The sequence below is a fragment of the Physella acuta genome, unplaced genomic scaffold, assembly GCF_028476545.2.
Source record: "Physella acuta isolate Inbredline_101_S28 unplaced genomic scaffold, ASM2847654v3 ptg000171l, whole genome shotgun sequence".
In the NCBI taxonomy this organism is placed as follows: domain Eukaryota; kingdom Metazoa; phylum Mollusca; class Gastropoda; family Physidae; genus Physella; species Physella acuta.
In genome coordinates this window covers 619,187-691,275 of record NW_026731690.1, presented here as the reverse complement: position 1 = coordinate 691,275, position 72,089 = coordinate 619,187, and the positions used below count along the sequence as shown (strand labels likewise).

Here is a 72,089-nt window from a genome sequence, read left to right as displayed (position 1 = left end):
ACAGACATATGATTTACCGTTGGACTTTTCAGTTTGCTGATTGTGACGGGTATCATGCTAATCTTGAGTGAAACTTTAGTGCTTGAGTTTGTCCGGCGCAGATGTTTGAAGGCGTCACCAAAAGTTCCACCCAGAAGTCTTAGGGCGTTGTTCAGGAGCAGTTCTTCGTCTCTGTTTCTCTTGTTCTGGCACGCTGTCAGATTTGGTACGTATGGTGTGTAGAGTGATGCATGAAATAGATCAGTGGATTAGAATGTATTTCTAACAATGGTACAACATTATACTGTTAACTTCCTTCTAATGCTGACTAAGCAGATCAAATTAGATACGACTTCATTAAGACCCTATGTTACTTTATTGACTAATAACGGTATTCAATGGATTTTTTTTGGACCTGGTTGTTTTTCCTAATATTAATATATCTTAGAAAGAACAGGGGATTATCCTAAAATTGAATGATAGATAGGATAAGCTGCATATTATCACATTTAATCAACTCATGTAAAATACCAGGTGTGCCATACAAATAAATCTACACAGGTAAAATACACGCTTGTCACAACATTAAACTTACTCCTTGTAAAATGCATACCTGTCACTGCATTAAGACCTCCCTAGGTAACATACATGTTCATTACAGCCTTAATCCCTCTATATGTAAAATATGTGCTAGTAACACCTTTAACAAGCTACAGGTAAATTACAGGTAAAATAGGTGCTTACAACTACAATAATCTCTCTTCATATAAAATAGGTGCTTATTACAACATTAATTCTTCTCCGGGTAAAATAGATCCTTATTACTACATTAGAACATAAGAACCTCGTGTTATCATCGTTTTGAAACTATATTGAATAAGCCAATCACTAACGTTGGACTCTGGAAAAACATATTTTACATTGCAAACTGACTCACACACATTGGAAAGACTAAGTAGAGTCACTAGGCCCACCAAGAGAATCTTCATGCTGATGTCCGTGAGTAAAGCTAAAAAAGTTAAATGGTAAACTTACATGAATAATTTGTAAACAATTATATATATATATATATATATATATATATATATATATATATATATATATATATATATGTACATATATATATATATATATATATGTATATATATGTATATACATACATATAATCGTGTTCACAATAACACACATACTCAAGCAAGAGTACAAAACTAAGTGTTTCAACGATTACATAAACTTCCTCTATACTCCGTATACAACAAAGAAAAAATCAAAACGCGAAAATATATTCAATAAATAAATTCAGACTTACCACGTACAAAAAAAATTAAAGTTTATGTTACCTTAGTTTGCGTAATTAAACCTTTTTCAGTATTATTGAATTTTTAGGTTGTAAAGATCCGCTAAAACCTCGCTCTATACCTCAGAAAGTAGGTGGCCGGGGCACGCCAATCAATCAACCAAGCGGAAGCTGAACACGAGAAGAAATGAACCAATCATTGCGCCTTTGTAGCCACGCACTATGCTGACGTGGATGTAAACAATAGCAATATCAACATAAAGTAATATTTTCAATTCCGAAGGTAGACTTAGGTACGGATTATACTCACACAATAGGCAGTATAGGTGATGTTCTGCTTTACTCATAGTCGTCCTTTGAAATAGAGATTTTTTTACTATATACAGATCATATCGAATAATGATCAATTATATTAAAAACATGCACGATACCGAATAGTGGTCAGTTCTAGTATTACAGATGATATCTAATAGTGATCAGTTCTAATATTACAAATGATATCGAAAAGTGATCAGTTCTAGTATTACAAATGATATCGAATAGTGATCAGTTCTAGTATTACAAATGATATCGAAAAGTAATCAGTTCTAGTATTACAAATGATATCGAAAAGTGATCAGTTCTAGTATTACAAATGATATCGAAAAGTGATCAGTTCTAGTATTACAAATGATATCGAAAAGTGATCAGTTCTAGTATTACAAATGATATCGAAAAGTGATCAGTTCTAGTATTACAAATGATATCGAATAGCAAGAACGGGGCGGTCGAATAGTAGAGAGTAAAATTATTAACACTAGAGGTTAGAGTTCAGATCCCGAATTTGAGTCTGTATGACGTCCCACTGTCCACCCAGCTCTTATTAGTACCTGTCTCTCGTTAGGGTACAAAGCCGGCTGAGCATAGCGATTATTTACACTATCCTCATGTATGCCGTAGCCTTTAAATCAGATGAAGGGTGTAATATTGCGTATGCGACAAGCATATATTTATATACTTCGATTTATATGTATTTACTTGGGAAAATATTCCGGAATATTTTCCCAAGTAAATACATATAAATCGAAGTATATAAATAATAGCTTGTCGCATAGTTTAAAATGTATATATTACTTTTTAAAAATTACCATATGAAAGAATTGTGTATATTTTGTTACGTAGTTTTATTACTTAATTACATGACTCATTGGTGGAGCTGTTAAACTTGGTATTAACGTATAATCCGGGATTAGACTACTTAAGCCATTGTTTTGTTATTCTAGAAAAACTCATTTGTTCTATCGATCCAAGAATCAATAATGCGAAACAAAATAAAAATAATTAAACACATTGTATTAACACGCATAGACACACATGTAGATTGGACTCAATAAATATAATTAAACACATTGTATTAACAAGCATAGACACATATGTACATTTGACCTGAAACTAAGTTTAAAAAAAAATAGACTAATTCAATAGATTTTACAGTCTTTACTAGAATGTATTGATGACAACTTCTTATCTTAGTGATGGAAAGACAAGTATAATCTTCTACACAGAATGTTTAAAAATTTAAAAACTTAACATAAAATCCACCAAATAACTACGCCCACAATATAGGTCGTCCAATAATCTAGCATCTGTATGTAACATTAAAGTTTCCATTTAAATATGACTAGGCATGCTGCCCAGCTTTGCTCTGGCTTTCGAAAACATTGAGAATTTGAATGCTTAATTAATTCGCCCGAGAGTCGGACTACGACCTCAGGAGTTATGAAGAGGTTCCTCCGTGGACATTTTTTTTCGATTTATAGCTCATATAAGGCGCCGGTCAGTCGAGGTCAGTTTTGACCCCATCATCGTAGACTTTTCGGCCAACCGGCCCCCGTCTTCTGTCGCCCCAAGGCAAGATCCTGCCAAATTTGAAGCGCCTGCGGCGCCGGGAAGTAAGGCACCCGACAACTTTGCTTTATATATTATAGAGATTAGCAAATTGCATAGATAAACAAAGATTTCAATAAAGTAATTAAGGCCTGAAATACTTTAGTATAGAAATGTATTATTTGAATAGATGAATCTAGAATATCTAGATCTAGAATCCAAATAAATAAAATAAATTTTATGAGTTTAGGCCGGAAAAATTGTATTGTATACATTTCATAGTGTACGTAGATCTAAATCAAATTTGAATTAAATAGTTAATTTCTTCTTATTCTAAACACGGCAGATGACGTCATTAGTTAATGTATAAGCAATAGTGACGTCACAGTTTTATGCGTTCTTTTTCACATCTATTAATGCTTTTCCGGTTGCATAAATAATACTGTTTCTCTACATTCGAATACGCCTTTAATTTTTATTTTTCTTCTTTAAATAAAATTGTGGTTATACATTTAAAACATCTAACATATTATTTTCAACAAAAGTCCGTATAAAGTTCTCCATATATCGCTGCCGTTTCTGACGTGATGTCCGGCGAAAATATTTTGCGGACAGACAGAGAGAGAGAGAGAGAGAGAGAGAAGTGCGCACATGGGGAATTATATATTAGGATGGTCCATGAGGCAGGTGAGGTAGATTTTACAAGTTTCTTTGACCTCGGCATTTGAAAGGGTTATTGTGATCGGCGCTTTTCCTAGACGCCTAAAGTGACTAAGAACCCATGTATCGCCGCAATATAATTAGCCCAACAATCAGACTGTTCTGTCCACAATATAATTAGCCTAACGATCGAACTGCTCTGGCCACTATAATTAGCCCAACGATCGAACTATTCTGCCCACTATACAATTAGCCTAACGATCGAACTACACTGCTCACTATACAATTAGCCCAACGACAGAACTGCTTTGCCCTTTATATAATTAGCCCAACGATCGAACGACTCTGCCCACTATATAATTGGCCCAACGATTTAACTACTCTGTCCACTATATAATTAGCCCAACGATTTAACTATTCTGTCCACTATATAATTAGCCCAACGATTTAACTATTCTGTCCACTATATAATTAGCCCAACGATTTAACTACACTGCCCACTATATAATTAGCCCAACGATCGAACTACACTGCCCACTATATAATTAGCCTAACGATTTAACTATTCTGTCCACTATATAATTAGCCCAACGATTTAACTACTCTGTCCACTATATAATTAGCCCAACGATCGAACTACTCTGTCCACTATATAATTAGCCCAACGATTTAACTATTCTGTCCACTATATAATTAGCCCAACGATCGAACTACTCTGTCCACTATATGATTAGCCCAACGATTTAACTACACTGCCCACTATATAATTAGCCCAACGATTTAACTATTCTGTCCACTATATAATTATCCCAACGATTTAACTATTCTGTCCACTATATAATTAGCCCAACGATTTAACTACTCTGTCCACTATATAATTAGCCCAACGATCGAACTACTCTGTCCACTATATAATTAGCCCAACGATTTAACTATTCTGTCCACTATATAATTAGCCCAACGATCGAACTACTCTGTCCACTATATGATTAGCCCAACGATTTAACTACACTGCCCACTATATAATTAGCCCAACGATTTAACTATTCTGTCCACTATATAATTATCCCAACGATTTAACTATTCTGTCCACTATATAATTAGCCCAACGATCGAACTACTCTGCCCACTATATGATTAGCCCAACGATTTAACTACACTGCCCACTATATAATTAGCCCAACGATCGAACTACTCTGTCCACTATATAATTAGCCCAACGATTTAACTACACTGCCCACTATATAATTAGCCCAACGATCGAACTACTCTGTCCACTATCAGGGGCGGAACTACCATACCGCCAGACCCCGCAATGCGGGGGGGCCCAGGACGTTTAGGGGCCCAGTTCCGACCAAAAAACAATGCATTTTTTTTCAAAAATTATGTTTTTCATACATCTTGAAAGTGGTTTTGTAAAAAAAAAAACAGGTCTACTATAGCAGAGATTGTTGTGTAGAAAAATAATTTAAAATCTACAAGAGCTATAGTTTCAAAGGTAGGTAAACATTCACACTACTTCCATGGCTTACTGCCCTTCTTTAAAATAGGGATGCCCACAAAGCTCATTTAAATAGTTTTGTACTATGTATATTAAAAAGCAATTAATTCTCTGAATTGTTACTTAAATAAGACGTACTATACAATAGTATAGTTATAAAAATCAATGTTTTCAAAATTGATATTATAAAAGCCAAAAATGAAAAAAATAAACATAACGCGAGAAACCATTCACAAATCAAGCTAACGTCTTTATATATTTTTGACCAGCTAATTCATGATACTGTGAAAACTCCTAATTGGTTTAGACTAAATTTTTTCTGGTTTGTTCTCTCAGAATGGTTATATATTGCAATAAAATAGACTAAATTCCTCAGTTAGGATATATATATATATATATATATATATATATATATATATATATATATATATATATATATAGGGCCCTAATTTTTTCTTTGCGGGGGAGCCTTTTTTTTCTAGTTCCGCCACTGTCCACTATATAATTAGCCCAACGATTTAACTACACTGCCCACTATATGATTAGCCGAACAATATGACTGCTCATGCCACTAAACAGTTTACACAGCTATCGAACTCAGTAACAGCATATTTGAAGAAGTTTTGGGATGATTAATACACATTTTTAATCATTAATCTACACTTTGAACCTTTGCAAGTTGGGTTTAACATGTGAAAACGGAGAAAGCAGCTTGGCATGTTTGGCTCATAAAGTAAAAACAGCGAGACCGGGTCGGTGGAATGTTGATTCATATGTTACACTAGGCAGAAAGCATGATATGAGCTAAGTTAGGTATATGAAAACAGACACGAAGACTAGTGATAGATTATATATGTAAGGGGACGGCATGACCTAGCGGTAGAGATGTAGGCTACTAACCCGAAAGTCTCGAGTTCGAAACCGGGTTCAAGACATCATTGAGTCCATATACCGAGGTTCATCTGCCCCATGTGTAACGTACATATCAAAGTGATAGTACTTTGTTTGTACAAAGATAGCAAGCAACAAAGCAGCGACGGCTTCACTCTCCACCCTATGAGAAGTGAAGTTTATTGTCGCAGCTTTAGTGAAATTCTTTAATTTTTTTATACAAGCAAGTAATTATATACTTCAACAATGTATTTATTTTATTCGTGTTATGGTTTTTATTTTGTTAAATTATTAGACTAAAATGTACCTGTATTTTCTTTAAACAATTAGTATTGTTTTTTAGTAGTTTCACTTTTTGAATATCGAGTTGACAGCCATTATCAGTTAAAGCGTTTGCTATTTAACCTACCTAATTAATCAAATTCATAAAGCTAATAGTGCATTATACATTTCCTTACATAAAGTATCAAACACATTTTGCACCGTGATAGGTTGGTTTGCGTGGTGGTTGATACATGCGAATTCTACTTCACTTGACCTAAAGTCCGCCGGTTTTCGAAAGGGTTCTTTAGCTAGTCTCAGAGGCGTAGCGAGGGGGGGGGCGGTGGGGCGCCGACCTTAGGGGGGGTGCAAATCGAAAGTTTGAGGGGGGGGGGGTGCAAATGAAAAGTTCGAGGGGGGGGGGTGCAAATCGAAAATTTGCTCCCGAGGGGGGCGCCAAATTGAAAGTATGTCCCCGGGCGCCGGGAAGGGTCGCTACGCCTCTGGCTAGTCTTATTGGAAAGATCTGCAAACTCCGTTCATGAAAATTACTTTTGATTTTGGTTCAGAAAGACGTTTAAAAATCATTGAATTGATTTTGTTTTATATCTAGTTAAAACTGAAATATATTATTACATTAAAGAATTTACTCCATTAAAAATGGCTAAAAACTGAGCTACCACAATATTTTAACACAAACTTTCAAACAAAAGACAACCAGATTCACAATAAGACATATGTAAAACTTTTAAAGCAGCATATTTTAGATATTTTTTTCATCTTTATTTTGCTTGTAGCAATAGCAAGGCTACACGCTTTTACCACGAATAGGATGTTGGTTTTTGTAATACAGGGTGTATAAATGTAGTTTTATAGATCACATTTTTTAAAAATTAAGGATATCAAATGTCTTATACATTGAATGTTTGACATGTAATGAAATTTATAATTCCGCTTTAAAATTGTTTGTTACTGTTGAATGATACAATTGTATAAGATCTAGATCTATATTTACTATGGATAAGATTGTTGAAATGCCTGTTTAGAATTTAAGATTTTGAATTGAAAGTTGTAAAATATATATTTCATATGTTATATGTACGCAGCTTTTAGATGTGTATATTGTGTTTTTGAATTTAATAAAAATGTGTTTAGGATATAGCCTACATATGTCGACAAGCAACATGTGCTAATCTCTATTCCTCTAAAGGGCATATGCGACCTTTGTCCAACAATCTGTTCATGGCGGCCGGACGTAGCTTAGGACTGAAAAAGAAAACAAAAGTAAACTCAATTGTTTTCACATAATTGGTTTTTTCGATAGTATCATAACATATATTTTTATATGCAATATTTTTTTTTAATATATGTAAATATTTTGATGTTAAATTCAACATGAATACGTCCACACTGAACACCCCACCCTGTCCACAAAAGTTGCATTTTTAGAACCCTCCCCCTCACCCTGTCCACAAAAGTTGCATTTTTTAGAACCCTCCCACCCCCACCACTCGTGAAGACGTATAAATGGATGACCCCTAAGTTCCTAACCTCGTTGGAACGACCTGGTGTAGCAATAGAGCGCACGTTTCCTAACTCGAAGGCACGAGTTCAGTACTCGCGTGAGTCCACACAATGGCGTCATGGACAACCATTTGAATTAAATACCTGCCTGATTTAAACTCTGCTAATGTTAAGTTTTTCAACGGGGCTGCCCGAAACTACACTCCATTTTGTGAAAATATATCAGCTTAAATATTTATAATTTTTGTTTCAATTGCTTCATTTAGAATTTCTGCAATTAAATTTTTGCTTTTCAATCTCTAAATCTCTTTTCAAAATCCATTTATACTTTCTTGATATCTTTACTGAGCAAACGATTTCAGTAGGTTTCGTAAAGGAACTACTGAAGGAAAACTGTTCAGTTAGAAATTAAACAAGGTGATAGCGTGACCTATTTATTTAAACAAGACCCCAGCCCCTCCCCACCAGCCCCACCCCACCCCACCAGGCCCACCCCACCAGCCCCTCCCCCAAAAACCCACAGTGACAAAGCTAGTTAGCTGGAGACATCACTAATTCTGTTATCTGAAATCAAAGAAACGCTTCTTTAAAGTTGTTGGTTGCAATTAGTCATCTGACGCACATCAAGAAAAAAAAAGTAGACTGAGGTGGGAGTCGATAAGTAATAAGTCGTATCACTCGTTGGCACTCAAAACGTACGATATTTATTAGTAGTAAAAAAACAACTTTCTAGCGTAATAATATTTTATGTAGTAAACAATATCAAATATCATCATCATTATTTCCCGTTCGTGCACAAGACACATGGGGAGGATGAAGTAGAGTTCATCTGCTTCTTAGATCTTGGCATATGAATGGATAGTATAGGGCTGGTAAGTTCTATGGCTCATGCAGGTTTTATTGAGCCGTAGAACTGGTTGGTGACCTACTTACCAGCCCTATAGTCAGCACGCCTCGCCTTTGTTTCCCTAAAATAAGATAGGTACCCATCAGAACTGGGTGGATTCAGGGACGTTCCACTGATTTAAACCCGGATTCGAACTCAAGACTCGGGTTGACAGTCCACCTTTCTACCACTGGGCCACGGCGTCCCATGTATCGAATTGTAACCCGCGTAAAACTATTGTGAGACGACTTAACTATTTCGTGATCCGGCGCATAGAGAAAACCACATAGTCCTCACGGAGAAAATACAAGCCCGAGCAGTCGAATCTCATGATTATAGACCTGTTTGCCTGTTTAACAAAATCAAATACCATTATAGTTCAATTTTTTTTTTCATACGAGTATCACACAATCTTTAATCGAACATCTAATAGCAAATTCTAATAAATTACTTGAGTAGGGTTTGTTTATTTAACGACTTAAATTTATTTTATAGTTGCCACTGTTTTTACTCTTTCGCATAACGTAAAAAAAAATTAAATACACGTAAATTGCTAAAATATATTGAACGGATCAATATCTATGCATTTTAATAATAATAGGGTCGAAAAAACTAATTAATTGCGCTGTTTTGTAATTTTGCCAATAGGTGTAATTTAAAAATAAATTCAACTCACCCTAATAAAAAAAGTGTTAATATCTACAATCTTTAATCGAACATCTTATAGCAAGTTATACGTAAATTCACTAAACGACAAAAATGTAATTTTAAAATATAGATATACAATATAAAAATTAACATAACACATAGATATCGATTTTTATAATTGCAAACAGATGTAAAAAATAATATAATGTATTTGTAAAAAAATATCCTTAACCTTGTCCTGAGTCAGACACTTTGGCAGAAGACAGCTGACTATGTTTTTTGTCTGCTTGCTAAGATACTTCAAAATACAAGTACAGCGGGGCTTGCGGAGTGTAAAATCCTCGGTGACGTATTTATTTAGAAACTCTTGCAACACGGATATTGAGACATTGCTAAGTAGAATTCCAAGATTTTATATTTATTAGCAACAGAGTAACAACCAGATACATCATTAATGTGAAATTACACGAAAACTTACACTAAAAGGTGTGACTGTGGGAGTCGCTTTGGGTGTATGTGTAAGTGTAGGGTGTAGGGTGTAGGGTGTAGGGTTTAGGGTGTAGGGTGTAGGGTGTAGGGTGTAGGGTGTAGGGTGTAGGGTGTAGGGTGTAGGTGTAGATGTAGGTCTAGGTGTAGGTGTAGGTGTAGGTGTAGGTGTAGGTGTAGGTGCAGGAGCAAGCATAGGCGTAGGCGTAGGTGTAGATGTGATTGTAGGTATAGGTGTAGGTGTAGGTGTGGGTGTGGGTGTAGGTGTAGGTGTAGGTGTAGGTGTAGGTGTAGGTGTAGGTGTAGGTGTAGGTGTAGGTGTAGGTGTAGGTGCAGGAGCAAGGATAGGCGTAGGCATAGGTGTAGATGTGATTGTAATTATAGGTGTAGGTGTAGGTGTAGGTGTAGGTGTAGGTGTAGGTGTAGGTGTAGGTGTAGGTGTAGGTGTAGGTGTAGGTGTAGGTGTAGGTGTAGGTGTAGGTGTAGGTGTAGGTGTAGGTGTAGGTGTAGGTGTAGGTGTAGGTGTAGGTGTAGGTGTAGGTGTAGGTGTAGGTGTAGGTGTAGATGTAGTTGTAGGTGTAGGTGTAGTGTAGGCGTGGGCGTGGGCGTAGGCGTAGGTGTAGGCGGCGGCGTCGGCGTCGGTGTAGGTGTAGGTGTAGGTGTAGGTGCAGGTGCAGGTGCAGGTGTAACACACTAGCATAGGATCCGACAATTAAACAAAGAGGCTAACAGACAAATAGATAAACAAACAATCACATGATCAGACGAACCGATGAACATACTAACAGGCTAACAGACTTACACATTAACAAGCTCACAACAGACGAACAGATTAACACAATCGTTAACACGCAAATACACATGGGATCGAACACGTATATTAACACTCTCGATAATATTCACATTATTATTCACATATACACGTACAATCACGAAAAGAAACGAGTACACAAACAAACACATTCACAGTAAAAACAACAGACTGACTTACCAGTAATCACACAAACATTATGAAACACCAACACAAGAACAAACGCACAGACACACACGCGTACGAACGCACACATTCATACACACGCAAACACTCATACATACACATATATGCACATATACATAAACAAAAAAAACAAGCAAACACGAAAAGACGAAAGTATTCAACCATGCATATTATAGAAGTACATTATTGTAAAAGCACAAAAGCATACACGTACACGTACACGTACACGCACACGCACACGCACACGTACACGCACACGTACACGTACACGCACACGCACACGTTAACGCACACGTACACGCACACGTACACGTACACGTACACACACACGTACACACACATGTACACACACACGTGCAACACCATATCATTACTCCGCTACCGCAAATAAAAAAAATTAACATCTTTCAGCGAAAGTTTATGCTAATCTTTAACATTCTTTCCTTAATTAATCAACACGTTTATCACAAGTCATAAAATTCTTATAAAAAAAAACACATTGACCAACGCGTGTTTGACTTACAATATGTACTGGTCTTTGAAAAGTACAAACTCAGCGATCCATTTGCTTTTTTCTAAGGAAAAAGTCATGAGGAAAGACCCATCCGGTTTATCATTATAGCTCATATTTACGAAAAACCATGCATCCTGAAATAGGTTGATATAATATAATATTTATAGGCCTATATTTATATATTTTATATTCATATATATAAAGAGAGATACAGAGAGAGAGAGAGAGAAAGAGAGAGAGAGATAACTTCATTTAAACTTTCTTTTGGAGCGAGTGGTTTTATCAACTTCCGCATCAGTGAAAAAAATTCCGTTATTTTGAAATTTTTTTATTGATAGATTCGACGATTTTTATAACATTTTTTTTAAGAAACATTCGTTTGAGTATATAGCGAGTCTATTTTTGAAAAACAATATATATACTACTAAAACTCAAGTTTGTTTACATGTTTGAATATTTATTTTTTTGTTTGTTTTTTTGTTTGTCTGATTGATTATTGCTAATAATTCTATTCATCGTGGAGAGCTGTAAAATAGTATATAGGTAGAGAATAATTTTTTTTATTGCAGACAGACTGTTAATCACAAATTTATTTAAAGACGTTAATTAATTTATTGATTTATTCATAGGTAGATTAACAACAATTTTTTAAAAAGATTTGAAAAGCCACTAGACGCGACGGAAACAGTGACGTCACATGATGTGTTTATTTTTTTACATCGATAATGGCGGCCTATCGAAGAAGATTGTGTTCCCATTCCAATGTTTAAAGCGTTCTAAAGCTAATTTTCTGTCGGCTTTAACTTTAACAATACGTCCGTTTGCTGTATTTATTACGTTCCAACACTTATATCAATTTTAAACTGTCTTTTTTCATTTAGTTTTACAATAAATTTCTCTAGATCTAAAGATCAGCTGTCGAAGGAAAGTTATGAATCTAGCCTAGATCTAGATCTAGCCTAGATCTAGGTCACTAGATCTAGACTCAATGTAAATTCTAGATCTAGACTTAATGTAAATTCTACAACTAGAATCTAATTCAGGCCTTAATACATCTAGAATCTATTTCAGGCCTTAATTATTTTATATAAATCTTTGTTTGGCTAATTTAAGATAAAATTTAATTTGAAAGTTACTACTACTAGACTTAGATCTAGATCTATGCGCGTAAATCAAGTTGCATAAGGAGACTCAAAGTATAGTATAAAAATTCACTTGAGACGTCACGAGTAAATAGCTAAGTTGGTAGTGTAGTCGGCTCTCATGCGGGTGGCACAGGTTCTAGACCAATATGTCAATGATATTTTTTTTCCATTTTTTTTTTAGATGTGAATGACAAAGTTGCCTATCTGAACTTGGCAGGATACAGGGCAGGTGAAGTAGAGTTCATCTGTTTCTTTGTCCTAAGCATATGAAAGGGTAGTGTGGTCAGAGACATGCTCGGCTGGAATCGTTTTTTAAACGATAAAAACATGTTGTCTGAGACTTGGCGGGACACTGGGCAGGTGAAGTAGAGTTGAGTAGGTCACATGTGACGTCAGTATATGAAGGGATAGTCCGAAATCGGTGTTTTCGGTGTTTTTAAAAGATAAAAAACATATTTTTGAATGTGGGGTCTGTTTTTTGTGACGATAAGTGACACTGCAGTAGCGTAGCGAGGGGGGGGGGTTGTGGGAACTATGTCCTCGGGCGCCGACCTTAGGGGGCGTCAAAATGGGGTGGAAAAATAAATTGAAAGGTTGAGGGGGGGTGATAATCGAAAGTTTGAGGGGGGAGGGAGTGCAAATCGAAATCGAGCGGGTGGGGGGGGGGGGGGGTTCAAATCGAAAAGTTTGTCCCCGGGCGACGGGAAGGGTCGCTACGCCTCTGAGTGACAGACGTGATGTTTTTTGATGGATGACCCCCGAAACCCACAGTTATCCAACGGATGACGGGTAGTCTAGTATTATTATAAAGATGAACTTACGGATGCCTTTTGTTTAATTTTTTTGTTTGTTTTTAATTGCATAAGTCGGCAACGCAGCAGGAGGCAGCAAGTCCTAAACTTAAGTAATAGCAATCCCTTCGGCGTTGCTCTATACGTTTACATGTATAAACTTTGTGGGAATAGGGCTGGTAAGTAGGTCACTAACCAGTTATATAGCTTATGCTGGTGTTATTGAGCCGTAGAACTGGTTGGTGACCTACTTACCAGCCCTATACAAGCTATTACTTTATTTACCACCAAATTAGTCCCCTTGTTTAAAAAAAACTTTTTAAAAATACTATATTTTTTATATGCGGTTATATTTAACATTTGAGTTCATATGGTTATTATAAAAGAAGCAGGTACATTTAAAAGAAAATTTCAATGAAAATATCAACCAGGATTAGGTCTAAGATCTAGTGTGGATTGAGATTTAGTACCTGTTATACCTTGAAAAAATCATCCTTTTTAAATAAAAATTCAATAAAATATCATCATATCGCTTGTACGTGGGACGACGTGGCCTAAGCGATGAAGTCTATGCTGCCTACCCGAAAGTCTCGAGATTGTATCCGGGTCAGTAGAACGTCCCTGAGTCCACCCAGCTCTGGTGAGTACCTAACTCATGTTAGGGAAAGTAATAGGGCTGGTAAGTAGGTCACCAACCAGTTCTACGGCTCAATAAAACCTTCATGAGTGTAACGGACGCCTTCTGTCAGACGCAGAATCGGCGAACGTCCCCAGGTTCGTTTAAAGTAGTCAGACAGAAACCTTCTGGACAGTATGAGCACACCTACATCTACGTGGGCTTGTATCAAAAGTCTAGGGGTATTGACACGTAGGATAGATGAAACTCAACTTAGGTTAAACTGACAACTACTATTTTAATGTATGCACAAGTATGTACAATAGTCAATAAGTCAACACCAAAGTAAACTTCATTAAGAGCAATAAATAAACCATAAAAATATCACTCACAGATAACTCAATGGTACTGTAATATCTCTAACAATTAGATATTAAAGTCACAGGTAAAGCCTTGGTGTAATACCACACCTAAATACAATATCATAAACCTGGAATGACCTTACAACTTGGTGAAATAACACACCTAAGCAACATCTCATAATCATTTGAATAATCACACAACTTGGTGAAATATCACACTTAAACAATATCATTAGTACTGGAAAGACCATATACTTGGTGAAATAACACACCTAAGCAATAACTCATTAACAGTGGAATAACCATACAACTTGGTGAAATATCACACCTAAACAATGTATCTTAAACACTGGAGTGGCCAACAACTCCTATGGTGAGGAACTAATTATATATCACCACGAACTGAACAATTCAAATAAAACCACACACACACACACACCGCACTGTTGCCTCCCGGAGTCTAGGTCAAAAAAGTCCCCTGTAGAAGTCGTGTCTCGACCTTTTATCCGAGACCAAACCCAAGGGAAGCTACTATAATGTTGCAAGGCCATTGGTCGAGGATCGGTTAAGGATCTTCAATACTAAACAACCATTGGCCGAGGTTCTGATAAGGATTAAAATCAATGTCACATGCCGTGACTGAGTTCAGTTGACCGATGCGTACCAGTGAACTGACAATTCTCCCAAGGTCAACTACATAGCTCAGGAGACTAAATAATAAAAAGAAATAAAAAGACCTAAGTAGGTCACAAGAGCCATAGAACCGGTTGGTGACCTACTTACCAGCCCTATTGCTGTCCACATCTTCACTTGATATATGCCGACGTCAAGAAACTCTACGTCATCTACCCAACGTATCTCTATATCTAAATAGGATTTTTTTCTTTTATTGCTTAGACAACATCAACAAAAACGGACCTTTTGGCTTTGGAGTTGTGGAATTTGGACGGGAATATATTGGGATTCTCTTTTATATTGCCTTGACCACAGAACATAACTGACCTTTTGGCTTTGGAGTTGTGGAACTTGGACGGGAATAATATTTTTTTTTAATTCATAAAAAACGTTTTAATAACAAGCTTTTATGAAATAATGGACTAAAAAGTGGAAAATAAATTATACACTACTATTTAAATTACTATAATACTAATATTACTAATATTTGAGAAGCGACCCACGCTTTTCTTCATAGTAATTTAAACAGTAGTGTATAATTTATTTTCGACTTTTTAGTGCATTTTTTCATAAAAACTTGTTATTAAAACGTTTTTTATGATTTTTTTCCAGTACTTTACATGTTTTATTTACAATAGAGTTACATGACTAAAAACCATTGCGCGCCTATTGAACGTGATGGCGTAGCTATTGAACGTGATGACGCGTGTGGTGTGGTTGGATAGACATGCCTACTAATTCGGTTCAAATGTTAATTAATTCATAAAAAATTAATTGGGCATCCAATTAAGCCAAATTTAATTTTAGAATTCATTGTCTTCGTGTCTTGACCCACGTGCAAACTGTGAACAGTATCGGTCAAGTAGAAGTGTCCGAATTTTCACTCCGGCGTTTCGATCTAGACAGACTGACGACTGACGACAGAGGAAGTGAGTTAAATAAAAGCTTGTAAAAAATTCATAAAAAAACTTTTTAATAACAAGCTTTTATGTAATAATGCACTAAAACGTAGAAAATAAATTATAGACTACTATTTAAATTACTATAAAGAAAAGCGTGGGTCACTTTAGTATCTATTGGATACCTTTACTAATGTTAAGGAAGACGCCCACGCTTTTCTTTATAGTAATTTAAATAGTAGTCTATAATTTATTTTCGACTTTTTAGTGCATTATTACATAAAAGCTTGTTATTAAAACGTTTTTTATGAATTTTTTTTCAGTACTTTACATGTTTTATTTACAATAGAGTTACATGACTAAAAACCATTGCGCGCCTATTGAACGTGATGGCGCAGCTATTAAACCTGATGGCGCAGCCATTGAACGTGATGGCGCGTGGGGTGTGGTTAGATAGACATGCCTACTAACTCGGTCCAAAATTTAATTAATTCATAAAAAATAATTATTCATCCAATTAAGTCAAATTTAATTTCAGATTGCATTGTCTTCATGTCTTGACCCACGTGCCAAATGTGAATCGTATCGGCCAAGTAGAAGTGTCCGAATTTTCACTCCTGTGTTTCGATCTAGACTGACGACAGACTGACGACTGACGACAGAGGAAGTGAGTTAAATAAAAGCTTGTAAAAAAAAAGGTCTAAATGGGATTTTCTTTTATATTGCCTTGACTACAGAACATAACCGACCTTTTGGCTTTGGAGTAGTGGAACTTGGACGGGAATGAAGTTGATGCTAACGGGTACCTCCGAGGTTTGATTTTCCACCAACTCGATAGTGTCGCCGTATAGACCATCCATGAGGCGAATAGCGTTGCTGACGAGGCTATGCTTGTACTTTCTTTTGCAGGCTGCCATTGACGGGTGTTGAGAACATTAGTGTACAAACACAAATCAGAGGAGTGAAAAGTATTTATAAAAATGATGAAAAATGTATCTTTCAGATATTATTCTCTTTTGAGAACATTCGATGAGAGGGGAGAGGGTGGGGATGGGCAGCGTACACTAGTAAAAAAATTATATTATTAAAAAAATGTTCTCTTTAGTTCGGGGAGCTGTGGACGTGCATACTGTTGGGTACAGTGCCCGTACCCCACATGATGTTCTGATGTTCGAAAGAAACAATGCTCATGTGCTCGTTTATTCGCTAGTAGTGACTGGAGTTGTAGAGAGGTGATGTGTGCTTACAACAAGCAACTACTGTAGTTTCTGCTGCTAACAGTTTCATGCAAACTTCGGACCAGGTGGTTTAAACAACTTCCCCCACAATCCAAACAGGTGGTGTTATCAACTTCCCTCCCAGCCAAAACAGGTGGGTTACTCCCAGTCATACTATGTGGTTTAACTAACTTCCCCCATAATCAAAACAGGTGGGTTATTCAACTCCCCCCACAACTCAAAACAGGTGGTTTTATCAACTTCCCCCACAATCAAAACAAGTGGTTTTATCAACTTCCCCCATAATCAAACCAGGTGGTTTTATCAACTTCCCCCATAATCAAAACAGGTGGTTTTATCAACTTCCCCGACATAAACAAACAAACAAATCAGATCCTTAAAATCACCATCGACCAGTTGTAAAAACTGGAACTTATTTTCACGAATTGGAAATTCTCGTGGATGTAAGATTTTTACAAATTACCACACCACTACCACCACAATATCCACACCACTTACCCACAGCAACACACCATTACCCCACAATAAACACATTACTAACCCACAATAACCACACCACCACAATAACCACACCACTACAAAAACCACACCATTATCCCACAATAAACACATTACTACCCCACAATAAAAACTCCACTACCCCACAATAACCAAACCACTAACCCACAATAACCACACCACTCCCTAACATTAACCACACCACTACAAAAACTACACTACTACCCCACAATAACCACATCACTACAATAACCACACAATTACCCCACAATAACCACACCACTACCACCACAATAGCCACACCACTAACCCACAATAACCACACCATTAACCCACAATAACCACACCACTAACCCACAATAACCACACCACTACAATAACCACACAATTACCCCACAATAGCCACACCACCACAATAACCACACCACAACCCCTCCACTACTTCTTCACTTGCCCAACTAAAACCATTTCACTACTATCCAGTCATTAAACCACAACTACACCATCACTACCCGACCACTACCTTACTACTACTACACCAGTACCTAAACCCATACCAACCACCAAAACCCATCACCATTCATTCAATTCCTAACCGAACCCCCCCCCCTCCCCCAAACACACACCATCACCCTACTGCCTGATAACTACACAACCCTTTTACTACTAAACACCAAGACTAGTAAGGGTAGATAGCAAGGGTTAAAGGGTAAAGGGTATAGGGTGAAAGGTGATGACGAAGGATGCAAAAGGCAAAGGGGCGGAAGGGGTAAGAAAGAGGCAAAATGAAGGCTTAGGGTAAGACTTTTTAAAAAGGTACGTATTTTTGATACTTTATAAAATGGACACAAATTTTATTTAACATTAAACTGACTTACACACAGTCGAAAGACCAAGCAAGAATACTAAACAAATCAAGACCTTCATGCTGACTTCCTTGAGTTCAGCTACAAAAAAATGTACATAAATAGGTAAATGGGGAGATAATTTTTATTTGACTAAGGGAGAGAAGCAAAATAATTTTTAAAAAAATAAATATTAAAATTAGCATGTCAAATTTTAACAATGGTAGTAATAATCATACAATTAAAATACAGTATATAATTTGTGAATATAGAATAAGTAGAATGTTTTCTAAAAGTTAATGTTATAAATGTTTTATAAATATACAAAATTATTTTAATAAAAAATAAAAACATTGTTTCAAAATCATACATATAGTATTTAAAATTTGGCATATACATTTATTGCTGGTATCTTCCGCATCTACAATTAACACTATAGCATTTTAATGCCCTAGCTTCACAAGCAGTGAAACCAAATACAAAACATGGCTTTCGCATTACGAAAAGCTACAAGTTATTTAATTAGAAGATTACATTTGCGTCCTGTTAAGAAAATTAGATTTACTTTTGATCCATATATGAATAATGTAAAATCTATCAGGGATGTGGCATCAACCCTTCACTTGCCTGACGTATTAGAAACCAATGTCGGAACCGCAGTCAAGTTTGATATCAGATCAGACAGGATAGAACCTCAGATTGATGTAGAATTCAATGATGGCGAAAAACTGATATTCAAGACAGGCAACCTCTCCCATTTAGAAATATTAGACTATCTTTATGAGTATGTGGATGAAAAAGATCCCAAAAAGCATGAAGGACCCGAATTGGTTACAAAAAGTTCAAAGGTTGCAAGCAAAATGAAAGGAAAGAGAAAACGAAAATATTACATTTTTATTGTGTACAATTGACATTCAGTTGTTTGTTTTTTTGTGTATGTATAGTGTAGAGAAAAAATGCATGCTCAGATGAGTATTGAATCAGGAAAAGGGTGAAGTTGATCAATTAGTGTGTTCAAATGGGTGTGTGGTAAAAAAGATTTTATAATACATAGTTGTGATACATAGCACATGTCAGAATAAATTTGGAACAACTAAAAAAAAAAAAAAAAAAAATTAATGCCCTAAAGTAAGAAAAAAATATTACTATTGTAAATCTGTATCAGTCCTCACAAGCCGATGATGAAAACTGTAATACTAAAGCGAACACACAACTGACGCTGTAAATTACGTGTCTGAGGCAAAAAAAAAAAAAGCCCTAAACTATGGGTCGACAACCTGCATCTTGCGAGCCGCATGCGGCTCCCTGGATTCTGAGATGCGGCTCTCAAGTTCCTAGCACCAATAATACTTGTTATATTATTTCATTTTTAAACACATAACAAATATTATACAACTTTAAAAAGCCTAAAAACACACTTCAGACAACAGTGAGAATAGGCGAGGTAGCAAGTATACGGACAGCTGACAGCCGCTTGGGCACCAGGCCCAGCCCCACAGCCGTTCTGTGGACAGCACCGTGGCAACAATTCCATGCTTTTAACTAACAAATCAAATGTATTTACCAAGTCCTAATCAAATACCATTATATTGAAATAATAATGTGTCTCTTTATAAAGTGGAACATTTTTTAAATTGTAACTTTTGGCTCTTCCGACTCAAAAGGTTGCCGACCCCTGCCTTAAACACACACAAGGGACGGAGTGGTCTAGCAGTAGAGAGCTGGACAGCTAACCCGCAAGTTTTGAGCTCGAAATCCGGGTTCAAGTCAGTAGACCGTCCGCGAGTCTGATGGGTATCATGCGCACGTTAGGGGAAAACAGATTTACACATATTGTACAGTAACACAATTTACATACCAGTAATAGGTTATTAATGGTTTGGCAAAACACACACACACACACACACACACACACGCAAACACAGAAACTCTCGTCACGCCTCGTCAGACAACTCTACCCCCCCCCCCCCTTTTTCTGCTTGTTGTGTGTGGAGTCTGATAGTTTGTCGAACGTATGTATTGTCGCCGGGTAGACCATAGTTCAATAAAAGTGAGTACGTAAGGACGAATATTAGTTAACTGCAGTCAACAGGCTTATAATAGAGATCAATAAGTTTAATTACATCGATATAAGTTTATGGTATTCGAAACATCGAGACATGGATGAAAAACAATGGAAGGCAGGAAATCAGCACATATCGCAATTAAGAATGTAATATTTTATTACACGCTTCAAGAGTAGTATTTCTTCCAGCCTTTTTTCTCCGGGGGGGGGGGGGGGGCACTTGATATTTTCGGAGGGGAAGGGGGCGGTCAACATTTTCCGGGTTAGGGCGGGCACTTGTAAAAGTATATGTTTTCTATATAAATTCCATTGCGTTCGGGGGGCGGTAGACTTTCTACGGGGGGGGGGGGGCTCCGCCTCCCCGGAAACATGCCAGGAAGAAACTCTGTTAAAGAGTTTATTTAAACGTTCAGCAACAGCTTTTAAGTGTAAAAACAAAGTCTTTTTTAAATAATACAAATAAAATATATTTAAAAAAATTTTGCCGCTGTTTTAATTTTTTTTTTTTTTTTGAGTTAACAAACAAGTGTTTAGGAACTTACCACAAACACGAAGACGGACAGGGTTTGTTCCCTTCTTTAGTTTAAAAAGGATACGTTTCACAAATTATTGCAGAGAACCGATAACCCCACGCCTTATACTATAACCTTGTTAAAGTCACGTGAGAGGATTCAGCGCGTTCAGCCTTCAGCCAATGGGAAGTTTGATGTTGGCACAGATAAACCAATCACATCCTCATGTGTGACCTTGCATACGTTTACTGATGAATATTCGGTAGTTGAATCAGCCACTCCCCTCTCACCCCACCCCCCCACCCCCATCGAAGAACAATACCGCCCCCTAAAATGGAAAAGAAAAAATTATAACTAACCTAAAACACAAACTATCATTCAACTATCGCTAGAACAAATTTTGATTAATTTAAACAATACTCTAGGTAACATGAACCAAGTATATACAAATATACTATCTTCCCATTAGTACCTAAAAATGTTCTATATACAAATGTCCTATCATCCCATTATACCTAAAACATGTTCTATATACAAATGTCCTATCATCCCATTATACCTAAAACATGTTCCATATACAAATGTCCTATCATCCCATTATTACCTAAAACAAGTTCTATATACAAGCGTCCTATCATTCAATTAGTACCTAAAACAGGCCCTATATACAAATGTCCTATAATTATATTAGTACCTAAAACAGGTCCTATATACAAATCTCCTATAATTCCATTATACCTTAAACAGGCCCTATATACCAGTGCAGTGGCGTAGCGAGGTCGGGTGTCACCCGGTGCGGCACTTAATGGTGTTACCCCCGAGAGGCGTAGCGACCCTTCCCGGGGACAAACTTTCAAGTTTTCGATTTGCACCCCCACCTCCCTCAAACTTTCGATTTTTACCCCCCCCCCCCCCCCTCGAACTTGATTTGCACCCCCCCTCAAGTTTTTCTCTATATATTTTGCTATTTTTTTGCCTTGGTGCCACCCCCCTAAATGGTGTCACCCGGTGCGGTCAGCACCCCCTGCCCCGCCTCGCTACGCCTCTGCGCCAGTGTCCTACCATCCCATTAGTACCATCGCTGTGCTGGTACATTTCCATTCATGATGGCTAACATCAAACATCTGACCACGCCCCACTACGCATCAGTCCGACTTGATATACTTACAACGTGATTGCGACATGAGTACATGGCATCAGTCTCAACCTGTTTAGACCTGTGTCATTGACCCCGAGGTTATGTCCTTATGAACATACACATGCTAATAGTAACAAAACACTGCATTCTTTTATTTACCAGCATTCGATCCGCCCTTAATTAAAGAAACATACGATATTTATATTGTATAAAAAAATGATAATAAGGATAAAGAACAATTTTTATTTGTAGTTGCAATTGCAATAAGATCCAAGTTGCTGTAAAACGTATAATATCGTGGAATTTGATTTACCGTTTCAGAAAGAGAATATTTGTTTGAAATTTAATTAAGAATTGATAAATTGAAATAAATAAATATAATTAAAAGTTCCGTGTACCTGTTAACACACACACACACGTGATACAACTCACACATACATTATCCGTTGTTAATTAAAAAACATACGACACGCACATACATGATCCGAAGTTAATTAAATACATACGACCCACACATACATACATGAAGACATAAGTTCAGTATCTTCTAACATATTTTTGCTGATTTCAAATCTTCTACACAATATTTTGTAATTTATAACTATAGATATCTCAACTGATTAATAAACACAAATGCAAATGAGTATAGTGTCGTGAAAATTACGAGCTACTTTCACTTGCAAGAACATAATTTACAGGTACATCATGTGACACACTTAAGTTTACCGTGACCATATAAAGTAATCAGCATCTCTGATATTTCAGAAATCGGGAAAACATCTAGCAACCGTTTTCAGAAAACCGAATAAAATACAGGCCATTTGACCTGACCACCTAAGTTTGTGGGGGCAAAATGCGTGCTGTTAATGCTAGTAGGGCTGGTAAGTAGGTCACCAACTATTTCTAAGGCTCGTGCAGGTTTTATTGAGCCGTAGAGCTGGTTGGTGACCTACTTACCAGTCCTATTGTTGGGTCTTTAACAGTTTCTAACGAATAACAATGTGTTTTCTCTGTGTTTGTATGGTAAAAAATAAAGAATCCTGTTTAGACCCAGCGATCAATTGAGCAGATGAAGTAGAGCGCATATGTTTCTTGACCTCGGTATATGAAGGGATACTGTGGTCAGCACTTTGCCCAGCCGGCTTTACTTTCCCTGAGTCAGGTACCTATCAGAGCTGGGTAGACTCAGAAAAGTTCGACTGACCCGGATTCGAACCCGAGACTTCGGGTTAACAGCCTAGTGAGTGTGTGTACCTGTGTGAGTATAGTTTGGTGTATGAGTTTGTGACTATGTGTGTGATAGTTTACGTGTGTTTATGTTTGAGTGTGAATGGGTAACTGTGAATGTCAGTGATAATGAGTGTGTGTGTGTGAGTACACGTGCGTGTGTGTGTGTTTGTAGCATTATCAAAATTGCGGAATAACTACAAGGCCAGGAACGTTTTAGAAAAAAATAAAAATTCATTGGGAAGTAGGCGGCAACTGTAGAAAAAAAAATTCATTAATAATTGCGAACCATAGTGTGTTTCATCAGCTTCAATGTAATACCGTCATCATTCTAACACTATACTTGATTAGTTTACTCGGATTAAACAAACGAATAATTGCCCAACACAATCATATAGGTTTCATCAATAACGTATACAACATGGGGCAATGCACTAAATGTAGAACATATAGATGTTGCGTAATACAAAAAGCAGTATGCGAGTTTAAATTTGAGGTGCATCAAAATCAGCGCAAACAAGCGTTTTGTGGTGTGGTTTTATGGTGGAGCTTATGACTGCTTACACGTTATTTTCGAGTTCGGATTTCTGGCTCATGTCTAAAGGTCCTCATTGAGTCCACTCAGGTCTGACTCACGTTCCAGAGAAACAAAGGCGGCTAGGCAAAGAGCTGACCATACTCTCCTCTCCTATGTCTAGATTATTGAAACCGATGAACTCTAATTCGACGCCTTTAAATATTTACTCGACACTTTCAGGTTTGAGGTCAAGTGCACTAACATCCGACCACACCTTCCCTCTTGACATCAGCTATAGGGGTAGTAAGTAGGTCACCAACCAGTTTTACGGCTCATGCAGGTTTTATTGAGCCGTAGAACTGGTTGATGTCCTATTTACCAGCCCTATAGTTTTAATCTAAACCAAAATCTAAACAAAAATTGAAACACTGAGAATTTACCAAAACCTTTTCTAAACGTTTACCTTTCTAAACCAAAAGATGAGCATTAACCTAAAAATGAACCTAATAGGGCTGGTAAGTAGGTCACCAACCAGTTCAACGGCTCAATAAAACCTGAATGAGCTATAGAACTGTTTGGTGACCTACTTACCAGCCCTATTGTAAACACAAACATAAACCCTAATTATAAAACTTGGTAAGCCAAACTGATATGAAGAAAACCAAGTATGCAACAGGTGTAACTGATTAACCATGTAATATTCATCAACACTTTGTAAACATACTATGGTGGCGGTGTATCGCAAATAAAACTTTGAAACCTGTAGACTACTACAGCTGTAATTAAAACACTCATACACAAACACGCGCACACCGGTATAAGCTAGATTAAATCTCCGGGAGGGGACTTCTCGCTCACACTTCTACTCTCGACGTAATGTGGGTTGGGTGGGGCGGGGGGGAGTGAGTACAAGTTTTAATGTATGATAAAGTTTGTGGAAATATGAGTATGTATTTTACAACTAGATGAGCAGATATTGAACATATTTAATGCTTAATTGCGAATTTCATGATCTCTTTTTTTTTAAAGCCAGGAGGTCTTAATTATTTATGTATATATATATATATATATATATATATATATATATATATATATATATATATATATACATAAATAAATAAATAAATAAATAAATAAATATATATATATATATATATATATATATATATATATATATATATATATATATATATATACATATATATATATATATATATATATATATATATATATATATATATATATATATATATATATATATAAATGCACTGAATCAGAAGTGAGATAGTTTTAATGTGGTTCAAAATATTAAAGGTTATGATAGTTTTAATGTGGTTCAAAATATTAAAGGTTATGATAGTTTTAATGTGGTTCAATATATTAAAGGTTATGATAGTTTTAATGTGGTTCAAAATATTAAAGGTTATGATAGTTTTAATGTGGTTCAATATATTAAAGGTTATGGTAGTTTTAATGTGGTTCAATATATTAAAGGTTATGGTAGTTTTAATGTGGTTCAAAATATTAAAGGTTATGATTGTTTTAATGTGGTTCAAAATATTAAAGGTTATGATAGTTTTAATGTGGTTCAAAATATTAAAGGTTATGGTAGTTTTAATGTGGTTCAAAATATTAAAGGTTATGATAGTTTTAATGTGGTTCAAAATATTAAAGGTTATGATAGTTTTAATGTGGTTCAAAATATTAAAGGTTATGGTAGTTTTAATGTGGTTCAAAATATTAAAGGTTATGATAGTTTTAATGTGGTTCAATATATTAAAGGTTATGATAGTTTTAATGTGGTTCAAAATATTAAAGGTTATGATAGTTTTAATGTGGTTCAATATATTAAAGGTTATGATAGTTTTAATGTGGTTCAAAATATTAAAGGTTATGATAGTTCTAATGTGGTTCAATATATTAAAGGTTATGGTAGTTTTAATGTGGTTCAATATATTAAAGGTTATGGTAGTTTTAATGTGGTTCAAAATATTAAAGGTTATGATTGTTTTAATGTGGTTCAAAATATTAAAGGTTATGATAGTTTTAATGTGGTTCAAAATATTAAAGGTTATGGTAGTTTTAATGTGGTTCAAAATATTAAAGGTTATGATAGTTTTAATGTGGTTCAAAATATTAAAGGTTATGATAGTTTTAATGTGGTTCAAAATATTAAAGGTTATGGTAGTTTTAATGTGGTTCAAAATATTAAAGGTTATGATAGTTTTAATGTGGTTCAATATATTAAAGGTTATGGTAGTTTTAATGTGGTTCAAATTATTAAAGGTTATGATAGTTTTAATGTGGTTCAAAATATTAAAGGTTATGATAGTTTTAATGTGGTTCAATATATTAAAGGTTATGGTAGTTTTAATGTGGTTCAATATATTAAAGGTTATGGTAGTTTTAATGTGGTTCAAAATATTAAAGGTTATGATAGTTTTAATGTGGTTCAAAATATTAAAGGTTATGATAGTTTTAATGTGGTTCAAAATATTAAAGGTTATGATAGTCTTAATGTGGTTCAATATTTTAAAGGTTATGATATTTTTAATGTGGTTCAATATATTAAAGGTTATGATAGTCTTAATGTGGTTCAATATATTAAAGGCTATGATAGTTTTAATGTGGTTCAATGTTTTAAGGTTATAGTAGTTCTAATATGGATACATGTATAAATCTTAAACTTTCCGTATCTATGTGGTCCTTGTATATGGGTAGGCAAAACACAGCAGTGATTCAGATAATAACCGCCTAAATGCATGCACTATAAAGTTAGTTATTAGTAATCTACTAGCTGTAAGACGTTAGGCTAGCTGTTTTTTTCCCATTAAAAGACTACAATGACAATCAAATTTTACTGAATATTGCGAGAATTTTACTTTATGTGTGTGCTATTGTAAAAAAAAAAACAAAAAACAAACCTCTTTTTAAAAAAATAATACTGTGTGTTTCTTGTGTCAAACTAAGATGTATTAACTGTGGCAACTTCGGGCGTAACCCGTGAACCACCCAGATAATCAGATAGAGAACTCAAGATTACAATAGGCATCTGTTTGAAGAAACATCTCTTTCCGTTCTATTAAGTGTCTGATAAAACATAAGCGCAGATATCAAAAGGGAAGTAATTTAGTTCTTAGTTGTTCTCTAAACACGATATAACGCAACATTTTCAAATCGCTTTGTATTAAATCTGCTTCATGGTTAGGGGATAGAAAATAAATTTTGTTTTAAATTAAAAACTAAAGTAACATTTTTTGTATAAATGTTTAGGAGAAATATGTAATCAACTTCGTAGAAGATTGTTTTAAAATGAAAGGGCTCGTTTCAGTATTAATGGTGTTTTTCTTAATGAAGTGTCCGTTCATATTTTCAATGGAAGGTAAGGCAATGCTATTGTAGAATTAAATTAGACGTTTAATATTTTATCGCTATTAACTTAATGCACACATTTGATGCCGATACTGATCCAGTTTTTAAATTTTAAAATGTATTTTTAATTTGATGGCAAAAAACGATTCAATTCTTTCTTTTTTTTTTCTTTTGTATTTCGATTTTTAATTGTATTTCATAGCAGTAAAACAATATTTGCAGAAAATACGAGTTTCAATCTCATAATTTTTTTTTCAAAATTACACCATCAGTTATTCAACCTTCTATAAACCAGTAAATAATATTCTATTTTAGCTACTGCAACATTAGCGCCATAAAACAGAACCTATTCAAAAATCATGTCTTGCAATAATTTTACTTTCAGCTTTCGTGTTAGCCAATGAATGCTCAGAACCTCACTGGTGGTATTTTAACGGACACTGCTACTATCTGGCCAATAAAGAAAAAACCTGGCACAACGCCCAGCTCTTGTGTCAGGAGCTAAACGCCAACCTGGCAACATTGGATAGCCAGGAAGAGACAGATTTTTTAACCAACAAGGTAACCCCAACTTCGAAAACAGAAACATTGTTTTACATTACTTAGAATTGTATTGCTTACAGAGGCGTAGCGACCAGGGGGGGGGCTACATATGTCACCCGGCGCCGACCTTAGGGGGCGCCAAAATGGGTTGGAAAACCAAATTGATAGTTTGAAGGGGGGTGCAAATTGAAAATTGAAATGTTGTTCCCGAGGAGGAAGCCAAATTGAAAGTTTGTTTCCGGGCGTTGAGATGGGTCGCTACGCCTCTGATTGCTTATAATAAAAAACAGGAAATATGTTTTATAGTAGCCTATTTATAGTGTAGATTGATATAATTAACTCGTTTTTTTTTTGCTAGCTCATAAGATAATTGATAAATAGTTGCTTTTTGTAATGTTATATTATAATACAATCGAAATTAAACTTAATACAGTAGAAACTTTGTAATTGTTTTAATATTTTGCTGTGGTGAATATAAGTGAATTAGTAATTAATATGATAGGTTGTAAAAAAAATAATAAAAACATTTTTTTTCTTAATACACCAGTACAAAGGTAGAGTATGGATTGGACTTTCCAGAGATACTCTACGGGACGAATGGCAGTAAGCTACATCAGTCATTATATATATATATATATATATATATATATATATATATATATATATGATAAAAGGTAATATAAGGGATAGTCAAATAAAATAGAGAGCAAGCCTTAAAGTCTTACGGGGAATGGGTATAAATATAGTAATCCTTTTTCATATTTATATATTTGAATTTTGATGGGTTTTTTTTTTTTTTTGGGGGGGGGGTATTTTTTACAGCTTGTCTTGGGGCAAACAAAACAAAAACAACATAAAACAACATCCTTGAAATAACAAATAATTATCACAGATAACCGAATATATATAATTAACAAAGGCTTTCATTAATTTTATTTTCTTTCAATTATCTAATTAACTCAAGATGCATTTTAATTAAAAAATTCTTTCAAATCTGAGGTGGGTTGACGGGAAACCGTTGAAGCAGAACCAGTGGGGCCCATGCCAGCCATCTCTGAGAGACGCGACACGGAATTGCGTGCAAGCAAACACATTCGGTCGGCCAATTCTAATCAATGTCTTCAGATACTATTTTATCGTTATTTAAATCTTGTATTTCATACACTTTGAAAATTATTTAACCAACTATAATGTATGTATTCATATAATATTACATTGTTATTTAAATTGTACGTACCGAGCTTTTAAAATTAGAATTAACTCATTAAACTAATTAAGTTATTGTGTAGGTGTGTGGCATAACTACCACTGTGATGCTGTGAAATCAGCGTTATGCAAGAAACCACATGTGGCTGGTTCACACAGAGCTGCCACATCTCAAGGTTTGTGTAGATAGCTAACTCAAATAATTCATATATATATATATATATATATATATATATATATATATATATATATATATATATATATATATATATATAAATATATATATATATATATATATATATATATATATATATATATATGAAATTCACATTGTTAAATTAACTTTGTGAAATTAACTTTGTTAAATTCACCTTGTTAAATTCACCTTATTAAATTCACCTTGTTTAATTCACATTGTTAAATTCACATTGTTAAATTCACCTTGTTAAATTCACATTGTTTACACCTGCACACTATTTTATCTCTCTTGTTAAACTGACGTTTTAAATATCTGGTCTACAAACTATTAAAGCCCCAAATGTACGAAAGACAGAAATGTGCAAACATATTAAAATGTATTAAAGGCTATTTAAAGATATGCTGTGTTACTTTGTCATTGGTCGATCATGTCGTTTTTTACAAATAAAAAACAAATACCTCTCATCAACAGCTTTTAATTAAGTTGTGTATCTTGTTTATTTTTTTATCCTATATGTGTGATTAGTTGAGTCATTTTTATGAGGGACATAAGTGTCTTATTGAGCAACCTAATTGTGTTTGTGGTAGATTTTGATTATCGTGATATTGACTTCATCCTACCCGCTGCTCTGTTCTAAAATATGTTTAAACTGTTTCGAACTTCAGGTTCTGGTCTTCCAAACTTCACAGGCTTGGCTTTAGATGTCATGGACCTAGTAAGTTGAACATTTATTACAATTTTATCTCCCAATGTTTGATAATGTGTTAAATATAATATGTAATCTGCTCGCTTTCCTACATAAGTGTACTATATCAAGTAGTAAAGTGTAGGTAATACTGAAAATTGACACAACATAACTATTAGATAAAAAGTTACAAAATCAATTTTTTTCTTAAAATTAGAGAAGCGTTGAAAATGTATCTGTAAATATGGGATGTAGCACAGAGGCGTAGCGACCGCTCTCGGCGCCCGGGGACACACTTTCGATTTGGCGCCCCCCCCCCCCCCCCCCATATATTTTTTTATGTTTATAATTCAAAATTGCAGCTAAAATGAGCTTTTAAATTTTTTTCCTAACCCATTTTGGCGCCCCTAGGGTGGCGCCCGGGGACATATGTACCCACCCGCCCACCCTTCGCTACGCCTCTGATGTAACATCTTTATTATTGAGATAGTAATACTGAAATTTCAGTTACGATTTATTAAAATAAATATTTTATTAATTACCTTTTTCAAATTAGGTAGACGTCCCAATAATTATTTGGTAATTTACAAAGTTTAGTAGACTTTTCAACTAGATATTACAATTTAGCTTGATTACGCGAAATATGCAAAGGTTGCAATTTGTGAGGTTTATTGTTTATAAGAACTTTGCTATTGTACTTTATTTGACTGATACTCATAGTATAATGCTTTAATTCAGTACAAACATAGCTCGCTGAAACGTGTTAGATCTTTCTTAAGCAGTTTTATTAAGTGATCAAACAGTTATCTATTTATATTGATATTTGAATGTTGAATAAGAATAAAAATAGTGGTAAAACAATATGTAGTTTTTAGTGATTTAAACAAAATATGAAGTTTAGAAGCCCCGTCCACAATGTTGCATATGTTGCATACAGTGTTTCTTCCAGACTTTTTCCTAGATGGGGGGGGGGGGCACTTGAAATTTTCTGAAGGGGGGGGGGGCGGTAGACATTCTTCGGGAGGCGGACACGGTTAAAAGTATATATATTTTTATATAAATTTAATTCCGTTCGGGGGGTCGGTAGACTTTCTTCGGGGGGGGGGGGGGGCGGAAATCTCCTGAAGAGATGCCTGGAAGAAACTCTTGTTGCTTACATAACAAGTCCACAATGTTTATACTAGAAAACAGATTGGATGCAGTGGAACTCTAGTGTGAACCAAGTCGTGGTGGAGGTACTGGAGCAGCTCGTGTCCCGCAACATGAGCGTCTGGCAGTCTGGGTACACGAACACAACGGTTGATGTACAAAACATGCTGCTGTCGCTTGTTGAAACCGTAGTCGCTGCTGCAGACAGCGGTAGCGTGGTCGTAGATGAAGATTTTTTGCAGGTGGGTTCATGGGCGTCACTAGGTCAGGTGTCACCCGGGCAGTCCGCACCCCCCGCCTTCAAACTATGACGCTCTTTGGTATGTTTGTGACCCAGCATTAACTTGCTTTTACGTAATATAGTTGATATACTTGATATACTCTAACTACTTGATATACTTGATATAAGTAAAATACTTCATATACTTCATGTTATACTTCCTATAATATTTCATATTATATTTCATATTATATTTCAAGTAATACTTCATATTATACTTCATTCTATACTTCATAAAATACTTCAAAAAATACTTCATATTATATTTTATATTATATTTCAAGTTATACTTCATATTATACTTCATACTATCCTTCATGTTATACTTAATATTATTTTTCAAGTTATATTTCAAATTATATTTCAAGTTATACTACATGTTATACTTTATATTAAAATTCATATTATAATTCATAATATACTACATTTTATACTTCATATTATATTTCATATTATACATCATATTATACCTCATATTATGCCTCATATTAAACCTCATATTATACCTAATATTATACCTCATTTTATACCTAATATTATACCTCATTTTATACTTCATGTTATATTTCATATTATAGACTACTTCATTTTATACTTCATATTATACTTTATAAAATTCTTCATATTATTATTTTTCATTTTTGCCCACATTGTTTAGATCAAACTTCATGTATTCCATTAACCTATAGAAAATCGCAAGCATCCAAGACTTGACCTTAAAATTAAACACGGTGCTTGCTAACGAATCAGCTTTCCGTCAAAGTGAAGTAGCTAGTAATGTAGTCACTTCATTAGAGCACATCGTTCAATCTTCTACAAACAGTGTGGGTACGTTTATCCTGCGTGACACCCTAGGTATGTAACGGCTGTTTCTACAGTATGCGTCAAGCGTTTTATTTAAGATAGATATTATTTTAATGCACTAATGACGAATCTTCGATAAGGAGCTTAGAACACTCGATTCAACTGTAACTATTTAAACAAAACAATTCAACAATTATCAATAATATATATATATATATATATATATATATATATATATATATATATATATATATATGTATATATATATATATATATATATATATATATATATATATATATATATATATATATATATATATATATATGCTTGGGCGTATTTATATTTCAGCAATCATGATTGACCAATCAATGGACGACATTATATTTCCTACCTATACCGAGGGCAGTGCCGAATTAAACTATACAATGTGGTTAAACCACTCGAAAAATACTTTGTTTTTGTCGAAATATGCATTCAAGCATTTAGGTGGGAACATCTACATTGATTACTTCCCACGCTTTTACGTTTTCTTTATTCAATGCACTGAATTGTATCAAATGCGTACATATTATGCTTTTACATTTGTCTTGTAAATATATAACATTCTAAATTTATTCCTAAATATAGCTCACTTTTTATCTTTGTAACAAGTAATCTAGTACTAAGAAGAGAAATACATAGTCAGATATGCTGTTTATTTTTAATCATGAACTTGATTGCAAGTCTGCATATCTAAAAAGGTCTAGTGAACTACACAGTGATTGCCTATCACGACGTATCAAAGCATTTTAAAATCGATCCAGAAAAACAAAAGCGGTAAAGTTTTAAATCGTTAAGATATTTAGATATACTCCAAGGGTAGTCCAGTGTAGCTATGTTTCACGTGATTTTATTTGACCTCTGTACATTATGTTAATAAAGCAGAGGCGTCGCGAGGCGGGGGGAGGGAAATAATGATACATCCAGTTGTATTAATCACCAAAGATAGTTAAACATCATACGTATTACATGTGAACACTTTACAGCTTTATATGTGGGTTGAGAGGGGGGGGGGTGAGGGAGTTGAAAATAATAGCAGAATTTAAAGTGAAAAAAAATGTGGGGGGGGGGGCACCGTGAGGTGCCGCACCGGGTTGACACCCGACCTAGCGACGCCACTGTTTGAAAACATATTAAGCGTATCTTTTGTGTGTGTGTGTGTGTGTTTGTTGCTGTGTTTATGATGTGTGTCAGTGCGTGCTTGGGTGTGTGTGTGTGTGTGTGTGTGTGAATGTTGATGATTGTCGCAGTAAGATCAAAATACTTTTCTAAAATTATCATTTAATTGTGACGACACATGTCCTAGCGCTCTTTAGACTCATGTGATAAAAATGGTTGTCAATGATTGCAGGCACAGATACGGATATGCTCTGGCAAGGAAAAATGTTGCATCTGACGTCATCTCCTTTACATTTCCGGGATTTTCCGGAAATCTTGTGCCGCCCCTTAAAGTGAACTTTTCAATAAATGCTGCAAGTTTCTGTTAACATATTATCTGTTAACATATTATCAGTTAACATTATATGTGTACGACTTTATAATAACTGTTGACAGACAATGCAGTGAGGAAAGGAAATAAGCAATTAGAATTAGTGTTATATATCCCCGACTTCCGATTCGAAACCTTTTTGTATTGTTAAGCTTAACGCCCACATGCGATATGATTAACCCTCGCTTTATATGATATAGGTATTGGCTAAATACTGTCAGAGTACATGTCAGGGGAAGTAGATTTTACGTGAATCAGTAACTGTGATACATGCATGTTTGCAATAGGGCTGGTAAGTAGGTCACCAACCAGTTCTACGGCTCAATAAAACCTGCACGAGCCATAGAACTGATTGTTGACCTACTTACCAGCCCTATAACCGGGGAGCGGCCTCTTTCAGCTGTTTCCCCGCCGTGCACCTCCACGTCTTGCTTGGCCGTCATTGATATCCAGTTGAGCGCCATTTCTGTCATATTATCTGAATTCAGCTAAATATGCTACGCTAAATCCGCCGAAATCTAACTTAGCGCCGCAGCAGTCATATACAAATCATCCCTTTAGTTCACAGTCTGAACATCAAGCTTAAAAAATCAACTTAATACAAAGGAAAACGTCCAACGCTTTATCGCTAAATCGTTGCGATGATTCTAAAAGAATGCTTACCCAAACCATGAACCCAAGGTAGCTCTAATCTCGGCCTTGAAAGCTTAATCTACTGACTTACTGACTTCCCATTTTGTCCTGATATACTCTACATGGAATGATAACTTTAAGACGTATGAATAGATATGCCACACACCGCACGATGTTTTAGTAAACAATGACTGTGGTTAGCGTGATCCTTGATACGATTAGTATTTCATTTTAAATATTGACAGCGTGATCCTTGATAGATTAGTATTTCATTTTAAATATTGTCCACAGACAAACCAAACTGATCCATCGTGCGCATTTTTGGATACATCTACCAAGTAAGATCTGACACTTTCATTCTTACACGTCAATTCATGATTGCTCTAATTAATTAAAGCCGATAAGTCATCTCTCTAATTGTGTGATACATCTTAGATATTAATTAAACTAATTAATATTGGCTTTAATTAATTAAATACCATTGATGTCTGTCTTATATTGTGTGATGTATTTTAGTCACGTGATTTAGCTTAGAAATGTTGGGCTGTATTAATTTTAATACCGTTGACTCAAATCTCTAATTGTGTGATAAATAGTGAGACAGGAGTGTGGTCAACTTACGGGTGTCACGTGGTGTACAGTGATCAATTTCGTGTTACGTGTGAGTTTAACCACACTACAAACTTTGCAGTGCTCATGAGCCCATACGCCTATTTGGTACGTCAAACTGGACTGAAAGAAATAACCTATTTGTATTTTTTGTCTGATCTAAAATTTTATTAATTTAATGGGTTGTAAAAAACGTTAAACTTCATAAAGAATATTTTGTTTTTTCATGTCGAAGTTTCAACCAAAAACATTATAATGAAAGAATGTTTTTTTTTATCTTGTTAATAGATAAAGTAAGAAAATATCAGAATGATAGGACATATTTTAACTAATATATGTATGTAATGTATGTAACCTATTTGTCTGTCCATTTTGTTTACTTTACAGCACAAGGACAACTACGGCTTGGCTATGTTGTCGAAGATCTGTACCTCACTTTCCATTGCATGTCTTCTTACGACAATCATAGTGTACGCTATTGTGTGGAGGTAAATCTGTTTTGTCACGTTCGTCAAGTATTTATATTTCTGTCTCTCCGTTGTTCAAGTTAACTACTGTTTTTAATTAAGTCTCTCCGTTGTTCAACTTAACTACTGTTTTTAATTAAGTCTCTCGGTTGTTCAAGTTAACTACTATTTTTAATTAAGTCTCACGGTTGTTCAAGTTAACTACTATTTTTAATTAAGTCTCTCGGTTGTTCAAGTTAACTACTATTTTTAATTAAGTCTCTCGGTTGTTCAAGTTAACTACTATTTTTAATTCTGTCTCTCCGTTGTTCAACTTAAGTACTTTTTTTAATTTAGTCTATCCGTTGGTCGTTAACTACTGTTTTTAATCTAGTTTCTCCGTTAGTCAAGACCGTTAGCAATTGGATACAATGGTCTCAAGTCTGTAGAACGTCCCTGAGTCCACCCAACTCTGATTGGCACCTGACTAGCAATTGGGAAAAAAATAGGCAGCAGGGCATAGTGCTGACTAAAACCACCCACGTTTGCCGTGGTCGTTGAAAGAGATAAACTCTACTTCATCTGCACCGTGTGACTTGAGTAGGAACGTGAAAAGATGATAATGAAACGCTTAAAATTACAACCTGGATTTTAACGATAATAAGGATCATGTTTAGGTTTAGTATCCCAGTTCATTTTCTTCATCCCCAGTCAGTCGTAGTATACACCAATCCCGTAGATTACAAATGCATCCTGATCTATGGTATCGTGGTTAAGTGTAGAATGCGCGGTCATAACTCGTAAACCTCGAGTCCAGTTCTCAGGTTCGAGTCCGTTCTGTTCCAGTAGATACTTGAATCTGCAAATATAAAGAACACCGAGTCACCAAACGGACAAACCGAATACAGTGTAGTTTTATTTAGGAACATCTTCTTGAGCGATTTTATTTAGTTTTTAATGAATGTTTTTATGTACTGTTTATGTTGTTTACTGGTGTGTTTTTAATTAACTCACCCTTTTATACAAGACACTTCAATTACCTCACCGGGGTCGGCGTGGTCGAGTTGGTAAAGCTCATGGTTGCTAAACCGAAAAGTCTCGAGTTAGAACCCTCGGGCAGATGAGGCTTGTTAGCTGGGGGACAACCACTCTTCTAGGAGAGACAACTCCAAAATCAAATAACTGCTGCTTTGTAGTTTGTTCTTTCTTGGACAAAGGCTATGGAAGCAAAGCCTAAAAGAAAAGCAGGCTGTAATCGGAGTCAATGATGGCGCATAACCAGTTGACACGTATCCTTAATTGTGTTGAAGGGGGATCCCTTCCAAAACTAACATTAAGAAGGAAGAAGAAGAAGAAGAATTACCTCACCTTTCATTTGTTTATTGTTTTAAGTTTTTAGTTAACCTACCCTCTTATGCACTAAACTTTAATTACCTCACCTTTCATTTGTTTACTGGTGTATTTAGTTTTTAATTAACCCACCCTTTTATGCTTGACATTTCATTTACCTCACCTTTCATTTGTTTACCTGAGTTATTCTGCAACCACAGATATGTGACGTCAGAACGCGCCGCTTTCTACGTGAACTTGTCAGTGGCCTTGACATTAGGCTACACTTTGTTTTTGGTGGGAATCGAACAAACAGAAAATAAGGTGCCTGCTTGATTTTGTTTTTACAATTTACATTAATTAATCACCAAATATTAAGTCTACAGTAATCAACAAAGACACCTTTATTTGGTATTTAAATACGCGCGGCATGTGCCTCAGTTTAGAGTGTATTGATGAATCATTTTCTCTTATGTTTTATTGATGGTAAACGAATACATTAAACTTACTAAATGTTACCTAATGTACTAAATAATGTTACGGATGGTAAACTAATACTAAATCTTGCCTCCTCTTACACGCATGTTAAACAAATGTACTTAATCTTACCTCCCTTTAGAAGAATGGTAAACGAATGTACTAATCTCCCCACCCCCCATTACAAGAATGGTAAACTAATGTACTAAATCTTACCTCCCCTCACAAGAATGGTAAACTAATGTACTAAATCTTACCTCCCCTTACAAGGATGTTAAACCAATGTACTAAATCTTACCTTCGCTTACAAGAATGGTAAACTACTAAATCTTACCTCCCCTAACGAGAATGGTAAACGAATGTACTAAATTTTACCTCCCCTAACAAGAATGGTAAACTAATGTACTAAATCTTACCTCCCCTTACAAGGATGTTAAACCAATGTACTAAATCTTACCTTCGCTTACAAGAATGGTAAACTAATGTACTAAATCTTACCTCCCCTAACGAGAATGGTAAACGAATGTACTAAATTTTACCTCCCCTAACAAGAATGGTAAACGAATGTACTAAATCTTACCTCCCCTAACAAGAATGGTAAACGAATGTACTAAATCTTACCTCCCCTCACAAGAATGGTAAACTAATGTACTAAACCTTACCTCCCCTTACAAGATGGCGTGTACCTGGATAGCCATCCTGCTTCACTATCTGATGTTGGTCGTGTTTTTCTCCATGTTAAGTCAAGGCTTGGATCTGCTGCGCTCCGTCCTGGTGGTGACGTCACGTTCCATCGTACGAACGGCACTTCCTCTAACGTACGGTAGGCCGGGGAACATTCTGTGTCGGCCAGGGATTCGGTTAAACCTTATAGCTTGTCGTTTTAGTTAAACCTTTTAGTTAAACCTTGTATACCTAACAGCTTGCCATTTTAATTAAACCTTATAGCTTGTCGTTTTAGTCAAACCTTATAGTTAAGCTTTTAGTTAAACCTAACAGCTTGCTATTTTAGTTAAACCTTATAATTTAGCTTTTGTATAAACAATATAGTTAGACATTTTAGTTAAAAATGTTTAACGTTGTAGTTAAACCTTGTTGTTTAGCTTTTGGTCAAACCTCACATTTTAGCTTTAGGTTGAACCTTAATTAAAATCACGCTAATTTTATCACGTTCATTGACCTTATAAGGTGGACCTCTTATCATCGTAGCCTTGTGCCTTGCGATAACAGAATCTCATGGATATGGCACGGAGACGTAGTAAGATAATTGGGTTTTTATAATTGGGTTATTTATAATTAAATAACATGCAGCCGTTCACAGGTACTTGGCTAGATTGTATTGTAGTATTAAATAAAATGTGCACAAACATTCGGGTCGTTCATACATAAATGACGTCACACTCGTAAGGGGTATGAAAAATTAAACTGCAATTTTAAGGGGAAAGGGGTTGTAGGCTGAGGTGTGGCAAATATGCTCTAGCGAGTCATACCGCACATAAATAACTATAGCCGCAGCTACAGAATGACCTGTTAGTCTAGGGTTTGTCTCGTTGGACAAGAGGTCCCTTAATAGTAATATTGAGTTTATTAATGTTGTATTATTATTGTTATTAACTGATAGTAATATTGAGTTCAGTAAAAGGTTTAAAATTATGACTAAGGAATTAATTCAGTTTCAAGAACATTTAACTTTTAATACATTAATTATTGGTATAGTAGTACTAATACAACTTGGAGTAGCCTGGAATGGGCGACTGGTCTTCAGGGCGGCGTGGTCACGCTTGCTCACACACCGACCTCTGTAGCGTCTAAGTTTCAGCCCCAAGCTAGCCGGCTGTAAAATACATGTGACAACTTCCTAACATATGTGTGATATACACATTCATTCAGACACATACAAGTTTTAAATTAAGATAATACATTTACATTAGCCTTACATAAGGCCTACAATAAACATTACTAGGAAATATGCTTTCATTCATACATTGTTTTACACTCATTCCATACTTATTAATTAATATTGTAACATTACAGCTAATAAAAGTAAGAGTAAATTACCTTCCAAAGAAGCCACACAATCCTCTACACACGTTGCCAAACGTACGTTTAATTTCTCCGAGGAGAACAAGTGCCGTAGCACCAAAATAATTATAATGTAATAATGGCTAGTGCCTAAGCACCAAAATAAACGTGTACCTCCGAAGAGGGGAGAAGGTAGAGTGACCGGACTGTAGCGTCCCTACCCTACAGGTCACATGACACAGGCTCCGCCCTCACGACCGCAGTCTGAGGTCGAGGCCCGGTCAGCCTTACGATACCGCTGGACTCAGGTCCAGGTGTGTACCGTTACCTGTGGGGTAGCAAGAAGGGGGGAAAGGTGGAGACACCATGATAGATATTTATAATCTATCATAACATCCCCCTCCCCGCGATAATGGTTTGCTGAAAGCACACCTTTAGCGCAACCTAAACACACTTTTCATATTAAATCCTTACATACCATACATTTTGTCATTGTGTAAAATAAAAGGTTACAGTACGATCACATTATACAACTGTATTACATAAAAATCAAGGAAATCAAAAGCGTTTACACCGCTAAATGTAATCAATTTTAACTACATATATAAGTAGGACTATCATAAATTTTATGACATTTATGTCCAAAAGAAATGGTGAGTAGTATAACTATATTTATAAGTGTTTACTTGGTACATTCAATTGAATAGCTGTGCATAGTAGACCCTACATTGAAAGTGGGTGCTCTATGAAACAAATGCAAAGACATGTAAAATAAGTATACATTCATCATGTTAACTAAACATGTAATTTATCAAACTGAAATAAAACATGATAACAAATGCATTTTATGTAAATATACATTTATATAGAATTGTCTATCTAGCGTCGTATTGTGACCGTTCTGACCGCCTACATTTCTGTAAGTCTTTTGTTACAGGCATTGGTTCAGAATTAATTGTCAGGCTGTTCTTGTTTTTAGGCTTTGTTATAATTTTTATAACCGTTATACACAATGTTACTTATCATTGGAGCAATATGTCTTTTCTTTGGAGCATAAGTATTAGCTGTAGCTTTTAGTTTTATTGCACTGGTTTTTATTCTGTCTCTAAATAAGTCCCAGTGTTTATAATTGTTTTGAGATTTATTTTCGTGGTCAGTGTTTGCGCCACCCTTAGTTTTCTTGTGTGTTTGACAAACATTGCATGTCTTGTAATGGTAGGATACTGACTTAGATAAGCCAGGCCACCAAAAATGCTCTAAGATTCGAGTTTTCATTTTGGCCACGCCCACATGAGCTGACCGCTTGTTGCTGTGGGTCAGGTCAAGTACCACCTGCCGCAGCGGTTTAGGTACAGCCAATTGGTCCCACACGACGCCCTGTCCGTCGGTGTATCGTCTTATCAACAGTCCATCGCTGTTAAAATAAAACTCAGAGGGTCCGTGTTGGTCCAGTTTAGTCTGAGCGTATATTTTAGTCTTAGCTAACGTTTCGTCTTTTGTCTGCATTTGTTTGAACTGTTCAACAGTCACGTCAAATTCAGCGATGAATCTTGTAATGTCATTCTTTTTTGTTACTTTCTTAGTTTGTGCCTTTGTGACGAGGGCGGCTGCTACGTCTAGGTTATCGCCCATCGTCGCCCCACTCACGCTACCAATTATTAAGTCCACGGGCGGGTCTTTCAGGAGCGCCGCTTTAGTGCACCCGGTAAAATATGGAGATTTGATTCTAATCCATCCCACTTTATAAACCACTTTTCTACCATCAAATAAAGTACAAGTAACGGTGTCGTTATTGTTTTGTCCGTTACTCAACGATTCCCTGCATCCAATAATACTACACCCGGTATCTCTTAATACCTTAACCTTTTCCCCATTAACTTCACCATCAGCTATAGTTCCCCTCTTAGATTCTATGTCCCCCTCGAAACATGCAAGACCTAACTGAGGATCCCTTATTTGATCAAAATGCTTTCTGTCACCTTTTGTATCTTTGTCCGACATTGCCAATAGCTGTTCTTCTGCCTGATGGCTAACAAAAGGGTTGCCAGAGCTAACCTGGCCCACCGCTGCGCTACCATAGCCTCCCCTTCCCCTGCTGACAGCAGCTGCGGGGTAGGCGTTATTTCTGACCGGACCCGAGTATGGCTGGCGGTCAGTGTGACCCTCGCTCCGTGACCCGGCATTCTCACTCGTGTAACGCTTCAGGTGGAAACAATCGTCCGTGTTGTGTCCCCTTTTAAAACAGAAGGCGCACGACTTGGGCTGATTGTTAACTTTGTCATCTAGACCTACGTGCGCTATTGGTTTAGTTGTATGCTTTATACGTGCTAGGTTTTTATCGGGATGCGCTATCATGTAATTGTCGGCTTGGGTTAATACCGAGTCCAGATTTAGGTCATTTCTCTCAGTGATGAAATTGACCACGTCCTCGTTGACAGTGTGTAGTAGTTTATCTACCACCATCAAATCACGGAGGGCTTCAAATGACTTGTCGATTTTTGACAAGTCTACCCACCGAGTAAGGTAATGTTTTGCTCTGTTGCTATAAGCAACAATAGACTCATTAGCCTCAGGTGCTATGGCGTAAAACTTTTGCCTATATCCCTGTGCTGTCAGATGAAAGTGACGACATAGAGCAGTTTTTACCTCCTCGTAGGAAGCTTTTGCTTCCGCTCTGTGTCCCATAAAGCACACTGGCAATAGTTCTGCCGGCATTAATTTGCGGAGCTCATTACTCCAGCAGTCTTGCCTCCATCTGTTTTGCCTAGCCTCTTCTTCAAAACGAAGGAGAAAAAAGTCTAGGTGATCGGCCACCCCATCAAACTTTGGTAGTGTCACCTTCGATGATCCGACACCTATTTGCTCCTCCCCCTTCCCCACATACTCGTTGCTACGATTCGCTAACTCTATTCGTTTAATTTCCAACTCTAACAGCTGAATTTGACGCTCCTCTTTTTCCTTGTCCCTAGCCCACTCTGCTTGCTTAAATTCCCGTTCCCTGTCTACCCTAGCCCGTTCCGCGTCCACCTCATCCCTGACCCATTTTAAAAGCTTTGTCCCCGCGTAACCTAACGCCTCCCCCTCCCGCTTTATCTCTAGCTGTGACCGCTGCGTAGCCTGGTAGGATGCCATGGCGTCCGGTCAACTTTAGGTCAAGAGTAGGATACCTTTGTACAGGGGGAATGGTAGGGTGGTCACTGATCAGGGTACCCAAATAGTGTTAGCTGTTTTTAAAAAAAAAATTAATGTAGAGCACTGACAGTATCTGAACTTGCCTGAACAAGAGACACTTACCGAAACTGCAGTGGTCGCTCTGAGTCACCCTGGGAAGTTAGCTGGGTGGTATCAAGGGTGGGTAGAGCTAGGTCTAACTTTGACTTTAACAATCTGAAAACTATAAGTAATTACTAGTAAAGGATGTACAATTGTATTCTAATTGTGGCATAAAAAGTAACAAAATTAAATTAAAATTAAATTCTACCTTTATATATATAATTATATATATATGATAAAAATGTACCAGTATTTATATATATTTAAAAAAAAAATCTAGCTTTGATACGAGCCCCCAATGTGGCAAATATGCTCTAGCGAGTCATACCGCACATAAATAACTATAGCCGCAGCTACAGAATGACCTGTTAGTCTAGGGTTTGTCTCGTTGGACAAGAGGTCCCTTAATAGTAATATTGAGTTTATTAATGTTGTATTATTATTGTTATTAACTGATAGTAATATTGAGTTCAGTAAAAGGTTTAAAATTATGACTAAGGAATTAATTCAGTTTCAAGAACATTTAACTTTTAATACATTAATTATTGGTATAGTAGTACTAATACAACTTGGAGTAGCCTGGAATGGGCGACTGGTCTTCAGGGCGGCGTGGTCACGCTTGCTCACACAACGACCTCTGTAGCGTCTAAGTTTCAGCCCCAAGCTAGCCGGCTGTAAAATACATGTGACAACTTCCTAACATATGTGTGATATACACATTCATTCAGACACATACAAGTTTTAAATTAAGATAATACATTTACATTAGCCTTACATAAGGCCTACAATAAACATTACTAGGAAATATGCTTTCATTCATACATTGTTTTACACTCATTCCATACTTATTAATTAATATTGTAACATTACAGCTAATAAAAGTAAGAGTAAATTACCTTCCAAAGAAGCCACACAATCCTCTACACACGTTGCCAAACGTACGTTTAATTTCTCCGAGGAGAACAAGTGCCGTAGCACCAAAATAATTATAATGTAATAATGGCTAGTGCCTAAGCACCAAAATAAACGTGTACCTCCGAAGAGGGGAGAAGGTAGAGTGACCGGACTGTAGCGTCCCTACCCTACAGGTCACATGACACAGGCTCCGCCCTCACGACCGCAGTCTGAGGTCGAGGCCCGGTCAGCCTTACGATACCGCTGGACTCAGGTCCAGGTGTGTACCGTTACCTGTGGGGTAGCAAGAAGGGGGGAAAGGTGGAGACACCATGATAGATATTTATAATCTATCATAACATGAGGTGTGATATCATTTTAGGAAGAGGGGTCTGGCTTTTTCTGTCGATGTGTGACGGAGGGGGGGGGGGGGGGAGGTAAAAATCGTCCAAAAAAGCGTGACGTCATTTATGGATGACCCCATTTTATAAGAAATAATGCGTTTTAGTAAAAACAAAATGTACATGTGTTATGAAAGAACATGTATTAAGATTTCGGTTATGCTGTTATAAATAGTTAATATTTAATTGCACCAAATTATAATTTACGCTGTCCTCTGTCTAGCTGTTGGCTCTCAGTGGAAAATGGTCTCTATTGGGCTTTCGCCGGCCCGGCGATTTTTATCATTATTGTAAGTTCGACCTTGCTCACATCCACCAAATAGAATGACTTTAATTTAATTTTTATTGTTTGGTTAGATGATACATAGACTAAAACTTTGGTGTATCAGTAAAACTAGCGCAAATTTGAAATGAAGATAAAAAAGTCATTTTCTTACATATACTAAACTTTTGTCCCGATTTGCTCTAAATTTTTACAATTTTTTTTTCAGCTAAACATTGTCATAGTTGTATTCGTTCTTAGAGCCATGCAGTCTGCGCATTTTATGAACAACAAGCCACTCACTGAAAGATCCATGTAAGCGTCACATACTTAGCACGAAAACGCAAATATTTTATTGATTCCGATCCGCTTATACTTTTAACGATGGCTATTCAGACAAGTCAATGTTTTGTGTTTCGATTGATTAATCGATAGCCTGGTAGACTACAGTATGTTAATGACGTTTCTTGTTATTTGTTTTTAATTGTAATATCAAAGGGGATTTACCTTCAGCATACAAGAAAATTCAACAAGGCAGCAGTCTTTTAATTTTGGAGTTTTCTCCCCTAGATGGTTTGGTGACCCTTGTTGGTGACCCTCAACTTACCGAGTTATGAACTCGGAACTCTTAGAGTTGGGAGTCCATAGCTCTTCCGGGAACAGGGCATTACCCACCCCCGTCAATTACCCCCCCCGGATATCCCCCCCCCCCCCCCCCCGACATTACCCGTTAGGGTTAGGGTTAGGGTTAGGGTTAGGGTTAGGGTTAGGGTTAGGGTTAGGGTTAGAATAGGGTTAGGATTAGGGTTAGGTTTAGGGTTAGGTTTAGGTTTAGGGTTAGGATTAGGGTTAGGGTTAGGGTTAGGGTTAGGGTTAGGGTTAGGGTTAGGGTTAGGGTTTAGTTCAGGGTTAGAGCTAGGGCTAGGGTTAGGGCTAGGGTTAGTGTGATGGTCAGGGTCAGGGCTAGGATTAGGGTTAGTGTCATGTTCAAGGTTAGGCTTAAACCAATGTCTTGCGTTGGTTTTGGTTTTGTGTTAAGTTTTAAGCTGAGGTGAGTGCTTAGGTTTGGTCTTTTTCTTAAGGTTAGGATTAAGGTAATAAATAGGTATAGAATTTGAGTTAGAGTTAGGATTCTAACTTGAGGGGGGTAGGGGGGGGGGTAATTCCCCGGGTGTAATTGACAGGGTGGTAATTGAGGGTAACTGACTGGGGGTGGGGGGGTAATGTCCAGTAGCCAGCTCTTCCAGTTGACCACGACACTCTCTATGTGGAGCGTAATTTCACGATTCAATACAGCGTTTAAAATAGCCAGTGAAATGTAGTATTAAAAGTAAAGTAAAGTTCCCCTTCCATACCTGACGGTCTATAGGGCAGGTGAAGTAGAGTCCACCTGTTTCAGTGACTCGGCATATGAAGAGATAGTGTGGTCAGCACTATGCCCATCCGCCTGTACTTTCACTAACGTAAGTTAGTTACCCATCAGAGCTGGAAATGTATGATTCTGCTCCTCATAAAATGGTTGACAAGCTGATTAACTAGGTAAGAAAATGCTGGTCACGTGGCCATTGTTTATGTTTGTCCTAGGTCAGTCGTCCGGTCCATCTGTGTCTTGTCGCCTATCCTCGGTCTGCCCTGGCTGTTTGGCATCCTGTCCCTGACTAGCTCCCACGTGACCTTCCAGTACCTGTTCGCCATCACAAACACAATCCAGGTACGGTGTCTTTAATACGCAATAGGGCTGGTAAGTAGGTCACCAACCAGCTCTATGGCTCAATCAGGTTTTATTGAGCCGTAGAACTGGTTGGTGACCTACTTACCTACCCTATTATATTGTGACGATATTGTGATGATGATGTCTATTACGAAAATGTGTAGGCACAGAGAGAGAGAGAGTGTGTGTGTGTGAGTTGCCTCCTCTTGAAAGTGGTGTGCTTGCGATATAACAAGTGTGTGAACGAAGCAGTGTGGTGTGATGTCAACAGTGTATCTGCTAGTCCGTTTTGTTATTGTCATGTTTCTTGTTGTTAGTGAAAATTACCAGTGAATTATACAGATTCTCTTTATGGATTGTGTTTATTTACAATTGTTACACTTGGCCCAAACGAGCCAAAATACCTAAGAAACCGATTGTAACAATATTCACAATGTTTAAAAGGTATACGATATCGCAAATCATATGGTTAAGATAAACATAATACCTTTTGTTTTATTTGATGTTTACCGTGCAAACATCTATACATTTAAATCTATTGTATTACAATTTACATCACACGTATATCGCTAATTTAATTAACTGACTGTTCTTAATTAAATCTATTTATCATACAGGGTTTGTTTATTTTTATCTTTCAATGCCTGCGTCAACAACAGGTATGTATGTGTTGATATTTTAATTGAGTACTAGTGTTTTAAAAAAATAGTGTTACCATATATTTAGTTTCCGTTGTTAAAATATCACACATTGTAGTGTCTAGCACCGTAATGTTTTGTCTTCGTGCAATTGTATATCACTATTAAATAGCAATTTTAAACCAGCATTTATTCTGCTCAGTGTTACAAGGGCGAACTTAATATATTTATTACTTTTTTAAAAATATAACGATGTTGTTATTTTATTTAAAACGTTGTCTTAAAGGAATTTCCGAGATAATGTTAACATTATAACCCTTTCCGAGAAATAAAAATATTGAGACAGTCTTCACTTAATTTTATCGTTTTCAACGTATCCTCCAATGTTAACATTTACACTGCCTTCAACAAAATGTTAACTTTGTCCGGGTATTTGCTAACATTAAGACTGTGTCCGACAAAATGCCAACTTTGTCCTAATATTCGCTAACATTGAGACTGATTCCGAGAAAAGGTTAACTCGTAAACTGCCCATGAAATACTTTGTGCAAGATCCGTTCTGATCAGTTCTTCAGTTTTAAGTATGACATATAGGCTAGCCCCGCATATACATACTAAATCATCATCTTCGTCATCTTACAGTTTTTCAGTTTTAAGTATAACATATAGGCGAGCCAGGCATATACATACTACATCATCATCTTCGTCATCTTACAGTTCTTCAGTTTTAAGTATGACATATAGGCTAGCCCCGCATATACATACTACATCATCATCTTCGTCATCTTACAGTTCTTCAGTTTTAAGTATGACATATAGGCTAGCCCCGCATATACATACTACATCATCATCTTCGTCATCTTACAGTTCGTCAGTTTTAAGTATGACATAAAGGCGAGCCTCGCATATACATACTACATCATCATCTTCGTCATATTACAGTTCTTCAGTTTTAAGTATGACATATAGGCTAGCCCCGCATATACATACTAAATCATCATCTTCGTCATCTTACAGTTCGTCAGTTTTAAGTATGACATATAGGCTAGCCCCACATATACATACTTCATCATCATCTTCGTCATCTTACAGTTCGTCAGTTTTAAGTATGACATAAAGGCGAGCCTCGCATATACATACTAAATCATCATCTTCGTCATCTTACAGGTGAAGGATGGCATTAGATCCCTAGTGAGAAGGTACCGTTCACACCACTTGGACTCAAGTGCCGGTATAATGTTGACGTGGGTAAGTAATTTTAAGCTCCGCCCAACAGCTTAACACATTGTTGTTTTAAATTGCCTTGTGTAAGTTACAGAAAAAGTATATCCAGTTTGTATTGAGATTGCCTTGGGAAAGTTACAGAAAAAGTATATCCAGTTTGTATTGAGATTGCCTTGGGAAAGTTACAGAAAAAGTATATCCAGTTTGTATTGAGATTGCCTTGGGTAAGTTACAGAAAAAGTATATCCAGTTTGTATTGAGATTGTCTTGGGAAACCTACACAAAAAAAATATATATCCAGGTTGTATTGAGATTGCTTTGGGTAAGTTACAGAAAAAGTATGTCCAGTTTGTATTGAGATTGCGTTGGGTAAGTTACAGAAAAAGTATATCAAGTCGTGGAATATATTTTTGATTGAAGATTGTCATGGTTATGCTATATCAAGATCTACACTGCATTATAGGCGTAGCGACACTTCCTGGTGCCCGAGGAGAAACTTTCAATTTGGCGCCTTCCCCCCCCCCCCCCCCCCCCCCCTCGGGAACAACTTTTCAATTTTCAGTTTGCACCCCACTCCTCAAACTTTTGATTAGTTCCCCCCCCCCCTACTTTCAATTTACACCTCCCCCCCTTCAAACTTTCAATTTCTTTTTCCAACACATTTTGGCGCCCTCTGAGGTCGGCGCCCGGGGACATATGTACCCCCCGCCCCGCCCCCCCCCCCCCCCGTCGCTACGCCTCTGCATTGCATCTTGCCACAGTGTATATTTTAGGTTGCGGACAACTTTATTAAACTATCAAATTTGTTTTTTTGGTTACAAATAACTTTTATTAAATCAATATTTAAATGTCATCATAAAATAATTATTAGATCTTGTTAGTGTTAAAGACGTGCTAGATACCTTAAGTATTGACTGTTTGATTTAATTATATACGTTAGTGCTAAAGACGTGCTATATATCTGAAGTATTGACTGTTTGATTTAATTATATACGTTAGCGCTAAAGACGTGCTAAGATATCTGAAGTATTGACTGTTTGATTTAATTATATACGTTAGCGCTAAAGACGTGCTAAGATATCTTAAGTATTGACTGTTTGATTTAATTATATACGTAAGTGCTAAAGACGTGCTAAGATATCTTCAGTATTGACTGTTTGATTTAATTATATACGTTAGTGCTAAAGACGTGCTATATATCTTCAGTATTGACTGTTTGATTTAATTATATACGTTAGTGCTAAAGACGTGCTAAGATATCTTAAGTATTGACTGTTTGATTTAATTATATACGTTAGTGCTAAAGACGTGCTATATATCTTCAGTATTGACTGTTTGATTTAATTATATACGTTAGTGCTAAAGACGTGCTATATATCTTCAGTATTGACTGTTTGATTTAATTATATACGCTGCCATCTTGTTTCAGTATTCCACGTCCACACCGTCTACACAAGTCAAGTGAATGATGGTTAAAAGACGAGAAAACGTTTGTTTTTAATTTTACATTTCTTAATTTCTTATTGCTTTTTTTTAAGAAATAATAGTGTAACTGTAATACAAGAAAGAGACGTATCGTATTTTCTGTGTATCTGTTTAATGTTACAAAAAAAAACGATTATGGTACATACATCTATTGGAGTACTTTTGTCCAGAAAATGTAGATAGCTTCATATCTGATCCCGGATGAAGTCAATGTATTTTGTTTTGTTGTGCGACTAGCTAATATTTGTGAATGCTTTTGAATACATGCCTGATAAGATCTATCGGAAGAAATGAATGTTAAATGACAAATTAGATTTAGGGCTGCAACTTTTTTCGCCAAAAGCTTTGCCTGAGGTATTAGTTACATTACTAAAACATGCTTTGTTAATAACAAAAATCTGCTTGTGGATCGCGAATAAAAAATAGTATAAGAAAAAAATCGTTTACATTTCTTTTAAGTATCTTTAATTATTTACTATCATAATTTGAAAATGTCTTTTCATTTAGTTATATTACAAATAATATGCGTAACATATTCCTATTTAGAAATTTTTGTGAATACAAACTACTGCGAAATAAATAATTACCAATTCCATTTGAAAAGAAAAACTGGACTTATTGACGACTCTCCAATAGGGCTGGTAAGTAGGTCACCAACCAACTCTATGTCTAATGCAGATTTTACTGAGCCGTATAGGGCTGGTAAGTAGGTCACCAACCAATTCTACGGCTCAATAAAACCTGCTTGAGCCATATAACTGGTTGGTGACCTACTTACCAGCCCTATAACTGGTTGGTGACCTACTTACCAGCCATACACCTGGTTGGTGACCTACTTTCCAGCCCTATAACTGGTTGGTGACCCACTTACCAGCCCTATTTCTAGAGTCGCCTTGTGTTTCTCCATAGAGCCTGCAGGTGTTCCCTGAACTTGGTGCTCATGTTGTAGTAGACCAGCAGGCTGATGCTGCAGTTGATGGTCTCCAGGACAAAGGCCACTGACCCCACTAGCAGCACCAGGTTCCAGAACCTTCCGTTAATCTTCATCTCCGTCACCACGGCCCGTGACGTCAGGATCATCGAGAACGGCAGGAAGCAGACGATAAAGATGGCGGACACGACCGTGATCATGCGCACAACTTTCATCTCTTTTTGCGGTGCGGCGGGTTTGTCCGTCGTCATGGAAACGGATTTTCTCCACTGTAGTTTGCTGCGCAGCGTCCACGCTGTTATTGCCGTGCAGATGATGACGATGAAAAACGACAACAGAGGAATGAAGAAATCCGTCACGAAAAACGAAATATTAAACACGGCGTCTTTGTTGGGCCGGTAGAATATTCCCCAAACTGTTCTATTTTTAACATTTTTCCAGTCGTAATAAGTCATATAATAATTGGGAAATACGTTTATAATCATTATAAAATATATGATTGTAATATACGAAAACGTGACTTTTCGGGTGATAATTGTTTTGACTTTTAATGGTAAAGTCACGCATAGACATCTTTCAAACGCGATGAATGCTGTGAGGAACCCTCGCACACGTGTGAAATAGTTGTGGGGGTAGAAGACGGCCAGACTCTGGACCTCCAGAGGCAGGAAGGGCAGGTCAGCCTTGGCCAGCCAGGGGTTGACCAGCACGTTGTACCCCTCCAGCGTGACCAGCGCCCCAAGGTCACTCACCGCCAGGGCCGCGAGGGTCAGGTTGACCTGGTCCTTGAACCCCTGGCGCAGGAAGACCTTCAGGTTGGCCAGGTTCGCCGCGATACCCAGCAGACCGATGACCCCGCAGAGAAGGTCAAGGTTGACGAGTAGCACAAAGTCCAGCACGGATTGGCTGACGTACCCCAGGTAGAACTCGTCGTGTCCTACAACATCGTGACTTTGGTTGTTGCTGGAATTTGGTGCTGGCATCGTGCTGTGTACGGACAGCAGGGCGTCAACTACTTGCATCCATTGAAACCTGACCCTAGTTAATCTACCAACTCACTGGAAGAAACCACAAAAGGTCCTCAAAAACATAACTCTAGGGAAACATGAGCGTTGAATAGATTTATATAACCCACAGATTCAAGATCTCTTTCAATTAATTTTTTTGTAAATATTTTTTAGCACACAATCAAATTAAAGGAACAGTTAATCTATCATCGCAACGACAAATCAAACAAAATGCCACAAAACAAAAACAAATCAAATAATACCCTTTTTAAAAACTTCTCCCCTTTTATCTGACAAGTATCAACGGAACACCTTCATAAAAGAAAATATGTAATTGTTTAATCTTTTAAATGACGCGATGAATTAATTAGTCTGAACAAACATGTCTACTTGTACATGGAAGAGCGAATCAATCATTTTTATTTCAGCAAATATTGACAACTCTTTTAGACGTTTAGTTCAGTCAATAGAAATTTATTTCTTCTTTAATTTATGCTCGATTTCCTTTACTCGATCACGGCTAAAAATTATGTGATGTTTTGTTACTACAGTCATCAGATTTCAAATTAGCGAAACATGTTTAATCGTCATTATGTTTAGCATAATTGCAGATCTTTTATTGATCGACTAACAACACATAAATTATGTGTCTTTAATTAAGTTTAATTAAAAGGCATACATGACGTGTTTTTACCTAAGCAACTTACGTTTGTTAGGGATATGATAAATTATTTCGTGTAAACACACATTATAAAAATGCATAGTTTTTACACAATAAAGAGAAATAAAATGGTTGAATAATTGCCACTTACGATCTTTGTATAATGATACAAGGAGGTTTTTTTGTAGGTCCTAGTTAAACATTTCAATTTGGTCCTAATCATTTTAATTACATCGGTAAATAGCAATCAATTATCCCTTTACCTGTATTGGAGTCATTGTGGTACCAGCTTAGATTTACTTTTTAATTCTCCTCCATCTGTTTCGGTCGTCTGCTGATGTGAGTAGTTCTGCAACTGGCTTCCAAGTCCAGCCTTTGATGCCCTACATCTAGTGACCTCTTTGTATTACCCCTGTTCTCCTTCCTAGCCAGTGCCTATGATTATTATCTTGGATAGACCTCTGGTTCGTGTTCTATTCCCACTCCAAGTCAGTATTTTTGTTTCAACAAGGCTCACATAAAGGACTAATCGGAGTAGTGATTATTTAAAATAAAAAACAGGGAAAATATTTATTTTAACTTGATACGGGGGACATGTATTGGCGTAGCGACCCATTTCAGACGCCGGGGGGGGGGGGAATATCAATCAGGCGCCGCTCCTTCCACCCATTGATAGATATAATTATTCGAGTTGTTGTCCCTTTCCCATAATGGTATTTCTTGTGGTGCAACACAATTGATGTAGAGAACAGTTAAATCAGTATGTACAGCCATGCAGCCGTTCACTTTCTTAACTTTGAGTGTAAATAATTCAATACCCCAGTTTAAAAATATATTCAAAGGAGCTTTTAAATGCTTTCTACCCCTTTTGGCGCCCCCTTATGTTCGGCGCCCGGGGCGGCCGCCCTATCCGACCTCCCCCAGTTACGCCACTGGTGACATGAGATGACAGAAGAGACGTTTAACATATATTATGATCACTTGCTCAATTTTTACCTAATTCCTTTATAGTAAATATTGTAATACGGTCACACGGAAACCAAAAAATGGTTGTATTAATCAAATACCTGCTATTACAAAATTTTTACTGCACAATTTTTATTTTTTTTTAAACTAAATGTTTTATATAAGTATGGAAAATAACAACATTAGAACATGAATAATCTGCCACTAAATATGCATATATACATGATTTGCCTTCATATGTAAACAAATGCAATCAACAATCAATCATCACTGATTAGAAGTTACAAGAAATGGGGCAGATAGTAACTATTTTTTTACATCCTTTCCCTGTCGCTTGTTTAGGTACAATCCTTTCGATTTTCCTGTATTCTGATATGGTAGCGATCCTTTCGATTTTCCTGTATTCTGATATGGTAGCGATCCTTTCGATTTTCCTGTATTCTGATATGGTAGCGATCCTTTCGATTTTCCTGTATTCTGATATGGTAGCAATCCTTTCGATTACATCGTATCTGCGAACAAATAGGCTGACCTCACTAGCATCAATGCTATGAAAATAATATCTGAAAAAATAAGGTAAGATGCATTGACTTTTACCGCTACAGGACATTACCCCCCCCCCCCCACCCCCCGACGGACATTTCCCCCCGGATATCGTCCCCGTATTTACCCCTCCCCCCGGGAGCAATTACCCTCCTGTCAAGAACCCCCTGTCAATTACCCCCCCCCCCAACCTCCTGGGGAATTATTCCCCCCCCCCCCCCCACTCATCCACCAAAATAAAATCCTAATTCTAACTCCGAATCTCTACCTATATATTACCTTAATCCTAACCTTAAGACAGAGACGAAAAACCTAAAAATTCACCTCACACTAAAATCAACCCAAAACCAAACCCAACTCTAGACCTTCAGTTAAGCCTAACCCTGACCCTAACACTAACCCTAACCCTAGCCCTAACCCAAGCACAAACCCTAACCCTAACCCTAACCCTAACCCTAGCGCTAACCCTAGACCTAGGCCAAACTCAAACCCTAGTTCTAACCCTAGCTGAACCTTAAGCTATGACCGGGGGCTAATGTCCTACTGGGCAGGGAGTGATTGACAGAGGGGTAATTCACAGGGGGTAATTACTCCGGGGGGTAATGACGGGGGGAAATGTCCGGGGGGTAATTGACGTGGGGAGGGTAATGTCCTGTTCCCGACTTTTACTTAAATGAATATGGGTGTAGAGTTTAGGCAGAAAATGAACTGTTCAAATCATCTACAATCGGCTGATTTCGCAGTTAGACGAACAAACAACAATGCAGTTGTTTGATTTTGGAGTTGCCACTCCTAGATGGTTTGTGCCATTGAAAATCAAACTTTAAATTTCCGGGGTTTGAACTCGTGACTTATCGGTTTAGCAATCATGCGCTTTACGGGTGCAAATGGAAAGTTTGTTTGAGGGGGGGGGGGGTGCAAATTGAAAGTTTGATGGGGGGAGGGGTGCAAATCGAAATCTTGAAACACTTTTTCTCTGAACTTAACAACTCACCCTGAACATTTTGCTTAACGCTATTTATCTTATGTTTTGTGCCGTTATTAACAAACATGGACAATATAATTATTTTGTAGTTATAATTTTTTTAAAGATGTATTATTGTAAGGCGTTCTTAGAGTTTTTACACACAGCAATTAAAGGCCGATTTACGGAGTGGATGAAGGGTGAAAGCCTCCTCCTTTTCCCCTATGCACAAAACAGGTTAATAAAAAGTCTAGTGACAATTTGAGCGCAATTTCCTTATGTTATCCATAACAATTTTAAATCGAGATAAATCATATATTCAGCAAATAAATAATGCAACACAAGTAGTTTTAATAATTCAAAACAAAATAGAAAAAATATTTTTAACGAGATTGAAAAAAAAATGAATTTTTATCCTCCACGACGCTTGATTATAGTCCTACTGTAGTGTATTATGTATAATGTAACGAAAGGATATTTTTGAAAACTTTCTTCGGCAATATTGTTCTAAATTATGACAGGAATCGATTGGTAAATGTTTTAAGTCGCTAAGTGGTCTGGTTGCCGAGATATGGGCCGAAAACTGCATTTCTTCGAGGTTTTTTGGCTTTTCCGGGAAATACATGAAGGAATTCCGGGAATTTTTTTGGCCCACAATCATCCTCGTAACTTGCTTAACATATTTGCTTTTGAAACTGGTCCTCGATATTGCTTCGTTGAGGAGGAGATACGACTTAAAGCTGCGGACACACATCCATCCAGAAATGATGAGTAAATAATCGCAATTACCAGTATGGAAATTGCGCTAAAAATTATTGAACTTCCCAAAGTTAATAGATCTTTAGATTATTTGTAATTTCCTTTAGTAAAAACAGGCAAAGATTTAAGCAAAGGTTTAAAAGAAATAATTTTAGAATAGAAAACAAATCATCTCACCTGGGTATGGGGAGGTATTGGAATTGATAATACTCCCTAGCAAGTCTTCTGTTAAATGGCCATTTTCTGTTTCAAAAGAAAAACACATTTAGTATGTATTTTCCAAACAGGGGAATATACACTTTTTTCAGGTATATACACATTTCCTAAACATGTAAACTCAAAAGATTTTGTATTATAATCAGGGGCGTAGCGAGGGTCGGGAGGGGGGTGCGGACCGCACCGGGTGACAACATTTAGGGGGGGGTGGGTGACACCAAGGCAAAAAATAGCAAAATATATAGAGAAAAACTTGAAGGGGGGGGGTGCAAATCGAAAATTCGAGGGAGAGAAGGTGCAAATCGAAAATTTGTCCCCGGGAAGAGTCGCTACGCCTCTGGGGGCGGGGGGGGGGGGGGGAGAGTTGACACCATTATGTGCCGCCCCGGGTGACACCCGACCTCGCTACGCCACTGGTTATAATACATCACCTTCTAGGTAGTGTGTAGTAGAACAGCGACCTGCCGACACGTAATTACAAAAAGATTTGAAAATTAAAATTACAAGAAATGTTTACACCAAGAGTATTTGATTGATAAATTGGGAGTAAGCTCCCCTCAACTGTATCGTGTACCCTAGGTCACAGTCAATGGACCGCCGACAATATAACGGCCGACAATGTTACGGCCGACAATATAAAAACAAAAGATTTGAAAATAATGTCACAAGTAATTTTAACAGTATTTAAGAGTGTTTGATTGATAAAAGGGGAGTAAGCTTCCCTAAAATTTATCGTATTCTTCTAGATAACAATTAAGTGACGGGCGACAATAAAACGGCCGACAATATAACAGCCGACAATATAACGACAGACAATATGACGACAGACAATATAACGACAGACAATATAGCCACTAGAAAATCGGAGAGACCAATAAGACAGAATCGTTCCATTGAGTTTACTCAACAACCTCCCAAATTATAATAGTGTGAGCAGCATGAATTATGTAGTTATGGATAAAAATACAACCTGTATAATATATATATATATATATGTATATATATATATATATATATATATATATATATATATATATATATATATATATATATATATATATTACAGGTTATATATACATATATTATCATATATTATGTGTGTGGCTTTATGCTGTTTTACAGTAAACCAATACGTACTCGCTATCTCCAACAACTGAAATGTATTACTGTAGACAACAGTGGCTTCAGGATAGCTGAGGTCAGTGCTGAGCACGCCTTTAATTCTGTAGCTGTACTGGAAGTCTTCTCTGTTGGAGGGGAAGGACAGGATCAGCAGCTCCGTCTGCTCGTAGATCTGGTACACGCACTGGCAGGTGTGGCTCTTCACCTGCTTGGTGAATTCAAGGCTGCAGCGGAGGTTGTTGCAGATAGAGGCGAAAGTGCACACCTGTTGGGTGTAGGAGAGGTGGAGGTGAAAGTAAACTGTAGGAGAGGTGAAGGTAAACTGTAGGTGGAGGCGAAGGTAAATTGTAGGTGGAGGTGGAGGTAAATTGTAGGTTGAGGCGGAGGTAAACTGTAGGTGGAGGCGGAGGTACACACCCGGGGGGTGTAAGAGAGGTGGAGGTAAACTGTAGGTGGAGGTGGAGGTAAACTGTAGGTGGAGGCGGAGGTACACACGCGGGGGGTGTAAGAGAGGTGGAGGTAAACTGTAGGTGGAGGTGAAGGTAAACTGTAGGTGGAGGCGGAGGTACACACGCGGGGGGTGTAGGAAAGGTGGAGACGAAGGTAAACTGTAGGTGGAGGTGACGTAAGACACAGGTAGGTGAAGTTGTATGAGTAAACTGTAGGTCGTGGCCATGGTACACAGGTAAGTCAAAACAGTTGTTATTGAATAACAGAATAAATAGGTGATTCAACTGTACGTTGGTTAATGGCATGTGGAGCTGTGTGTGTTAACACAAGTTTACGCATCAGGGAGAATGTGAAATAAGAGATGAGATTGAAGGTTTAAATAGCCACTGGTCAAGTAGTTAAAGAAAGAGGAGGCTCCAATAGAATAGACAGACCAATGAAAGGTGAGTTGAGAAGTGACAAATTGGGTGTTAGTCTGGCGTTAGAGACAGCCTGAGGAAGAAGTGTAGATTTGGTAGCCAGTAGAATAGGAGGATGTGAGTGAGTTAAGTTCCTGTGAGGAGTACAATGGTGAGGAGAAGAAATGTATAGTTGCAGACAAGGATTGGTGGGGGGGGGGAGGGGGACGACGACACCATGACGTAAAAAAAAGTTATATCATGTTGTTTTATTAACCGATTGCAGATAAGTATGGCTACTATTATCCGTGAAAAGTTTAGACTTATCAAAGGAGGGGGGGGGGGGGGGAGACACCGACGTTCATTTCTAGTTGCCATACAGGATGAGACCCAACCTAGCCACGCCATTGGCATGTAATAATGTAATCTTTATCCAATTCTCTCTTTAGTTAATGTAGGCAAACGATGTTTACATGTCGAACACAAACCTGTTCCCAATCGATCTTCTTGGGGCTACAGCTAAAGCACTTTTCGGCGTAGATCGTGAAACATCCGTTTTGTCGGTGTCGGAAGGAGATGTCCTTAGACTGGAGTTGCCAGAACAGGTGGATGACAGATCTGCCAAACTCGATACACCCGGTGCAGTTGTTATGGTAACCGATCAGTGACAGCTCTATAGGGGATGTGCCGGGGATATCTGAGGGTGACAGTTGATGAGTGATGTGTCGGGGTTGATGTGTCGGGGTTGATGTGTCGGGGCTAATGGGTGATGTGTCGGGGTTGATGTGTCGGGGTTGATGGGTGGTGTGTCGGGGTTGATGGGTGGTGTGTCGGGGTTGATGGGTGATGTGTCGGGGTTGATGGGTGATGTGTCGGGGGTTGATGAGTGATGTGTCGGGGTTGATGTGTCGGGGTTGATGGGTGGTGTGTCGGGGTTGATGGGTGGTGTGTCGGGGTTGATGGGTGATGTGTCGGGGTTGATGGGTGATGTGTCGGGGGTTGATGTGTGATGTGTCGGGGTTGATGGGTGATGTGTCAGGGTTGATGGGTGATGTGTCAGGGTTGATGGGTGATGTGTCGGGGGTTGATGTGTGATGTGTCGGGGTTGATGGGTGATGTGTCGGGGTTGATGGGTGATGTGTCAGGGTTGATGGGTGATGTGTCGGGGGTTGATGTGTGATGTGTCGGGGTTGATGGGTGATGTGTCGGGGTTGATGGGTGATGTGTCAGGGTTGATGGGTGATGTGTCGGGGGTTGATGTGTGATGTGTCGGGGTTGATGGGTGATGTGTCGGGGTTGATGGGTGATGTGTCAGGGTTGATGGGTGATGTGTCAGGGTTGATGGGGGATGTGTCGGGGTTGATGAGTGATGTGTCGGGGGTTGATGGGTGATGTGTCGGGGTTGATGGGTGATGTGTCGGGGGTTGATGGGTGATGTGTCAGGGTTGATGTGTCGGGGCTAATGGGTGATGTGTCGGGGTTGATGTGTCGGGGTTGATGGGTGGTGTGTCGGGGTTGATGGGTGGTGTGTCGGGGTTGATGTGTGATGTGTCGGGGTTGATGGGTGGTGTGTCGGGGTTGATGGGTGATGTGTCGGGGGTTGATGAGTGATGTGTCGGGGTTGATGTGTCAGGGTTGATGGGTGGTGTGTCGGGGTTGATGGGTGGTGTGTCGGGGTTGATGGGTGATGTGTCGGGGTTGATGGGTGATGTGTCGGGGTTGATGGGTGATGTGTCGGGGTTGATGGGGGATGTGTCGGGGTTGATGGGTGATGTTTCGGGGTTGATGGGGGATGTGTCGGGGTTGATGAGTGATGTGTCGGGGGTTGATGGGTGATGTGTCGGGGTTGATGGGTGGTGTGTCGGGGTTGATGAGTGATGTGTCGGGGTTGATGGGTGATGTTTCGGGGTTGATGGGGGATGTGTAGGGGATATACGAGGGTGACATAAGTAGAAAGAAACTCTAGGCCTGATAAAAAAATTTAATTTAGAAGATGATGAATTCATTAATGCAGCACATAATTGTGATTGATACAGAAGGTTTGAGTTTTTACTTTCGGGTTAGGTCGCATGATGAGCTGGTCGTTGTAAAGTGAGTGGCGTCCTTACTTCAGTGAATGGATTATCGTGTTAGTGAATACAGGAGTGTGATCTATAAAATGTGGAGGTGAGTGGTAGTTGTGGTGAGGCTGTATTTAAGTAGGGATGTGGACTTTTATACAAGAAAGTTGGTTTTATATAACACGGAAGTGCTTCCGGATTGTCGTGTAGTGCGTATATAAAGTAGGAAAATTTGACTTTACAGATGACAGAATGCTTAAAATAAAAAAAAAATAAAACTTCGTCATACTAATCTAAGGACCCTATTGAAAACAATTCAAGTCCTACCAAATGACGTCGTGGTCAGTTGAGAGAAAGTATCCACCAAGTGGCCAAAGTCTGTGGACACCAAAAAGAGACATCGATTACAATTTTACTTCGAGCAAGGATAAAATGATCATATGCTAGGCTTGTTTAAGTCTTTGAACACCAACGAAAGACATCGATTACAATTTTACTTTGAGCTGTGATAGAGTGATCATGAGCTAGGCATGATTTCACATTGTTCTTTACAGAATATTGACCTAAGCATCGCCTTTTACAACAAAACAGATATCAACTAGTTATTCTATGTAGTCGTTGTATTTTATTAAAGCATGTATTAATATAAAATCACATTATTCATTTTTTGAAAATAAAAATGGGTATAAATGTTTCACTCATAGAATAAATCTTTGTTATTAAAAGTCGCTGTACGATCTTTGTCTAAAGAAGTTACTAACCGTATAAAGTTGTCCCTTTCGTATAAAAGTATGTCTTATTACATACCGTGTAAAAATTGTCTAGATTAGTAATTTACCATATACAATTGTCTAAATTAGTCACTGACCATATAAGCATGTGACTAAATTAGTCACTTATCTTATAAAGATTAAAGTATCCACTTACCGTACAATTTCCTAATGCTGACGATATAAAAATGTGACTAAATTAATGACTTATCATACAAAGATGAAAGTACCCACTTACCGTACAATTCCTTAATGCTGACGACATTACTAAAAGCGATGCTGCCGGCTGCCACATCAGTCGCCGACTTCTCGGTCCACCTCAGTCTGTAATGCATGTTCCTGGCCACTTCCTTGGTGCCGTTCAGGTAGATGTACAGCTGGTGGTACTGGGCGTCGTTCATGCACAGACACGGGGAGTCTGGTAGTGACGCCAGCTCAGTGACTCCGCATCTCACTTTATTACAGTCAAAATTGTAGGCGCATTTCTATATAACAAGAGAGGTACATAGACTATTTCAGTTTGTGAGATCATTTGCAAAAACGTATTGTGATAAATTAATATTTTTTTTAACGTTAAATGTTTTCTTCATTGCTTGAAGACTACATGATTAGTAAGACTAAATAGTATCAGTCAGTGACAGTGTTTCTTCCAGACTTTTTTCTCCGGGGGGGGGGGGGGGGGGGGCACTTGAAATTTTCGGGGGGCGGTCAAAATTTTTCGGGGGGGGGGGGCGGACACTAGTCTAGTAAAAGTGTATGTTTACTATATAAAATCCGTCTCGTTCGGGGGGCGGTAGACTTTCTTCGGGGGGGGGGATGCCTGGAAGAAACTCTGGTCAGTGAAATGTTATCAGCAAGACATATGAAATCAGCAAGAAAAATTTCATCAGCAACAGCAATGTTATTAGCAACAACGCTGTCATCAGCAAAACAAATGTCATAAGCAAGGCACATGCCATCGGGAAATCAAATGACATCAAAAAAACATCAACAAGACATATGTATTAGGCAAATAAATGTCATCAGCAAAATAAAAGTCATCAGCAAGATAAATGTCACAGAGAAGACGCATGTCATTAGTAACACGTATGTTATGAACAAGACACATGTCACGACATGAACAAAATATATCACGGCTCACCTCATACCAACATACGATGTCATATCTCACCTATTACCAACATCAAAATAAGATGTCTTGACTCACCTCATACCACGACTCGCGCCCATTCTCACAGTCCATGACGTCATCAGCGTAGCAGACGTCGAGGTAGACCCCGTAGCAGAGGCCGGTCCTGGCCTGCCACCAGTAATCAGGACCGTAGACAGCCGACCAATACAAGACAACGGGGTCCCGCTCCAAGACAATACATTGGTAGCAGCTCGGGAAGTGGCCGTGGATGATCAGGTAGGGCGCCTCAACAACAGAGGGTTCTAGAATGGATGAGGGTTGGGTTAATTCATGAGGGTTCTAGAATGGATGAGGGTTGGGTTAATTCATGAGGGTTCTAGAATGGATGAGGGTTGGGTTAATTCATGAGGGTTCTAGAATGGATGAGGGTTGGGTTAATTCATGAGGGTTCTAGAATGGATGAGGGTTGGGTTAATTCATGAGGGTTCTAGAATGGATTAGGGTTGGGTTCATACTAGAGGGTTCTAGAATAGATTAGGGTTGGGTTCATACTAGAGGGTTCTAGAATAGATTAGGGTTGGGTTCATACTAGAGGGTTCTAGAATAGATTAGGGTTGGGTTCATACTAGAGGGTTCTAGGATGGATTAGGGTTGGGTTCATACTAGAGGGTTCTAGAATGGATTAGGGTTGAGTTAATTCATGAGGGTTCTAGAATAGATTAGGGTTGGGTCAATTCAAGAGGGTTTTAGAATGGATGAGAGTTGGGTTCACTTTAGAGGGTTCTAGAATAGATTAGGGTTGGGTTCATACTAGAGGGTTCTAGAATAGATTAGGGTTGGGTTAATTCAAGAGGGTTCTAGAATAGATTAGGTTTGGGTTCACACTAGAGGGATCTAGGATGGATTAGGGTTGGGTTCATACTAGAGGGTTCTAGAATGGATTAGGGTTGGGCTCATACTAGAGGGTTCTAGAATAGATTAGGGTTGGGTTAACAGCAGATGGTTCTAGAATGGATTTGGGTTGGGTTCATACAAGAGGGTTCTCGAATGTATTAGGGTTTGGTTCATACTAGAAAGTTCTAAAATGGATTTGGGTTGGGTTCATACTAGAGGGTTCTAGGATAGATTTAGGGTTGGGTTCACACTAGAGGGTTTTAGAATGTATTAGGGTTGGAATCACAACCGAGGGTTCTAGAATGGATTAGGGTTGGGTTCACACTAGAGGTTTCTAGCAAGGTTTAGGTTGGCATCACAGGGTAGGGTTCTGGAAAGGCTTAGGTTGGGATCACAGTCGAGGGTTTTAGAATGGATCAGGGTTTGGTTCACTAAATAAGTACACATTTTTTGTATACGCTTGGATGTAAATATCAAGGTACAACATCAGATTAACACCAGTTTTAATCATTTTTTACAAGCTTTTATTTAACTCACTTCCTCTGTCGTCAGTCTGTCGACAGTCTGTCTAGATAGAAACGCAGGAGTGAAAATTCGGACAGTTCTACTTGACCGACACGATTCACAGTTGGCACGTGGGTCAAGACATGAAGACAATGCAATCTGAAACTAAATTTGACTTAATTGGATGCCTAATTTATTTTTTATGAATTAATTAAAATTTGGACCGAATTAGTAGGCATGTCTAGCCAACCACACCACACGCGTCATCAATAGCTGCGCCATCACGACCACGTAATGGCTGCGTTCAAAAACCATTGCGCACCTACTGAACGTGATGTTCAGTAGGCGCGCAATGGTTTTTAGTCATGTAACTCTATTGTAAATAAAACATGTAAAGTACTGAAAAAAAAATTCATAAAAAACGTTTTAATAACAAGCTTTTATGTAATGATGCACTAAAAAGTAGAAAATAAATTATAGACTACTATTTAAATAACTATAAAGAAAAGCGTGGGTGTCTTCCTCAACATTAGTAAAGGTATCCAATAGATACTAAAGTGACCCACGCTTTTCTTTATAGTTATTTAAATAGTAGTCTATAATTTATTTTCTACTTTTTAGTGCACCATTACATAAAAGCTTGTTATTAAAACGTTTTTTATGAATTTTTTTTTAAATCGTGCTTACTAACTTACATCAATTAGAATTTTTAAAAAATAAATAAATTGTAAAAAGAATATTATTCAAACAATTCAAAAACAACAATATTAGCAACGATATATCTGTTTACTCACCAAACTCCATCCAAACTGGTAAAATAAACAATGATTTGTATTATTAGTTAGTTTAACATTATTTAACATTCAATTGTATGTTGAAAATAACACAATTAAATTGCTGGCGCTTCACACAAGGATAGATAACAATAACGTAAAAGTTTGCTTTAAAAAAAGTTTTAAATTTTAACTTGACATACACTAATGCGAAACAACATACGAACATATAAGCATATTCATTAGCACTTTGATATATAAATACAAATAATTAATATGATTTTGACATGCGGTTATAATTAGCAACAAATTATAATGCATATATCTAATCAATAATACTTTGATAAACACACATAAAAATCATCAATATTCACATATTACTAACAGCCATGTCAAATATACACTGTAACTGCAATTTTTGGTATACATATATAAGCAACGACTTAATAATTTACAAAGAAAGATAGAAACTAGAAACATCACAAACATAATTACGGTACACACACATTATTTTCTCGTAACTATTATTATAAGTAAAGCAACGCACACTTAATGCATTTAAGTGTAACACCAAAATATATTTTATTTGTGCAGTTTTGAGAAAATTCAAGATATATTTTACTAAAGCAAATTTAAATTAAAATAAGTCAAACGTCGTAAGAAATTTAAAAACAAAAAATAAGTCAAACACCATAATTGAATGTATTAAAGTTAGCTGAACGCTGGAATTACCTTTGACAATAGCTAACTCCACCACAGGACTAACGGCCAACGGTGCCTGGTTCTCTGTATCCGCCCACCGGAACCGGAACCGCATCACCTGCAGCATGGAGACGTCCAGTTCAAAGGTGACCCTGAGGCGGTGGTCAACGTCTAACTCTGTCCGGCATTGACACAGGTGGGTGTGGCTGGACTCGTAGCTGTGTGAGTTGACGGCATCCTTGGAGCAGTCTATTTTACCGCACATCCCACTGTACATGCAGATCTGTGTCGGGGGGGGGGGTATACATTACGGAGTGGAGTCAATGGATTGTACTAGATTATGTCATTGGGGCATACGGTTGTTATAACTTTTCAAAAATATCGCTAAATAAGGTTTTATATCTTTGTCTAGGTGAAGCTATTGGTGATAATTAAATGGTTTAGTAAAAGTGGTGTGTGATATGGCCACTACAGGTTTTCATGAGGTTCGGGTGAACTTAAAATTTAAATATGGTGAACTTAAATCTCGAAAAAATCGACAAATAGAGTTGAAACAGTGTAATCGACTTAGAGCTAGGTATAGTGTGAGCTTGGCGTTGCGTGCATGTGTCTGTAGTAGTATCTGATCACACATCGCCTATACTGTGACAGTGTGTGCGTTTGTATGTGCTCGTGATAGTAGTTGTTATTTGTTATCATAAGCATGTGCACGTGCATTACAAGTACCCACCGTTTAGACTGTGAGTATTGTGTTTTGACATGCACGCACATGCAGCTGCCTACCACCCACGTTATAATTGACACACGCTGCGGGTTTATTCGTTTATTGACATGCATGTACTTGTAGCTGTGTGTTCGGGAACAGGGCATTTCCCCCCTGTCAATTACCCCCCGGATATTTCCCCCCCCCGACATTACCCCCCAGAGTAATTACCCCCCCCTGTCAATTACCCCCCTGTCAATTACCCCCCCCCCCGCCCAGTAGGACATTACCCCCCCCCCCCCCACCCCCCCCCCCCCCGGACAGGGTTAGAGTTAGGGTGCTAGGTTTAGGGTTAGGTTTAGGGATAGGGTTAGGGTTAGGGTTAGGGTTAGGGTTAGGGATAGGGATAGGGCTAGGGTTAGGGTTAGGGTTAGGGTTAGGGTTAGGGTTAGGGTTAGGGTTAGGGTTAGGGTTAGGTTTGGGGCTAGGGCTGGGGTTAAGGCTAGGTTTAGGATTAGGGTTAGGGCTAGGGTTAGGGTTAGTGTTAGGGTTAGGTTTAGGTTTAGGGCTAGGGATAGGGTTAGGGATAGGGCTAGGGCTAGGGCTAGGGCTAGGGCTAGGGCTAGGGTTAGGGTTAGGGTTAGGGTTAGGGTTAGGGTTAGGGTTAGGGTTAGGGTTAGGGTTAGGGTTAGGGTTAGGGTTAGGGTTAGGGTTAGGGTTAGGGTTAGGGTTAGGGTTAGGGTTAGGGTTAGGGTTAGGGTTAGGGTTAGGGATAGGGTTAGGGTTAGGGTTAGGGTTAGGGTTAGGGTTAGGGTTAGGGTTAGGGTTAGCGTTAGGTTTAGGTTTAGGGCTAGGGCTAGGGTTAAGGCTAGGTTTAGGACTAGGGTTAGGGTTAGGGTTAGGGTTAGGGTTAGAGCTAGTGTTAGGGTTAGGGTTGTGTCTAGCTTTGGTTTTGGTTTTGTGTGAAGTTTTAGGCTAAGGTGGATGCTTAGGTTTTGGTCTTTTTCTTACGGTTTGGATTAAAGTAGTATATAGGTATAAAATTCTAGTTAGAGTTAGGATTTTAACTTGAGAGGTGGGGGGGGGGGGGGGGGGTAATTCCCCTGGGGGGTAATTGACAGGGGGGTAATTGCTCCGGGGGTAAATACGGGGGGGGGGAAATGTCCGGGGGGGGGGAAATATCCATGGGGGTAAAGTCCTGTAGCCGTGTGTTCACCCTATGTGCATTAGATCTTACGTACGTGTTGCAGTGTGTCACTCTATGTATATTAGATCTCACGTACTTGTAGCTATGTGTCACTCTATGTGCATTAGATCTCACGTGTATTTACTTGTAGCTGTGTGCCACTCTATGTGTATTAGATCTCACGTGCACTGTATTTACTCACCCACGACCAAGACTGCTCCCGTGAGCAGTTGACGTCCGTGCACACGTCTGCATACAGGGCTTGGCACCCAACCTGGTCGGTGCTGACCTCTGAGGTCAAGGCCTGACCGTAGACAGTGACCTGCGGGTGTCCAGTCTTTAGACAGTCATTGCATTCATATCTGTAGTTGTTGATGGTGAGGGTGACACTGTCAACACCTGGGGAAAACATGACCTTATAGGGTCAGAGTATCAACATGACCTTATAGGGTCAGAGTATCAACATGACCTTAGGGTTACTGTATCAACATGACCTTAGGATCACAATATCAACATGACCTTATAGGGTCACAGTATCAACATGACCTTATAGGGTCACAGTACCAACATGACCGCATAGGGTCATAGTATGGATATCTGGGGAAGACATGACCTTATAGGGTCATAGTACCAACATGACCTTATAGGGTCACAGTATCAACATGACCTTATAGGGTCACAGTATCAACATGACCTTATAGGGTCACAGTATCAACATGACCTTATAGGGTCATAGTACCAACATGACCGTATAGGGTCATAGTATGGATATCTGGGGAAGACATGACCTTATAGGGTCATAGTACCAACATGACCTTATAGGGTCACAGTATCAACATGACCTTATAGGGTCACAGTATCAACATGACCTTATAGGATTACAGTATCAACATGACCTTATAGGGTCACTGTATCAACACCTGGGAAGACATGACCTTATAGGGTCGTAGTTTGAATATCTGGGTAAGACATGACCTTATAGGGTCATAGTATGAATATCTGGGGAATACATGACCTTATAGGGTCATAGTATGAATATCTAGGGAAGACATGACCTTAGGATTACATTATCAACACCTGGAGAAATTAAGACATGACCTTATATGGTCACAATTTCGCCAGATGGATTAAAACAAAACTCATGCATAAGCTAATCATTGCTGGAAACCAGTTTTACTTTTTTAATCATAATCTTTCTATACATTCCAGCAAAAAACATGTGTGTAGTCCTGAGTTCATTAAAAGAAGCGTTAATTAGTGCTCCACTTGAGTTTAGTTTTTTAATTTATGTATACTATATGTTGCTAATTTTTCTACATGCTGTTTCTGTTGGTTGTTTACGTCAATTAATCTTAAAAAAATAATGAATAGGCCTACTCTTGACTTGATTTGGATTTCAACGGTCAAATAAAAACAATGGTTTACAGTAATTCATATTTAAGAAACCCCAAAAGTATTTCCTGTTAAAATGCGCTGCCGTATCTTCTGAGACTATCTGTGTTTTATCATATTGAAATAATAGAATAAAGGGGAATGTACCACCAAAATATTTTTTTTTGGTGTAGCAGTTTCAGTTCATGCACCAAGACACACTACCTAGATCTAGAGTCGCCACTGATCTATGTCATTACTTTTTTTACAAACAACACCAATTATTTTACACGTTACAACCCACCTGCACATATTAGAGAGATAAATACAACTTGAGTTAACATTTACACCTTTCTAGAATACACAAAACCTATTGTTTTTTTTTAAACAAAGTAGTTTAAACGAATAATATTTGTATAAAGGAAATAGGAGAGGCGCTTCAAAGAAAAATGTCATGTTTTAGTGTTCGTTTTTCCGGTGTGAAATCGTGCATTTCTAAGCTAATTTTACAACGGGATTGGTGCGCAGCGAGTGTTTGTAGCGTACTCATGATAGGTGTAGAGGTGTGGTGAATCGTGTCGTATGTCCTGGACCATTGTCTCCACGGTTGGCCGTCGTGTCTTAAGACATTGGCCATTCTCTCTCCTGTTGGCCGTCGTGTCATATATCCTGGGCCATTGTCTCCACGGTTGGCCGTCGTGTCTTAAGACATTGGCCATTCTCTCTCCTGTTGGCCGTCGTGTCGTATGTCCTGGGCCATTGTCTTTCCGGTTGGGTTGGCCGTCGTGTCTTAAGACATTGGCCATTCGCTCGTTAAGTTGTATGACCTCCAGTCGGCCATCGGTATGGCCTTGGTCATTCTCTCTCCAACTGGCCATCTAGTCGTATGGCCTTGGTCATTCTCTCTCCAGCTGACCATCTAGTCGTATGGCCTCGGTCATTCTCTCTCCAGCTGACCATCTAGTCGTATGGCCTTGGCCATTCTCTCTCCAGCTGGCCATCTAGTCATATGGCCTTGGCCATTCTCTCTCCAGCTGGCCATCTAGTCGTATGGCCTTGGCCATTCTCTCTCCAGCTGGCCATCTAGTCGCTTGGCCTCAGCCATTCTCTCTCCAGCTGGCCATCTAGTCATATGGCCTTGGCCATTCTCTCTCCAGCAGGCCATCTAGTCATATGGCCTTGGCCATTCTCTCTCCAGCTGGCCATCTAGTCGTATGGCCTTGGCCATTCTCTCTCCAGCTGGCCATCTAGTCGCTTGGCCTCGGCCATTCTCTCTCCAGCTGGCCATCTAGTCGTATGGCCTGGGCCATCGATATCTCAAACTGGTCTTTCACATCTTAAATCCATACACCACGTGATCGATTCCATCAACATATTACGATCACCTGACAAAAGTATCACTCATCTAGCTAGTGAAGGTTCTCCTCCACTCCAGTGAAGAAAAGAAACACCACACACATTTTACACGTGTCCACCTTATTATACCATGACACATGTGACAGCAATAGTTTTATTAGTCATATCTCATTCTTTACGTTAAAGTAACTCATTTACAATAAAATTATTCCTTAAAAATTATCAGTAATACGTATCATAACTTTAACCTTTATTGAAAAATTAACACCACTTTTAACATACTGCAGATAAAGAAAGACTTAACATTTTATTTGAAAAATGTAAATGTAATGTTCAACAAATTCATTATTATAAGCACCACTTACTAAGCCTTGATAGTACTACAATTCAACGAATTAAGATCAATCTAATTACGAACGAATCATCCAAGCAGGGGCGAAAAAATTAATTGCGTGAAATTGTGTCGATTATATGTGCAGAGATATTATGCAAGATGGTGTTAGCTAAGTAATTTAACATAAAATTAACAGGTAATATACATTTAACTTTGATAGCTATGGTTCATGTAGAGTTTGCAAAAGATAATATAACTGATAATTGAGGTTAATATCTACACTCAAAGTGCTAAATTTCAAACGTTTAATACTGAACTAGGGAAATTAGTCTATCGCTTAGTTTAATAACTAGTCTGTTTACTTACTTCGAATTACATTTCTAACAAACTAATTGTTATATATAAAGGTAAAGACTCACTCGGAATTTCAAAAGAATTTTTTTCTAATTTCATATAATTTTAAATCTGCAATATCCGAGATATAGTCGATATTTAGAGTATTTGTTCTGGTGTATTAGAGGTTATTCCTTGCATACTATACATAATGTGTTTTAAAAGTTATATGTTCATAATCTTTTCTGAAACCTCTTTGATATTTTAGCGCTTGTTTCCAAAAAGATGTCAAGTTAAAATATAAATCTCTTTCGTCTCTACTATGTAGCAAATCATCGTTTTAAGAGTAGGCCTTTTACTACTTTAAAAAAAAAGTCGAGAAAATACTAGAAATTTCAACAATGGATGTTTTTTTCAATTCATCACTTAAGAGTAATATTACACATCACAAGATGATCGCCGCCACACAAAACATCACGATGATATCTACCCGTGACATCACGATGATGCCTTACGTCCCTGTGATAAGTGTTGACATCGCGATGTTGTTCATGACTGTCAACGTTGAGTACTTGAACTGTCTAGTCTCCGCCAGTGGTGTGCTTGCCAATGCACTCAACATCGCAGTCTTCTGGAGGCTGGGATTCAAAGACAACGTCAACATCAGCCTCTTTGTGCTGGCCGTGGCCGAATTCTTCTCCGTCATGACGGCCATGGTCTTCAGTTTGACCTCTAACCCCGATTTCGTCGCCTTGACCTTGATTGAACCAATCGGGTTCCAAAGTCTTGTCGCGTCCTTCCCGCGCGCGACGCTAAGCCGCATCATCAGCTGCGTCATTGCTTTCGTCACATTCGAAAAATGCATGTGCGTTCTAATCCCACTAAAAGTCAAACGAATCATCACCCGTAGAGTAACCGCCCTTGTTTTATCCAGCCTTTTTATCTCCCTTTCCCTGACCCTCATCCCGTTCTACCTACAGCTCTACTTAAACTGGAAATTCATCCCGACCTTAAACCAAACCTGGTTGTGCTCATTCCTAACCGGCTCCACCCCTGACACCAACATCACCCTCTCCATCCACGCCTTCGTCCAAGTCTTCTCGTATATTCTGATTATAATATTCACCTCAATCCTTAGTTTTGAGATACGCAAAAGGTCAAAATGGCTGAAGATGACGACATTGGGTGACCAAGGCAACCATAAAGGAACTCGCACGATCCTGATGGTGTCTTGTGTGGCTGGAATCTACATCGTCTGCTACCTGCCCAGTCTCGTGCTGCTCCTGACGGGACTTGCCGAGCCCAAGTTCGCCATCTTTAGGGAGGAGAGAAACATCTACCTTCTGTTTTACTCGTTCAACATTCTCCTGGAGACGTTCAACTCCTCCATCAACATGCTAGTGTACTACAACATGAGCGGCAAGTACAGGGCCATATTGATTCAAATGTTACGTTGTCGTTCACGGCATTGATGGTTTTACAGGTTTTATCTATATATATATATATATATATATATATATATATATATATATATATATATATATATATATATATATATATATATATAACTATTTACAAAGGTTTCATATGTAAATCAAAAAAACAATAACGCATTCTGTTTAGACCTACTGATACTCTGGCAGACTATGTAGAATTCAAGTTTCTTGATTTCAGCATGTGATGGAAGGTGTGGTCAGCCTTTTGCCCAGCCGCCTTTACTTTAGATCAGGGACTTTCCACTGGCTTGGATCAGGATACGAACTCGAGACTTTGTTTTAGCAGCCTAGCTATATACCGCTTAGGCCTCGCCGTTCCAGATTTATGATTATTTAAAATCATAATGTGACAATACGTTTTATTGTTTTCGCAGTTTGTTCAGGTGTGTTTTAATGTATTTAAAAGAAAATAATTAAAAACCATCTCGCTAAAGAAATGAGTTGTATTCTCGATTGTGTTTTCTTAACATTTGAATGTTGTTCAATAGACCGTCGGAGAGTATGTGATATTAATTGTATTTTTAACATTAAATGTTATTGAGTAGACAGACAAAAAAATTTAATGCTGATAATATTAGAACTTCGATAATGAAAATAAAAACAACACAGTTTCTATTTACTACAGCACCGGTATCATTTATAGCCTACTTAGAAAATTTCAAGTCGATTGTTATTTTTTATTAAGTGAAAATGTAGCTCTTCAATACACATTTATCAATTACGTCACCACAAGAAGTATATTTGTTTACACACACATATTTGTTAATGGCTGAAAGCTGGTTGACTAAATAGAACATTAATTTACTGATTAGTCAAGTATTTCAATCAGCATGTTTCACATTTACAGACAGCTATTGTTTATCTACAGCTTACTTTTGCATTTTTCTTTTCTTGGATTTAAATTCACGGTGGCCAACAATGAAGGTAATTACTAAGTATTAGATAAATCATTGAGTCCTAGGTCCTAGCTAGATAGATCTAGATAGATTAGTTAATAATACTATTGTCTATGTATAGTTCAGCAGATTCTACTAGTAAACTAATCAAACTAATTGAAATAATCGTGAACCGCTCGACATACAATTAATTAGAACCATACACTTGAAAGTAAAAATTAACATTTCGGACCTAACGGTCCATCGATCCGATTTACTAGAGTTCACCTGTCTCTATGGAATCGGATATAAGGAAGCGATATAACGGTCAGCCACCTTTACTTTCATAACGTGGGTCAGGTACCCATTAAAGC

The 72,089-nt window shown here is 37.7% G+C and overlaps 6 protein-coding genes across 6 annotated transcripts in view; 2 read left to right on the top strand and 4 right to left on the bottom strand.

Annotated features, from left to right (window-relative positions):
- The window catches only part of LOC131936218 (uncharacterized), a 6,090-nt gene extending 4,943 nt beyond the window's left edge, over positions 1-1,147 (bottom strand). The window contains exons 1-3 of the mRNA XM_059293133.1: positions 1,140-1,147; positions 917-988; positions 18-193 (exon numbers count right to left, since the gene is read on the bottom strand). Coding sequence (XP_059149116.1) covers positions 18-193; positions 917-968 — 228 coding nt within the window. The 5' untranslated portion in view covers positions 969-988; positions 1,140-1,147. The remainder of the gene's footprint in view (positions 1-17; positions 194-916; positions 989-1,139) is intronic.
- Positions 1,148-7,234: 6,087 nt separating this feature from the next.
- LOC131936182 (uncharacterized) lies at positions 7,235-21,292 on the bottom strand. Its single transcript, XM_059293095.1, has 7 exons — positions 21,187-21,292; positions 18,613-18,681; positions 16,748-16,908; positions 11,520-11,644; positions 9,746-9,905; positions 9,120-9,214; positions 7,235-7,721 (listed from the first exon to the last, which is right to left on the bottom strand). Exons 2-7 carry the CDS (start codon positions 18,659-18,661, stop codon positions 7,652-7,654), a joined length of 660 nt encoding a protein of 219 aa, XP_059149078.1. The 5' UTR covers positions 18,662-18,681; positions 21,187-21,292; the 3' UTR covers positions 7,235-7,651.
- A 16,682-nt stretch (positions 21,293-37,974) lies between these two features.
- Positions 37,975-45,877, top strand: LOC131936204 (adhesion G-protein coupled receptor D1-like). Its single transcript, XM_059293117.1, has 5 exons — positions 37,975-38,122; positions 38,488-38,557; positions 44,113-44,179; positions 44,381-44,466; positions 45,736-45,877. The coding sequence occupies exons 1-5, from the start codon at positions 37,975-37,977 to the stop codon at positions 45,875-45,877; spliced, it is 513 nt and encodes a 170-aa protein (XP_059149100.1).
- Positions 45,878-50,091: 4,214 nt separating this feature from the next.
- Positions 50,092-51,123, bottom strand: LOC131936202 (N-formyl peptide receptor 2-like). Its single transcript, XM_059293116.1, has one exon. It carries the CDS (start codon positions 51,121-51,123, stop codon positions 50,092-50,094), a length of 1,032 nt encoding a protein of 343 aa, XP_059149099.1.
- A 3,315-nt stretch (positions 51,124-54,438) lies between these two features.
- LOC131936201 (uncharacterized) lies at positions 54,439-67,708 on the bottom strand. The gene is made up of 11 exons (XM_059293115.1): positions 67,626-67,708; positions 66,153-66,349; positions 64,092-64,344; positions 63,381-63,395; positions 61,264-61,490; positions 60,295-60,541; positions 59,614-59,664; positions 57,715-57,923; positions 56,394-56,643; positions 55,218-55,283; positions 54,439-54,503 (listed from the first exon to the last, which is right to left on the bottom strand). The coding sequence occupies exons 1-11, from the start codon at positions 67,663-67,665 to the stop codon at positions 54,439-54,441; spliced, it is 1,620 nt and encodes a 539-aa protein (XP_059149098.1). The 5' UTR covers positions 67,666-67,708.
- Positions 67,709-69,847: 2,139 nt separating this feature from the next.
- On the top strand, positions 69,848-70,816 carry LOC131936200 (lysophosphatidic acid receptor 1-A-like). Its single transcript, XM_059293114.1, has one exon. It carries the CDS (start codon positions 69,848-69,850, stop codon positions 70,814-70,816), a length of 969 nt encoding a protein of 322 aa, XP_059149097.1.
- The last annotated feature ends 1,273 nt before the right edge of the window (positions 70,817-72,089 follow it).

What these genes read in the sequence shown, in the direction of transcription:
- LOC131936182 (XM_059293095.1), bottom strand. Translation starts at nt 18,661, where the DNA reads ATGAAGGTCTTGATTTGTTTAGTATTCTTGCTTGGTCTTTCGACTGTG. An exon ending in GCTTGGTCTTTCGACTGTGT is followed by an intron (nt 16,909 to 18,612) that starts GTAAGTCAGTTT and finishes CGTCAATGGCAG; the next exon opens with CCTGCAAAAGAAAGTACAAG. An exon ending in AGTGTCTGACTCAGGACAAG is followed by an intron (nt 9,215 to 9,745) that starts GTTAAGGATATT and finishes TTTGTTAAACAG; the next exon opens with GCAAACAGGTCTATAATCAT.
- LOC131936204 (XM_059293117.1), top strand. Translation starts at nt 37,975, where the DNA reads ATGGCGTGTACCTGGATAGCCATCCTGCTTCACTATCTGATGTTGGTC. An exon ending in CGGCGATTTTTATCATTATT is followed by an intron (nt 44,180 to 44,380) that starts GTAAGTTCGACC and finishes TTTTTTTTTCAG; the next exon opens with CTAAACATTGTCATAGTTGT. An exon ending in CCACTCACTGAAAGATCCAT is followed by an intron (nt 44,467 to 45,735) that starts GTAAGCGTCACA and finishes TGTTTGTCCTAG; the next exon opens with GTCAGTCGTCCGGTCCATCT.
- LOC131936202 (XM_059293116.1), bottom strand. Translation starts at nt 51,123, where the DNA reads ATGCCAGCACCAAATTCCAGCAACAACCAAAGTCACGATGTTGTAGGA.
- LOC131936201 (XM_059293115.1), bottom strand. Translation starts at nt 67,665, where the DNA reads ATGTTAACTCAAGTTGTATTTATCTCTCTAATATGTGCAG. An exon ending in ACTGACCACGACGTCATTTG is followed by an intron (nt 57,924 to 59,613) that starts GTAGGACTTGAA and finishes TGTCACCCTCAG; the next exon opens with ATATCCCCGGCACATCCCCT. An exon ending in CAATACCTCCCCATACCCAG is followed by an intron (nt 54,504 to 55,217) that starts GTGAGATGATTT and finishes TTTTGTGCATAG; the next exon opens with GGGAAAAGGAGGAGGCTTTC.
- LOC131936200 (XM_059293114.1), top strand. Translation starts at nt 69,848, where the DNA reads ATGATGCCTTACGTCCCTGTGATAAGTGTTGACATCGCGATGTTGTTC.